A 70,334-nucleotide genomic window follows, 5' to 3' on the forward strand; every position below is an offset into this window, starting at 1 on the left:
GGAAACAATCCCTGTTGAGTTGGGCGCTTCTGTAGTTGTTGAATAATTCAATCGCCCTTAACGCTACGGGCACAGACCTGATGGAAGACGACATCGAAGTATTCGGTAAGAAATGCCGATACGATCCTCCGAGAATGCTGCAAGCAGGTCTGGAAGAGAAAGAGAACGACGGCTCGGACGAGCGACCGACTTTGAGCAAGAAGAAGCGAGGCGCTGAGAGCGCGAGGAAGAACACGACATTGGACGGGGAGCAGATTGGATCCAGAGCATCTGGGCCACAGATCCGGCTACGAGCCACCACCGTTCACCGACAACAACGACAGAGAATAGACGGACAAATTACCTGAGCAGTCAGACCACCAGAAAGCTCAGGAATGTTCACAAACACTCAAACTAGTAAGTCCTTTTTAATACTGCTCCTTTGGGTACTGGGTCTTGAGTCAATTCCCTTGGGCACTTGCTCATTGTATTCCTGTTGTATGTATTTGCTTGTTTTCGGTTTCCGCCGTGGGTCAGGACTTGCTCTTCGGGGATGGTACATCACAGCCGGGAGATCCATAGCCTGGCTACTCGTCTCGATGGTCAATACAGTTCTACGTACTAACCGGTTTTATTGGTCTTCCCGCAGATACTGAACGAGTTTCAGTTTGCATTGACACATCATCACATCATCGCCGCAATAATCTTCCAAGAAGTAAGTGATAGAACTAGAAAGTCCCGTCCAACGGCTCATCCATTCTCATCCAAGATGCTTCCAGTCGTCGTAGTATCTCTACCGTCATGAGCAAATTAACACTTTCATCCACACGATGATCTGTTATTGTTAAAACATCGAATGGAAGATAATCAGCGGATTTCAATAGGACAGTCAATATTTGATGTCTTAAATGAATCCAATTTTTTTTTGTCCTGAGGACTGTTATCTCAAAAGAGGTTTGTAGGATGTAATAGTTTAAATAAATATATTTATTCATTAACTATTTTCTTCTTGCCTATCTTTAATACTAAAGCTTTGGTGGAAGTGTTACGTAGTCGAGTCGAGACTATGTTCCACTGATCCACTTCATACGTGAATGATGTTCATATGAAATGTAATAGTGGGGTAGTGCACTGCGCTGTTTCATGAAACTATCTGTCAAAAAATAAACAATGCAGCGTTTAACGATTCTCTGAAATGGGCCTAAAAATGGGAAAAAGGGGGTGTAATAGAGCAGTTGGACATCCTGCGTTGCCAGGTCTGGAAATCAATTTTGTCTCCAATAGGGCCAATCAGCGTACAGCGTTTTAATGAGGAAGTACGCTTGATGAAATAAGGTGTAGGGGAGACTGGAGTATGCCGGGAAACCCTGGTTCAAGGGGGACAGTAGGGGAAAAAAGATTTTAACGAAATGAAAAATTTTTTGAGTATGTTATTTAGATACATACAATCTATTTTAGCATGAAATTCGGTTGAGTTTTGTCAATAACTGTATTATTTATTGACAAAACTAAAAAAACCGTTTTTAGTTAATTTTGTCTCCGCCATTTTATGTTTCTATAAACAAATAATCGCAAATGGCATGTACATTTAATATGGAAATGAAGCTAAATCATTTCTTGATCGTTAGAAACAAAAATTATAAATTTCGATCAATTACTTTAGATAATATTAACGTTTTAAAAAAATGTTCTTTATCGGGAAATCGGGACAGCTGTTTTTGACTAAAATGGAACAGTTAGGGCCAATCAGCGTACAGCGTTTTGAAGAGGCTGTACACAAAATTGATTTCCAGACCTGGCAACGCAGGATATCCTACTGTTCCGTAAGGTTTTTTTATATATAAGAAAACATTTTCATTAACACAATAATCAATTGAAACCTTTATGAACTCAAAGAGTCTATGCAGTGGGACGCTATTTCAATTTTTACAAATTCTGTTAATGAATTTTAAGCAGAAAACGGAGGACGTCCCTCACCATCCACCCTAGTGTCCTAACTTACCCCTCAAAATAGGCTCCTCCCACAAATCTGAGAAACGTTTAAAGGTCTTTTATGGGGGTTTTAAATTATATAAAAAATATGGTGGGTACATTACAGTATGGAATACATAAAAACAAAATAATAAACAAATGTAATGATTAGTTTGGGAGATATATAGGGGGAAAAGGAAAACTGTCCCGGTTTACTCCAGTCTCCCCTACTTTTGATGAAATACATGTTCCTGTACATGTATACATACTTGTTTAAGTGACGTTTGTTTGAAGTCTCGTTTTTATCCTGAGATTTAAAAAAGAAGAATAATGATCTGATCCAAGACAGGTGTAGCCAATCTGGAAGTGGGACCAAAGAATAGATTGCGAGGTGATGCCCACTCGCCGACGGATAGCCTATCCGTAACCGACATATATGTACATACTATGTAGTATGTAGTTTGTTCAACAATACATCATGACAAATCGCTTAATAGGAATCCCTGTTGAAGATTGTGTTGTCAGATACTGTGCGTAGAAAAGCTGTTTCCAGTTGCATTGCAAGGTCATAGAGTTTCTTCGAACAAACTGAGGCCCTCTCAGTTCCTTCGATTTTGCGCTCTTGTAGGTACCGAACACTCATTTCGGGAGGTGGCGTTGAGGAACCATTTAATATAGCACAACAGTCTTGGCAACCCCTTCTTTTTCTATTTCCCAATGTTCCACAAACGTAGAAAACGATGTTGTCGTTTATAGTGTTCCCGTTTTCGTGATTGGCACCATTTTCTCTGTGTTTTTCACAGTTGTTCATCTCTAAAAAAATTCCGTCCAACAGGATAACCCGCATGTGCTTCTTTTCCGCCTTGTTAGCTTTCTTGTTTAATTTTTATACATTTTCTTAAAGCTTGAGAGAAGTTCGATATCTTCGGCACAATCTACATTTCCCTGTAAAGCAATTTTAGTCATGTAGTAGCACGAAAGCAAGCGGTACAAATGTAAAAAAGATTAGCTGCGTGGCTTTTCACATCCGCCATCAGCAGCGCGGATGAAACCGAAAAATCTCTTCACAATAGAAAACAAAATTAGAAAAGAACAATTGCTTCTTGACTTTATTCATTACCTCTATTAAATCTTAGTTTAATTTGCCCGTCAGGACGTATTTGTATGGGTCATCTTTCCTTAAAAAGAATTCGGTAGTATCGATAATGCTAGCGATCGTAACTCTCAGCCCATTCATCTTCACTGTGGAGGTAAACATTGGTAGAGTTTGGTCATCACCAGTGCTGTCGTCCTGCTCATCCTAGTAACCTTGGGTGTCGATACCGTCGGGGTGGGCATCTTCAAACTGAGCGGCGACATTCACGTCGAAGCATTCGTCATGTTCATCATCTGAGTTGTAATCAGAATAGTCATTGTCGTCATGTAATAAAGGATTTTGCGCTCCGTCGTCCTCCCCTTCTTCGTAACCCTCTTCCTCGAAAGGCATCGAATATCGAGGAGCTTGAGCAATATTAATGATACGTGTTTTTCGCCCGCAATTTTGGTAAGCTTCTGTAGCTTCGCAAAGGTCATAAAAATTTGCCAATGCCTAAATCGCGAAATGTTAAAATGAGGGCTGTATTCAATTAAATATTTGTGACTACTTTCTTATTTGTCTCCCATTTTTTTAGCATTACTTGTATCAAACCAGCTGTTCGCAAATAAAACATAGTCTGAGTAACTGGACTGGCATTAAATTGCATTTCATATTTTTCTCCCGCGTCGTAGTGGAAATATCCAATAGCGTCCTTGGGCAGCGTAAAAAACTCGCATTTTATGGAAGCTGTTGGGGTATATATGGGCATGAGTCCATTTACGGGTCAATCGCAAGCCTCTCCGACTAACGGCGTCATACTTATCATTTTGTATTTTGAACAGCTTTTCGAGATATTTTAAAGAAACTCTTTTACCACGAACCTGTAAACCAATAATATAAACGTTTTTACATAACATCGCATGAGTTATGTGTGTCGATAATACCTGGACATTTTGGGGGTTGAACAAATGATTGATCAAACTCTTTAGCAAATGAGGGACGTCTCTCAAAGAGTAAACTGGTGTTTCGTCTTGGGTAGGATGCGCAAACTTGTTGACAACTTCTTCAGTCTTTCCCGTTACTTTGAACTGATTCCAAACAGTGACGTTTGTCTGTGCGCCATCACATTAGTGATAAAACACGTGCCCCGACTTCTTCCAGGAGAGTCAATGCCTTCATAACGATTTTAAAGAGATATTTTCCTTTAACTGCTCCCTTTGCTGGGAAAACTCCAATCGTTTGGATTTTTGTATGGTTGTATGGTCATGTATGGTTGAACTATGAGCATCAAAGCGTTGTCTGCCAATCTTTCATCCTGAGGCTCAGCCCTGTTATCTTCCGGATGAAACTCAGTTTTCCCCCGATTGTGACCAACGAAACCCTCGAATTTAAAGGTGTTCTTATTGAATTTGAGCTCCGCCGATATCGTTTTTTTATCCCACATTCGACTGCAGTAGCGGTCATTCATAGGCTTATTCCGCATGTAATCTTCGAATTCTTTAATTGCGAAATAGTTTAACCCAAAATTACCCTCCACTGCGCTAATCATGTTGCGGAGTACGGACAGAAATGGAAGTGGCAGAATATTTTCTTTTCTGAAGTTGCATAAGCTTTGGGGCTTTTAATGCTCAATAACTAGGATTCTAACAGCTAATCGACGTCATATCGCATTTCTTTCCCATGTTTGTTATTACAGGCTGCTCGTCTAAGTATAGTCCTAACCGTCCGTTTAGCCTAGATAACAATATATAACAATTAAGATGTGCATTTTGATTTAGTTAAGACGTCGTAATTGTGATAAATAATAACAGAAGTTTCTTGTACATGTACGGAAATGTAGTAACAAGTGGGAAAGTGTGAGCAGAGCGCAATACAATTGTTGTGAGGTTAATACGGATTGCTAAAGTGACGGAAAATGAAGTACTATAAAACAGATGCTCAAAATTAAGTGTTTTTCCTCCTGTGAATTCGAAGAGGCGGTTCAAAATATTTCATTGGCTTTATCCATATCTTTAAATTAAAATCGGGAAACTGGAGAATTAAAAAATATCATTTTCCGAAATGTTTTGAAACGCCCATGGGAAAGTGGAGGCGTGAGAGCACTTCAATTTGAGAAATTAATTGGGAGCACTTCATTTTGCGTCACTTTACGATCACCTAGGTGCAATTAAGGTAACATTTTGTGACCGCAAGAGGGGCAAATAAGTGCAGCTCGATAAATCAATTGGTCTCATGGTGTTTCAAAATAAATAACGGAGGTTTGACTATTCCAGGTTTGTTGAATTACAAGTGTTCCGTTTCCAGAGTCTTAAATGTCCGCGACGGATCTTCTTTGAAGACTTGGAATTCTTACCTCAATGCAGTTAAATGAGCAGCGGCATCCTAATGAAAAAATTGATGGGTTATTTAAGCACACATAAGCACACTGGAGCTCTTGATTTATGTAACTTGTTTCTCTTGTTTGCTCAAAGAAAGTTCTGAACGACATTTCTTTTCTCTTTCTTGTATTCTTTTAACTTTATTTTCAATTCTTGGGCAGTAAGATGCCTGTTATTGGTATGCAGGCTGAATTGGTCACCTTGTTAATTAAAACGTATTAATCTATGTTTCAACACGTTAGTTTTGAATGCATGGCAGCTACCACAAATGAGGCGTTTCGTTGTTTTCCCCTTCAACAGTTTTGAGCACCTAACAAATACAATTACTGTTAGACGACCACCATAAAACCAATTCAAGGGATTATCATACTTAGAAGAACGCCAAAAACCAGTGTCAAACGATCCAGTACCAATTTCAGTGTATCAAGTGGTGTGATTTTTCTCATCAACAATACCAGGACACAAAGCTGCCTTATCAAATTTGTTGATTGCAGCTTGCAAGCCGGCGATTTCTGAGATACTTCAGGGTTTTCAGTGGATGTGTAAGGCGAATTCAGAATGTGGAATTCAATTTTCTTCGTGTTAAAGTTGATATTCATGGATTTTCTAACATGTAATAGGCTAGGCTACCGTGGACCACAGCTGTCACTTCGTGAAGTAAATACGAATCAAGGTCGGTTGGCGAGTAATGTAGATTCTAAGGGGGGGGGGGGGGCGAAACGTGATTACATACCGGGATTTTGGGTCGGTAAAGTAAAGTAGAGAATGGTTGATATTTATTATGCTATATTTTATGGTAATTTACTTTACCAACAAAATCCCCTGTTTTTCCTCGTTGCACTCGGGCTCATTCCCGTTAAGTTACTTAACTATATGGTATTGATTAAGTAAAGTAAAAGTAAAGTAAAAAGTGGATTGTTAAAATAGGCTTTTACCGGCCAGTGTGATACTTGGCTCCCGGCTTTTTTTTTTTTGGGGGGGGGGGGGGGGAAGCACATGTACTTGCGTGCTTGGTCTCAGCAGTCCCGCGGTTAGGGTATAGGGGGGCAACACTTCTTACCAGGACTCAGCCAAGCAGATGAATCTTACTTCGTGGTTTGACTATGGCAATTCGTTTTCCCACGATTAAATACAACCAAATTGTGTGAATCCTTGCACTCAAGCGCTCGATCTGCACTGCAAGTTCAGAAAAAAACATAACAGTCTGCAGAGAATGGAGCAGTTCATTTTCTTTCCCAAGAAGACGTAATCTCTATGGTAAAATTCTTTGTTATTGTTATTTTAGATCATTGAAACTTGATTTTTTTTATCATATTAATGTCATTTCCGTCTTAAAGTTGAATGGAGTCGGTTCAGGACATGACTCAAAACTACACATTCCTCAGTCTGATTAAATATGAAAAACTGGTTGTGATTTCTTCGGGAATATCGTGGGAGAAGGCAACTGCTCAAAGTCCTAACAAAGAGTATTTCCTGCAAAGACAGCAGCACCAGGCGGCATTTTTTACCTCACCGTCAAGTTCTCATGGACAAAAGTATTTTGGCAAACCAATTAAAATTCTTTCTGGGATGTAAAAGTACTTTGTCAAGCAGAGTTGAGAGATCACAGAGTGATGCTTTCATTCGTGTGAGCTGACGCACAGAGGAAATTCCACAGTAAATACATATGTAATTTCTTAACTAAATATAGATAACTCAAAACTAAACTCCAAATTTGGTTCGGTTCCCCGAGGACAAGACAGTTCCTAGTTTCACTTTTCCCCAAAAAATCCTTTACCGTTAAGCTACCACCATGATAGTTAAATAAACAAAAGCAGTCTCTTACTATGTAAAAAAATAAACATATTTACGAATTCAACTCCATACAGACATCAACTGCATGATCCACGACGCATCTTTCTTACAAAAACATTTGACACACATAAAAAAAAAGAAATTTTAATCTATGGCGATCAATTATCCAGAAAAAGAGTAAAGATAATCATTGATAAAAGAAAAACATGAAAAGTTATTGCAAATCTGTTGCAATAGGAATTTATTGATGAATGGAATGAAGACAGCCAGCATTTCGAGAAACTCCTGCCCAACACAGCATACAACTTGGTAGTGCAGAATACATTAAAAAATTCAAATACAATACATCATCACTAACAGTGGTCAAAAAAGGAAATATATAAGTAATAATAAGAAGAAAAACATTAACTAAACAGGGAAACGAAATAAATAATTGTCTAACAGATTAAAATTATCGACGAAAAATAAAACCTGGAAACAATATATAAATGGAAAAAAAACTGAAAACAACACCAACAGAAATTAAAAATTATAACGTTTACGTAGAAACTAAATATTTTAATTCAATCAATTTCAACATACTAAATACCATAAAATTTTTCAAAATGATTTGAAATAAATTGCAATATATTGTCACAATAACACAATTTTTTCGAAATAAAAAATAAAAAATCCCATCCATCACAATTGCTACGAGAACGATATTACTGTAAATAAATTCTTCGCCTCAATTACCACAACTAAGACTAAATATAATAAAAGTAAATACCACCATTAAACGAATATTTTAAAAACTTCATTCTCTAAAAAGATTATACATTCATTACTATGCATAATAACTACAACAAAATATTCACTATTCCACATCACGTAGAAGTCTACAACGTTAGAAGAACAATGAAACATGTTTCTAGACCAATTACTTAACACACACGTAATCATTAACACATCAAAGAACTTCAAAAACCAAGCCAAGAAACCAGACTCGCATTACTCATATTACACAGAAACACGTAACACTTCATTCACATATGCAACTAAGTAAAATAGCACCATTAATAAATAAACAAAAGATCTGTGTTCACATTTTAGAACACAAATTCTAATCCCAGCCAATATGACGTAGCACATATGATTACAAACCACTTCAGTTCGAACATCCCAACCTTGTCCAATTAAAACCGATTACACCAATTAATAGAATTTTAAAGAAAGACATACAGTGGCGTTAATCACAAAATGAATCCAAACAGCTTTCGTTGTTTTATTTTCGGATATAAAACTGTTGTTTACAAAAAGAGTCAGATTGCAATTTTTGTAGTTACTGAATCTAGAACGCCAGTAAGGGAAAAGGTTCTTACCCGAAAAGTGTTGAAAGTGGAAGGTATAGTGTAACTGTGTAGTGACATTTCGATAATGCTGTCATTCTTTAAAAAAAAATGTGCCAGGAAAATTTTTTGCCTACAGAAGGCACAACAGCTGGTGCTTTGCAAAACATTGTATAGGTAAATTTCGTTGAGTTTCATACTTCATGTATTTGACTACAGTCATTTTCTTTTGGTCTCGTGGGTTCAGATTAATCTAGAGGTCAACAGGTGCTATAAATAAGTTCTTTTCAGATTTAGGGCACGCTGTTTATTTGTGTTTTGTCCAATCGAGTATTTGTGTTGTGATCCATTTACGAGTAAAGAGACTAAAGTCATATGAAATGGTGACCAACGGAGAGTATTTTTGTAATCACATAGTGGGAAAGGTGTGTCAGTTGTTTTATGATAACATACATTGTATTAATAAACCACATTATTTGTGTTATGTTGTTTTTGTCGGCACGAAACAGTGAAGACAAATAAAGCCATATCCAATGGTAACAGAAAAAGAGGGATTTTTCAGTCAATAGTGGTAAAGTTGTGTAATTTTTTATCATAATTAGAGTTGAAGTGAGCTATTTGTTTTCGTTTGTATGTAGTTTGTTGTTCTTCACATTTTATTAAGTTAACTGTTAATCATGTGTATTTTTAGATATCGAATTCGATTTCGATAGTGCGATGGTGAAAAGACTGAAACTGAATCACAATGACTCTCAGCAGAGATATCCTCTCGGGCAATTTAAAAATCTAGGAATGTCGAAACTGTCCAAAATCATTATGGCAATCGTTGGAAATAACTCATCATCCACCAACAGCCAAGCAGATACTTCATTTTGAATCGAAACCCATCGCTGCCCAGATGAATCTCATAACAATGTTTTGGGAATGGTTAACGCCTAACTTACTGCAGGTGGCATCCCTGCTCTGAAAAACTACATTGCTGAGGCAATCATCCGCATCGCGTCAGCAAAAATAGAGCTGATCAAAAGTGTCCTTCGATCAAGTGCTTCCTTCTATTTCTCCACCAGCAAAATCCGTCACATAAAGAAGGAATTTTTAACGGGTGCATGTTGCATTGTGAGATAGACAAATGATAATGTACTATAGAATTCGATCCACAATTCAACCACCACTGTCAAATTTCCGTTGAGGATCGCAAATTACCACCTATATTGATTGGGAAATTAGCTTTACCACCAGAATTGCACGAACAATTTTACCTCTTGGCGGAGAAAGAATAAGAAGAAAAAAGCAAAATCTCCCAAAAATTAAACGCAACTGTAATCGAATGAAATCCACTGGTTTTAGCCGTACTGGGGAGCAACACAAACGCGGCTATCCTTGGCAGTGATGCGCAAGGCAAGACTGGATTATGTTACTTGCTGAAGCATGTTAGCAAGCCCCTTATTGCTTTGGCCCATTTTCTACCACTCCTTTACCCTACAAGAAAAACACTCGACAATTCATCGAGCAGTCATTGATTCGAGAGAGAAGTAGTATCATTCGTACTGGCATATACTATCTTAACAGAATAGCTAATGATCTTAACGGCGCATCTGAAATATCTTGACCTGTGGCTGCAGCTGCTTACCTTTCGTTCGGAACTTTCTGAGTGACTTACATATATGCTGCCGTTTCTTATGTAACTCAACACCCCGAAACTACTTTTACATAAAAAATACCACAGACGAAGCAATTCCTGATATTTTACCAAAGGAACCGTTCAGAGAGTCACAAGACAACGAGATCAACGAAATTAACGTCACCAATTCGAATTAGATTCGATTCGTCTAAAATGAAGGCCTTCCAGGAAAAAGTGGCGGCCAGACAACAAATCGTGACAAGGATCTAGACATCTTCAAGCAACTGCCAATTGAAAAAGATCCTATCATTCTTGGATCGACGCAACAACAAAAAGACGACGATGTTAATTCAACAGCAATCATTTACGTCACACCGCGAAAAATTGTTGTCGTACCCTGAAAATCTTCATTTCGCTTATAGAACTCGCCTACGCAAACTAAGTCTTTACTAGTACACAGCTCTTATCGACATTTTATCTCGGCAGTCAAAGACAGGCACAAAGTTAGAAGCATTCAACGGAAAGAATAAACTAGGGATGCCAGCAAACGAAAATTTCTTTTTCACGACTGCTCATCCCTTACACAGTATACAAGAACAATAAGGTCTTACATAATGAACACATCAACATCAATTTATCCTCATTTTTTTACCATTGCGTCCAATAGGTACATATATTCAAAGATTATGATCAAAAACGAAGGTTCGGTATTATTAGGACCACCTCCAGCACCACCAGAACCCAAACCGTTGAAATTATCCGCCGCTTGGAAGACTCAAGCTTGGAAATCCGCAAATTAATTCCTTATACTTTATGGACCATGGCTGACTGACGATGGCATAACCCTTTCAGGAACAACTACCTGATCAGGTTTCTGTGCCTTCCATCATGTACGATCTAATAAAAGGCCAGATCAATGGAGTTAGTACGGGTTTGAATCCTGTCCGATCGAAATGGATTTCACCATGGAGTTTACGGCCTACGTATGGCAGTAAACGATCAAGCGGCGGTCTCGTTTTGGCGATATGAATGCGCCGACAATTGGAACCTCAATGACACCCACCTACTGGCTGGTGTGCAATCGCCAGATAAAGAAAATTTTATTCTTGCCTTGAAAAAGAATCTAAATAATGATGTTAATACGGAAGGTAATGCCAATGTTGGCAATTACTTCTACTTGTTTCAGATGGTCATTTGTTTTTTTACCTTATATAATGAATTGAGGAAAAGAGGAATATTTGAAGAAAAAATATAAAAAGATATGGTAATGTGAAGTTATCTAAAAAAATCACTGATATGTGGCCGTTGTGGCGCAAAGATCTCCAAGAATTTTTAGTGATGTTAAATAAGGATGATGTCGCTGAGCATAAAGCGTTTAAAGAAATTCTCGAGTAGAAGCTGAAATTCCAGATGCGGGTATTGCTGACGGACATTGTACGGTGAAAAGAATTCCATCGGTAATCCCGTTGATCCTTTACAAAATTCCCATCCAGGATTTTTTTGTGATTTTGAAGAAATCTGAACCCAATAAAAGGTGTCTTTGCATTAGTTGTGGGCCAAAAGATGTAGCGGGCTGATAGAATCTACATCAACTGCGTTGGTGTTGGCATTGTTCAACGCTCTTACTAGCGTGGGGAGGAGTTTAAAACGTCGTTACGCTTACACTAAATATTCTTGTGACACAAGGTAGCGCTACGCTGCGCTTTTCTCTGTAACGTTGCGTTCCTGGAAGTGTGAAAGCACCTTAAGTATGGCAGACGAACTCCAGACAGGAACATGCTCGACCCTGTGGCATATGATAGAGGAAGTGACTGACGCGTACTCCCCCCCCCCTTGTTTGCGAACGCACTCTTGCGGATTTCGCTATGTTTTCCCCGAGTCCGTTTTTCGCCCGTGCATTTCTTATGGGGAAAAATTGTTTCCCACGAAACTATTAATTGTAAATTAACAGTTTACACTAGGATATTAGGAATAATTTTAATAGAAAGGTAAGTGAAAAATAATGATCAGCAGTGAAAAATAAGCTTTATTCTAGTATAAATTGTATAGAATTAAATTTATTTCCTAATGTTTACGGTTATAGAGGCCGAATATTCAGAGAATCGGCCCGAGAGAAGAAAAGGGAGAAAAGGAATGTAGTATGAAAAGGGGGGGCATACTTTTCTTTTCTTCCTTGTCTTCCCACGAGAATTAAACCATGATTTTGTGCGTTCGATCGCCCAGCCACCAACAAGAGTGAAGGCGACGGTGGTGACATTTCCACGCTAGATACGGAAACTGCAGCACAGCAAGTCTGCCTCAACAACAACTGTCAGGCCTGAAAAGCAAGAAAACCTCAAAATTTTGTTGCAAACCATGTTTCTGGGAACACCAGAAAGCCACTCGCCAGTTGCCTCGCCAAAGGAGCCGGCTCAGCCATAATTGTTAATAAGGATATCTTCCCTACCCCGAAAGCAAATCAAAGCGCCCGTTGTCTGCGGACAATAGCATGGACGAAACTCTCTCCGAACCAAAGAAATTCAGATATGAATACCTAAACAGTATCACGGAAGACAAAAAACTGTCTCGACTAGACTCACTCAGCAAAGAGGTTATCACCACGAAACTGGGGGCAGTGCTCGAGTTTGTGAAATTAAAACACACGAACTAATTTCCAACATATAATCGGAGCTGCTTAATGCCAAATTGGCCTTCGCCAATACTAGCATCAACCAGTTTAACACCAAGCAGCTCTCTTTGGCCAGCCAGCTCCCTCCAACATCGGGCTTTCCTATGAGGCCATCATACGCCCAGGCCACCTGAGTAGAGCCGGCATCAGTCCTGGTTGCCAATTTTACCAAAGGTTTCTCTCCCTGGAGAAGAGTGAAACAACTCCTAAATTCAAACGCCGGTGGTCCGGTGCCGTCCTCCATGTGAACGAAAGATGGAACCGTATTCGTCCGGCTGAACAACCCCGCCGACTTCGATCGAGCCAAAAGCATATTGGAGTCTAAACAAAATTGGTAGTAACAATCTGTTTTCATTTATTTCTCGTTCATCTAAACTATACCCCGCTGTTCCTTTGTTTGTAGATCTAAGCCTTCTTCTGGATGAAAAAAAATGAGCTGATGCTAAAAAATGGAGCTTTTAAAGGAAAAACCAACTCCGTCACCCAAATATTCAAAAAACCAGGTACGAAACCAGGTACGAAAAAGGCCATGTAAAGATATTTTTCAATTGTCTGGATACGAGAGACTATGCCCTGATGGGAGACGAGGTTGACTTTTTCAACACAACCGCCTAGTCGAAGTGCTACTGGACAGAGAGGTTCGGCGATGCTTAATTGTCAAGGCTACAGCCACTCTCGGGCGTCTTGTCGCTCCACCTCCCCACTCTGCGGAAAATGTGCCGGTGTGAGACGCACGAGAGATTGTACAATTAATGTCAAAACATGCGCAACCGTCTCCGGACCTCACGAAGCCGACGACAGATTTTGCAATGTCCAAGTGAAGGCTGTCGCTAGGTACCGAATCAGAATGGAGCGCAACTAGATAATGGTGGAAAGCTTTCGTTACAAAATAGTGAGAGGCTACTACCAGGATATGAGCTCAGAAGAGCACTGAGTGGATTTAAACACGAGAGCTGAATTTTAAGAAAGGCTACCCCACTTTAATGTGAGTGTATTTCAAAAATTATGCAATCAAAATATAAAATGATGGTAAAACATATATTTGTAATATTTCTTATAGGAATTAACATGGATTTGGATTCTCAAGCCGAAAAAAGTTTTGAAACCAGAAGATTGAAATCACTACTTCTCAAGAAGAAAACAAGACCTTTACTGGAGATTATTCGTGCCAAGAAAATCAAATAATGCTGAAGCTTTCAACTGATGCATAGACTATTCTGTCAGAAGATCAAATAATTTACCATATCATTGGCAAGTTTTTACTGATTGTTGTCAATAAACAATACCCCAATTATCTGGTTATTCAAATTGAAATTAGTATTGGAAAAATCATTGATATTATGGAAATTGGAGGATCATAAGGCTTCTTTCATGGTATCATCACACGAGAAGATGGGATCATATTATGGAAAGTGGCCATGATTTTGAGAGAAAAGCATCTAATTTCAAAAAAATTCGCCAATCTCATCTCGAAGTACTTGCTTTTGGAGACGGTAATGAAGTCACAAGTCTTGAAGATCTGGATAAATTGTCACTCAAACCCGGAAAATTTGTAAAGTTTTCTTTTTCGTTTCGTCGTTTTTCTTTTCCTTTTTCGTCATTAAACACCATTTGAATAAACTGTTTCCCAACAGCTAAGCCTTGGAGGCCTTATACAAATTTACTCTTGGTCGCGGAAAGCATTCATTTCCATCTTCTCACGTCACCGTGCCAGACCGGACCATGGACTACTTAGGCTAGAGGACGGGTCACTTCGACGATTCCTATTTCGGCTACCATTTTTTTTCTTTCGTTTACAGTACTTTAAAACTAAACTACTGCCTTATCAATTATTCCTATATGGGAAATATTTAATTTCAGATAATTGCGTCCGAAACTGGAGGGGTCGGGAAAGATGTTCGTTGGTTGTCTCCACCTAGCGCGAGGCATATAGAATATTCTAACACCTGAAGTTGCCAGTTCGCTGAAATTGTGAAAAATCGATTGGCCACGAACCAGTAACAGTTCTTGCATGGCGGCTTATGGAGTTTCGCCCGTTTTAGTTTTAGTTTTTAATTTTCCCATTGCAATAATCTCAGTTCCATTCATAATTTGATTACGAAATTACTTCGTTATCAGGTAATCTTGTAAATTTTATTTTACCTCGATATTGACTGTAGTTTATTTATTATTATTTTTTTTGTAAACGTCCCTACCGTGTTTACAAAAAGATATCGTCATTTCCTGTCCCAAGGGAAGAATGGGAAGAAGAGACGAAGGAAGAAACTAAGAGGGGTGGCGCGGGGGTCTCTTTCCTCGGGGCAGGATATAGTCTTTGAAAATAAAAGGCCTTTTACTTAAAAATTAATAATAAATAAACTACAATGACTATCGAGGTGAAATAAAAATTGAAATATTACCTGATAACGAAGGAATTTCGAAATCAATACGCCCAGATCGGATGGGATGCATCGGATGGGTCAGACAAAGCGGCAAGCGGGGCACAAAGCCTGAGGCTCTCTAGCAGATAATAAATTCCAACAATGGCTCAGTTGCCAGATGGAAACAAATGTCAAAAAGATGACGAACAGCCCTATAGCTTTTCAATTTTATCTCAGACGACATCTTAAGTCCTTATAGTATAGTCATTTTAGCTGTTGTACCTCAAACAATTAGTAATTAGAAGTTTTATTAATGAGCACTATTTCTATCTACTTTCTAAGTAAGTGTGTAAAACAATTCAAAAATCGTACGTAGGGATCACATATAAATTTTCTATTAAAAATTAGAAAATAAGAAATGGGGGTCTAATTTTAAATATTTTTTGGTTTTTATTACATGTAATCAAACTGTATGTGTTAATAAACGTGTGTTTCTAATTTAAATGTTTTTAGTGTAGATTTACTTTTTTTTATTTTAAAGTTACTGAAATTGGTTTCCGCGTCGAAATTTTTTCGCCGTGTTTAACATAGCGCCTACGCGTCTTGTTAAAATTGATGCTACATAAAAACTAAATAACCTAAAAATCCCCAAATAGTCTAGTTTTGTAGCCAATATAACCTTTTACTCGACTACAACTCTACAATTGATTGTTATTGTTATTGATATCAAAATGTGTCTGCTAGCTTTTTGAATTTTTGTATAACAATAACAATAGGTTTCAATTGTAGAGTTGTAGTCGAGTAAACGTTGCAGCGCCCCCCCCCCCCGAAAATGTCACCTGGCGGGTGTGTTGTAAAAGCAACTTGAATTTTGCTGAATTTGGAAAAACCTAAAAAAGGGTAGTTTTTTTTGTAATGTGAATAACTTTTCTACTGTGCTATATTCATAAGATATAATTAATACAAAGTAAACTAGGTTATATTGGCTACAAAACTAGACTATTTGGGGATTTTTAAGTTATTTAGTTTTTATGTAGCATCAATTTTAACAAGACGCGTAGCGCCATAAGCGCCGTGTTAAAACACGGCGAAAAAATTTCGACGCGGAAACCAATTTCAGTAACTTTAAAATAAAAAAAAAGTAAATCTACACAAAAAACATTCAAATTAGAAACACACGTTTATTAACACATAAAGTTTGATTACCTGTAATAAAAACAAAAAAATATTTAAAATTAGACCCCCATTTCTTATTTTCTAATTTTTAATTGAAAATTTATATGTGATCCCTACGTACGATTTTTTAATTTTTTCACACACTTACTTAAAAGGTATGTAGAAATAGTGCTCATTAAAAAAAGTTCTAATTATTAATTGTTTGCGGTACACCCCCCTTTTTCGGCTAAAATGACTATACTATTACTCCTTACCTCTGAAAGAGTTACCGAGTAATATTTCTCACTGACTTACGAAATCAAACGTAAATTTGATGATAAATTGATGATCACGAAAAGCGAAAAAGCTATCAATCATTAAAAGTATCTTTAACTTTGGCGATAAAAAAAAACGACCAAGAAAAAAAAAATTTCCAGGGCATGTCATAGTCACAGACTCTGGAGACCGAGTGCGATAGCGTCTTTGGACACTAGAGCGCACTGCATATTTGAAGAAAAGTGGAGTTCTACTGTCGGGCATGCGAATAATTTTTCGTTGGAGTTCTAACGAACATTTAAGATATTTAAAATTCAATGGAGTTATATTGTCGAGCATGAAAATAATTATAGAATTAATGGAGTTCTATTGTCGCGCACTGGTCTATTGTCGGGTATTTTAATTAATATTTTAAAAAGGAGTTCGTATTTCTTTGGAATTCTACTGTCGCATACAAAGAAATTTTGGAAAATATTAAAAATATTGGGGTTCTTTTGTCGGTGGAGTTCTACGGTCGCCATACCGGTACATCAAACATTCATGTGTTCATTCACTCATATTTTTTTTTACTGGCCTGAAAGTCCCCAGACACTGGCCTGAACGTCACACATCCCAAACAAAATAGTTCCATATTCCTCCATCTCGCCCAAAAAAATTAACACATTTAATACGAGAACGTCAACGCCTTTCCATTTTGGTAAAGGCAAGAAGTAAAAATAGAAAACAAATATTTTGTGTATACATATACCTCTAACCTCTTTCAAACAGGCGCCATCTGCATGGTGTATTAGTATGGTGGGGGGAACTTATGGTAGGAATCGGCTATCTCGGCTGAAGCCAGTGGTCACCTATGATCAGCGCTGCCTGGTGGACAATTGGGTGAACTATGAGCTATAAACGGTTTGAAAATTTTCCAAGTCCCATTGCACTTTGCTTATGTACTTATAAAGCTATAAAATCGTAAAAAATGAGTCAATAACAGTAATTAAGTATTATTTTTCCAGCTTAAATTATTTCAAAATTAATAGGCAACAAAAATGAAAAAAAAACAAATGATGTAATTGGTATTCGAATTTTTCTATCTTGGTATCGTAGCTCGTTTCGATAACCACTACGACAACCGATTGATGTCTGCTATCGAAAATGTTAAATATATATACTATTTTACAGACGAATATTTTACAAAAGATTATTATTTTGTTTCATAGAGGGCACCGACAATAGGTGACCAGCCCTCCAATTGGCTGTTAAGAATTTTTACTTTTCACTAAGCTCCGCCTCTTGTCCGGAAACTGGCTTCATTCGAGATAGCCGATTCCAACCAAAGTTCCCCCACCATACTAATACACCATGCCATCTGTTTGCGTGAAAGTACGCTCACGGACGGGAAGACAAGCTAACCATATGGCACTGCCGCACCTCTGGGTTTCACAATCACAACTTCAGTCAATTATTCATATTGCCAATTCCTGTCAGCAGAGTCTTGAAAACCTCAGTGTCCCATTTTTCAATTTTCTTTTGAACGCTGCACGGTCTGTCCTTGCATTTGCAGTTTCTCTACTTCAACTTCGTCCAGCTTAATCCATAATCAAGCAATGGCTTCATCGAACAGTAATTGTTCAATCGAATAACCTCGTCTGCAAACTACATTGGTCATTATTTGGAATTAGGTGAGTGTTGCGCTGCCCGGTCAGTTCATCTCAGATTCCAACCAGACGACGAGTGCGTCGACTTGTTCTACAACGAAGTCACGGTAGAAAGAACAACATCCGGGTCTTACTTCATGGTGTGCGGTTGGAGCTGTGGCTACTTTGGGATTCAGCAGCTGACCGACGATATGAAACATAACAATAAGGTCATTTGTTTCCTCCAATTGTTCTAAGTTTCAATTGAACACTTTCTATGTTTTGCGAGACTAGATTGCGCTATTTTCTGTCTGGGATCCGATAACTGGCGACGATCCCCATCGAGTAAACCCGAGTGACAGAGTTGTGGTGGAAAACGTCGGATGTGGCGTCCAGGTAGACCGTTTTGGTGGTGAAGGAACCGGAGCCAAATTGATGGCTCCTTTGCCGTGGAAATTGGACGAAACTGTGGCCTGTTTCGTCCAAGCACATCGAGAAGGACATCTTTCCTGCTATACCGGCTGGATTAAACGTCCAGGAACGGACGACTGGTGGCGTTTGGGTACGTTGAAAACGCGAGCTGGAGGTATTCTCCTGAAACATTTGTACTCGTTCATCGAAGACTTTCGCCGAGATGTTTGCAGCGCCCATCAGAATCGACAAGCCTTATTCGGCAATGGATGGGTATCAAATCGTCCATTGCACTAGAGATCGTAATATTTTCATTTCATTCTTTCTAACTGCAGGTGAGGGTCGGGGAAAAACATCCAACGCGATGGCGACCTCTTTCCACGGCTCACTTCACGGCATCGGACGCTGAATGGGAGGCGAAAGAGACCATCGACGCCGGCACTTGCACCAAGGGCTTCTATCTAAGTACGGGTGGGGATGTTTGTTCTTCCATCGACATTGGTTGTCGGATCGACTGCAGCCACATCCACTGCACGCCACCGACACTACCGATACCTTAACTCACCTATCGTATGTACCAACGCAACAAAATAAGCATAACATTTCTTTTCTGCTTCTTCAATTCAACCAATGAAAAAATGTGAGAAAAATACAAGTCGATGAGTGACTGAATTAACGAACTTCGCTGCGCCATGACGACAAGCGGAAATTCGCAACTTGTATTACATTGCACGGCTAGCATGTGATCGAACAAACAGATTCCGGTATGGTGGGGAGTAAAGAGTCGAGCGTTTTGCATCATTGTTTTGCTTATTAGATTGGAGCGTTCCCTCGCGCAGCTTCTGTCCGGATTGCATTAATCAACTCTTGATTAATGAGAAACACAAACTTCAATCCGGCAATCTAAATCAAACAGAAAAGCATGAGTGAATAAAAAATAGCTAAATAAAATTTCTAAGTATTTGTTTACCTCTAAGACACAATTATTGGACAGTTTACTTCGGCTTCCAGATAAGACTGGTTTACCGTCAACAAAAAATGGTCTGCGACCTTCGTTACTGATAAGGAATTCACCGGACGCTCTAAGTTTAAGGACCCCCTGGCGTCTTGAGATCTTCCAGGCGGGTCCTTCCAGAGACAAATCAATGTCAACTGTGCCACCAGCAGTTGTTCGACCAAATGTAACCTATTAAATAAATGTGTCAGCAAATGCAATTGAAAAAAAAAATTTTTTTTTTTTACCTCTCTGGAACGCATAAGATATCGAACAAGCCTTCCACGGAGTACGGCAAGAGTCTGCGCGTCGAAATCTGGAGGACTGATGCCCGTTACAGCCTCGACGAGGACTTGCCAGCGTCCGACTTCATTCTCCAACTGTTTTATCTCCGTTTTGGCCAACCTATGAGTAAGAAAACAAACGTTTGAAGATTGAACGAGTGGAAGCAAGACAGCTGTTATATATTACCGATCATTTTGTGCTAATTCGGCTTCGAGAACTTCGTCACGTTCCGTGCTCACCAGTTCAGAATCGCGTAATAATTCGTCGGCGTCAGTGAACGAGACGACGTGATCACTTTTAGGGAGTGGTTGAACTAAGGAACCCAACATATTCCCCATTATTAATCTTTCCTTGTTAATTAAAACAGAGAAACTTACCAGACTGATCAGGTAGCAAGTGATACTGTTTCATAAGTTGCCAATGGGCTTGAAGTGCTTGAGCTGTACGGGCCGCGTGGAAAACTGTTGCATTATCCTGAAGCAGTTTTTCAAAGGTTTCCAATGTTGGCTGGCTGGTCTATAAAAAGATTTGAATGAAAAGATGTTTTCTTAGAAATATATGAAAAATTAAAATAAGCGTCGTACTGAAGATGTGGTGGCAAGTAATTGTTCCTCGGCTTTGGTGTACAGTGCTTTAGCTTGAACGGAAGCCACGGTTTGTGGATGTAGGTTTCTCAATGCGGCTAGTGCCAATCGTGAAACCGACTTGTCGTAAAGCAGAGCATACCAGCGTTCAGTGATTTCAGTTAGAGTGAAGTGACAAGAGAATTTTACACCTCTGTGAACTGCAAGTAAGTCACCAGTCTGCAAAATCATACATATTAATAACTTTTAGAATGAGAATCAACCAACAAAGTCCATCTTGGGGTACCTGCTGAACAGCTGTAATAAGGGAGAGATCATCGGTGGGTTTCCAGCGACCAAGATCTTTGGTTGCTGTTGGCTGAGAAGCTCTTGGTCTCCTAGGTCTTCGAAAAGCCTAATGCAAAATTGTGATTGAAGATGCATGTCACTGTTAAACTGTAATAAACTATTTGTTGACTCACTTGTTTAACTTTACTGGCCTTTCTTCTTGTCTCTTGTAAAATGGAAGGCAAATTGACCATACTGTTGGAGGGAATGACTGTTGAACTTGAAGTAATCCCTTCATCAACTGTGATATCATATTAGACTGTGACATCATTTGCTCATCACAAATGAAAGATCTGAAAGGAAAAAAACCCACCACTGATAGAAAATCTGCTCCTGGTACCACGTACAGGGATTGGAGTCAAATTTGAACCTCCCATATTGAGACTTGATTCGACGAGCTCATCGTCAAACTTTCTTCGTTTGATAGAGCGAGTAGAACTGGTAAAAAAAAATGAAAGCATTAGCAACGTGGCTTCATGATAATGTTGGTGTTGATTCGGCTAATGCAAACCTTCGTCGTTGATGCTGGGCATTCAGACTCGAAGGGCCAGCCATTCCTCCTTGGATCTCCTCCTCTAACTCGGTATCAATTTCTGAACCGGCTTTTGGAGTGAGCGTTTGTAATGAATCCATAATGATTCTTTCTCAAAAACGCGCCAAACAATACGACACAGAAACGTACACACAAGTTTTACAATGTAACAGACGACAAACAATCGTGAAAATATCACAAAATGCTGTCGTCGATTTTACAGCCCCTTGCGGCTTCGTCTGAAATGTAATCAATTCTGAGCGTGTACGCCATCTAGCGGTATAAATTGAATACACAAAGTTTAAATTTAAAATCTAGATACCGCACGTATTTAAAAACTAGGGTAACGCCTTCTTGGCTTCTCCTTTCATCAATAATGAATAAATTACAGCCTGTTTTGAGGCTGTATGCACAAGGTATCAAAAGACCTTTACAATCCCGCATCTACCTAACCTGCATCGCCTGCATCCTGCAGACAGACGTTGAGAAGTAATCTTTAGATAATCCATGTTCTTGTGATGGTTAGTTCTTGTAATAATAAGGTGCATAGTCTACTATACGAATATGATTTTGACAGTTTTTCACGTTTTGAATTTACTAATGGGTTCTCAGAAATTTCATGTTCATTACTTAAAATTCATCATGAATTTCTAACGATGATGAGGCAACAGGTTACATAAAATCCATAATCTGGCGCGTTTACTTTTCGGTTGTTTTTAGATTTTTGTTGTGTCCACACACCGTCCAGGATTTGGTTAATCAGTAAGCAAAGACAGTCGATAAGATCCCATAAAACTTCAGGCCATCTGATTAGCAGATTATCACACCTGAAGTGACGCAAATGCATTAAATTTTGTGTTTTCAGCATCGATATGATATCTGGTTTGACTTTCTACGACGCAGCAAATATCTCTTAAAAATTGGCGCTATCTGAAGAGAAGTTTCCTTCTCTCAAGTTGTTTATTATAAGTCTAGCTAGCATCCATTTTACATAGACGTTTGAGAGAAGTCTTGGGAGCAAGTATAGTCTATAGTCACAGACAACATGCATCATAGCGTTTCATACCCCACATCCCTCTCAGATCAAAGCTCAGCCTAGATAAAGACAAGCATGGCTGACGAAAGATGTAGGGAAAGATAGGGCAAGATAAGTCGTAGCTATAATGCCCACGCACTGTATACGACGAGTGTCGCTCACGTTTTGTCGTTCTCTCGCTTACATAATCGTGAGCTCACCGGGTAGGCCTATATCCGCCCAACATTTGAAAAGTTACCGGTGATGAATGAAAAATAGATAAAATCTGTCGCCTCGAAAGATTTCCTAAATGTTACACTCCGGGCTATTAAAACTTACCGTGTCTATTTCATTTTCTTTCTCCTTATCTTTCATCTCGAAATTGTGAAAGCGCCTATACAGTCTTACAGGTTCTTGAGCTGGAAAAACGCTGAGAGAGAAAAAACATGAAACCAGTATAACGTAATTAACGGTGAACGGCTACCGGAAAACGATCTGCACCATACCAGGTAAGAGCTTGCCAAGAAATTTTCGTAAAAAAATAAATGTAAGAACTTTTCTTGTTTTGGTTCAAGAAGGGAAAATCAAGTCAGTTGCAAAAATCTCTCTAGCACGTTCTCTATACGCACGTATTTATGATGACTGAAATATTCTTATCCCAATGCTGTCTGGTCAAAATATCAAAGTCCAGGCTGTACTCGCTGTACCGTTTGACACCGAAACTGAGAGCCATGGGCTAAAATGTCGGATAGGTGCAGCGTGCAGGCATGTTTTGCCGTCGTCACAGACTTACTATGTCAACTTTCGAGTGTACAGCGTGTTCTTTTGGTTTGGCTTTCTGCCTGGAAAAGGGTACAGAAAAGGGTAACGTGCCTACCATATATTACTTATTTCAGCGCTGAACCATGTTTAGATATTGACAACTATCTTGTCGAGTTAAAAAACGACTTTCTCCTCGAAATTCAAAAATTCTGTCCAACACGTCAGAAGTCAAAGAAAAAATTGTGACACGCAACAAAATGCCTTCTCGATGTTTTTTGTAGTTTTACACGGCGTACGTCTTGTTACCAACTAGATGCTGCTGTTCTGTCCCAGCCGTTCTTGGAATGTTTTTGTTTACCGTAGCTACTTCCTGCATATGCTTGTCAAATCGAATCACGCATTATCTTTCCTGTCTATCTTTCTATTCGGCGAAATGTGTTGTCCCTTTAACGAGCGGAAACTCTGTTGATTGACTTTCTCTTTGGAAAGGCAATTTTTTAAAAACAACGATTGCTACCTTAAATAGGTGATTAGTAGGGACCAAACGTCATGGTCAGTTAGCATAATTCTGGCCCACGTCATTTATTATGTCCAGTCCGAGATTAGCCAACAAAAAAATGGATATATACAAAAAAATCTTCCATAAAATTAAAAAAGCACATCGCGTGTTTGCGTCTGAACACTGGCCACTTAATTATTTCACGCTTTAGTTTTTTTTCTTTTTCGGATCACTTCATTTGAAAGTCTCTTGTTTTGTTTTCCCCGTGTGCTTCCATATAGGGGCTACTGGGGCCACTAGCACAGCAGCTTCTTATAGCGATGGCATACTTTCGACGTCAAAATCTTCAAAAGAAAAGTGGAAGATTGCTAGAGTCAGATCAGATTCGTATATTAATAACAGGTTTGCAGTCTCACAGGGATCTCCGAAACGGAAAGCCATGTTGATTAATAACTCTGTTTTGGCCGCGGCCACAGGGGGGAATCTTTCGGACAAAAACAAGACCCCACCCGTGTTATTAGGACGGTTAGCTGATTTTGGATGATGGGCTACGCTCGCGTATTCAATCTCTCGCGGATCCTTGTGCTTCATCGGTTATAACTATTGGGCTACTTTGAAAGTGTGCTGGCATTCACATCGCGGCGGCACGTAGTCATTCTTCCTGTCGGGGGGTTCGAGGTCGCCCTGAATTTTGAATAGATTTTCAGACTATTGTTTATAAGAAGAGAAATATTAGACCTTATTCACAATGCCATGAGTTTCCATCCTTCTGGGCTCGTGGCCCAACTGGCGTACGTGATGTGTAGCACGCTCCCTCATCCAGTTGTTCGTCGTTGTTCGTCATCCAAGTCAAAGATTGCTATCGAGTGAGCGGTAGGTGGAATCCACTGGTTACCTCATGCAGATTCCGACGGGTTTATTAACAACATATAGGCGCTACGGTTGGGTGCGTGTCGTTCGACACGGACACATCCAACCAACCGTCCAGCGGACGTGTTCGGTACTTTGCTCTGTCCTGCCTTATACAAATCTTCGTCTCATTTGGTCACTTGATCGTTCCTGCTGGTTCGATGGGTTCGCTTCTTCATAAACCTAAACCAGCCAAACTATTGGGAAGTGTCCAACAAGTTTTCTTTTTTCTTCAAGCCTTATATACGGCGTATATGTTTAAGGCTTTCGTTTTTTGTTGTTATTATAATCAAACTGGATACACTTGACAAGATGGGTGTTGTTACGCCAGATCCTCGATTGGCCCAGCACAGCAGCAGGAGGGCCTTTCGCTTTCATCTTTGTCCATCTTTCATCGCCTTGATCTGAGCTGGTATTCAGATCGCGAAAGAAAAAAATTTATAAATGAAATTAAATCAAGAAAATTAGGGAGACATGTCAATGCTGATGGCGTTACAAGGACAAGTTTGTACGTAGTTCCTCTGCTGGTTCCACGAAGGATATATAGCTATAACAAAAGACCACGCAACCGCAACCAATAACAGTCATGTCCAAAATATCAAATCAACAAACAACTAGGTTACTTTTGAGATTAAGTTTCCTTTTTGAAAGTGGTTCAAAATTATACTGATGTAGTTAAGCTTAATATATATAGACTGCAAGACTATTTGGGAGGGTTTGATTAACCTCCATTTTTGCCATAAATTTTTGCAGACAAAGTGATCGGACAGCTTGTAGCTTACCTCAAATTCTAGTTAAGGAGGTTGGTAACAAGTACCAGCAACAAAAAGCACACGGAAAACTTACATGTGCATGAAGAAAACCAAATTAGAAAAACGAGTTTTTTTTTTATTTAAAAAGAAAATAATATGGTGTCATTCTCGATCGAAAGAATACGATAAATGAAGGAGTTGTTGCATGAACACGAAACCTTGCATAACGCCATGCAAATGACCACACTGTAATCGCAGATGACTAACCTAATATATGATCGTGTCTGTTGAAAATTCTACTAAATTGGCCGACTGGTTGGTTTTCAAAGATTCACTTTGGTAGGAAATCTTTAAGACGGAGCAATATTCATTCCATATTCGTAGATAGTCCTATTTGCAATGGCCTATAATCTTATGCGTGAATTTTTCCCAAACGGCTGATGAATTATATGAGCCAAGATGAAGAGCAATTATAAATTCAAGATAATGTCGGGCAGCAACTTTTTGAAACTTGCTTGACAGCTGATTCTTTTAAATAGGGTCTTTTACGTGGAACGGGTCAGCAGTTGCGCGACAAAAACTCGGGGAAAAACCGCTACTTAAACTCGTACTACTATCGTACTGAGCACACCTGCAATTTTCTCACAATAACCATTAAACCTGCTGCATTTATCAAGATATATATGGCAATAATATAAAGGTGGTCATTACCATTTTAAAAGTTTAGGAGCAATTGAAACTCATTCGGGGGTACGCATAATTTATTGTACACCCTTTGCATAAAGCCTTGACAAGACTCGATCCTATAGACGAGAAGTGAAAGATATTCGCTGATTGATCATTGTCATAGCAATTTGAATAACTCCATCAGTTGGCAACCCGCCGATGTAAACCGGGCTCGGGAGCAGATTCTGACACTTTTCCCATTATTGGTGGACTATTTTACATACATTTATTGGGCATTCCAATCAGAGCAACCCGTTTTTGTTTTGTTTGTTTTTCTTTCTTCTTTTCGGGAACTCACCAACTTTCCTCAACTTGGAATGAAAACAAATTCGGCCACAAATTCAAATGAAAAATTGTGTCTTGGACTTTGAAACATTGAATCGTGTGTCATAGTCCTTCAACTTCACTCAATGTGCCAGAAGATGGATGCTATCTTATTGACAATCTTTTCAGGTCATCAGTATCTGTCTTTCTGAAACTTCGTATTTGATTACATCTGTAAATAATAAGTTTATCACGAAAGAAGAGCGAAAGGGACAACAAGTGGCTAGAACAATAAAAATGGAGACTTTGCCCAGCGCTAATACATAACGCTATAAACCGTTTTCTGTCATTAGTATAAGCTGCCAAATTATTCAAATGTTGTCCGTCCGTCGCTTCTCGTTCGGGATACGGAATCAGACAGCCGCGAGATGAAAGTGAGTTGGCCACGTCTGGCCGCTATTGCGCGCGATCTTTTCGCTCTTGTCCGTTCTTTTTCCGAGGAAAACCTAATTGCCGTCTATTTCGATCATTCCAGCCGCAATAACACAAGAACTCTTCTGCGAAAGAAGGAGCTTTCGATGCCGGTGGCGCATTATATGGCCACCATCATGAATTCATGACGCTATTTTGGAGGGGAAATTACATATGCATTTGGCTATGGCGCGCTATATCTCTGTCTGAAATCAGCACGAAGCTCAAGTCTCCGCCTAGCTGCTACAATCAATATTTTCGTCGGCACGACAACACGGCATGAATCTCGTTATCGCCCAGATATATATTTATTTGACTGCTGCCGAGAATGCCCGGTTATCGAAGTTGATTTGCATCTCTAATGCATGTGATTTGTCTCGCCAAAGTGCCAGGACGGGGGAAAAAAATCAAAATTCTATAGAAAAAAAAAGAACATTTTATTACCTAATATACATTGTGGAAAGATTCAAGAAAACGTTTCTCAAAAGTTCAAAGTGTTTCTAGGAAACGGTTAGTAATTTATTGGCTGTCAAGATTCCGACCGAAGCGCAGGACTGGTCTTTCAGGAGAAAATCATAATTCCAAAAGGGATAGAATGATGAAAAATATTTGCCCAACCAGTTCACAGTGCTATGCTCTTTTTTTTAGTTCTAATAGGTGACGCGTGCCAATAGTGCCATAATTCAGCTCTAATAAGCCGAAAGCAAACCCCAAAACGGCTCCATGCCATTCACTTTGGTATAAAATAATCCTGTAATTTCCAGCACCGCGCGCAACAAAAAACTTGCCACTGACAAATTCAAGGGTACATACAAAAAAACAGGTGCCAGTAATTTGTCTCGTCATAGGCAAAAAAGAGAAAATCATTTGATCTAAGCGAAAAAAAACAACAAACAATTAACTAAAGGTAAACACGTAAAGGTTGGGCACTGAATGAGTAACATTTCAAATAAAAAAAAAAAAAAAAAGGGCCGAAGCGAGGAATAAACCGGTCCTGGACGGGCTCTCCTTATGACCGCCATATATACAACATCCACGTTGAGAAGTGAAAGAAATGTTTCAAGTGCTATCCAGGCGCGCACGGGAGTCCGTGTCTGTGCAATAATCAGGTTTCTAGGGAAAAAAAAACCAGAACCCCCCCAAAACAAACGAACGGACGACTATCTAGCAGTAGTAGAGTATAAGACGTACGAGCGTTTTTTTCTTTCGTGCAGAACATGTTTGATATCTCTTGCGAGTTAATCCCACCGCCAGTAACTCTGTCTGGATTTCCGACCATCAGCAATTAAGGTAGGCGTTATATTGATTGATTGTATTACACACCATTCATCATAGCAGAGCCTAGCGCGCACACAAAAAAAGTGACAGATTCGTGCCTTTCGTGTTGTTAGAGCAGTTCCGCAGATGGGCTGATGTTATTTCGAATATGGGAGTTTTGTTCTACGAAAAGCTTACCCAACTTTGAATGATTGGATGTGTTACTATTTCCCTGTGGTCCGGAATATTAAAGGTGGATATTATTTTGACAACGGCGCTGCATTTTCTTGTAGAAAATGAAAACATGTTGAGAAGACATTTGAATGTCAATCCCGAACCCTGGACAACAAAGAAATCCGAAATTCGACCTGTTTTCTAGGAACTTGATGGTCAACAACTGCCAATGGCAACGGCGCTCTAACGGGGCAGGCGATGTTAGTTGCACTCCTCAATCTGTGAACTTGTCAATCTTTTGAGAAGAAGAGCTGTGATCACGCAGACTCAATCTTTTCGTCGTTTCTAATTGGAGGGAAGGAATAGGTACTACACTCAAATGGGGGGAGAGCCGAGCGTGATGGTTTGGGTCCCGTAGGAGATGCACTGTTACTGTTGCCCACAGGGCTACAGCCGCATCTAAATGGTACAGAAAAGTATAACAGGTATTCAACGGCATATAAGGGAAGCCCAAAAAATAAAATAGCCAGAAAAACAGGTGGACACTACCCCACATTACACTGCTCGAACGGGATGGATCCCTTTATAATATATTACATTTTATATCAACTGGAATGGCTGGTATGGAATTTGTTTTTATAAATTCTCTTTGTCCAAAAAGTCGAACCAACATCATTCAACTGTCGGGTAGATTTAGTAATCTGTCGGAATGAAATGGCAAGATCCCAAATTCTATTATTTAAGAATGCGAAATAATGTATATTCGGCGCATCTCAAGTATTTGGGAAATTCGGTACGCCCAAATAGTTTGTCGTCAAGTGCACAACGTTTAGCCTTGGGAGATGTTACAACCGTCGGTTGGCCAACAACAGCAGCATTTTGATTTTGAAATGAAACGTTCAAAAAGAACTGGATTCTCGCACGGAACCCACTCGGCGAGCTGCAGCGTATCGCAGGTGGTCACCATGGTGAACCATTCAGAGAAAACCCCTTCGACTGATGGTACTAACCAGAGGTATACACAGCGTGCAACGGCATTCACGATGACCCAGATCGTATATATAAGAGAAAATACAACGGAGACAAGGCGAGCAGGTTGCTCACTACTAACCCTTCCCATTTTTAAGGAGAAGAAGAAATGTTTTATTCTAAAATGAAAATCAAAAGTTTGTCTTTGGTTTCTTTCTCCCGGGGTTGGATTTCCCATATCGACTGCTGTATCAGCTAACAAACGTACGACGCAGGCTGTCATTGGGTCGACCAGCCAAGATAACAAAACGATAAGAGCTAATGCAGAGACAGTGAAATTCAGGTGTTATTATCTTGTTTCTCCAGAAGCCAACGAGAAGTCGAGCTCATTCCACGTAGACACACTCTCTTCATGCCTCATCACCAGCCACTGCAGTCCAACACATAAAACAGGTACGATATTTCTTGGCTTCATTTTCCTACTACCGTTTCCCTTCGTCGCACGCCCATCTCAAATTCAATTCACCCAAAAATTTGGTGTGAATACTCGATGTTTAACAATTAATTGATGCATTACAGCATCCAAAATATCCATAGCCGTCAAATAAGTTGTGTGACTTTTGTTATCTATTACATAGTCGAGAGATAAGAAACGATCGAGGCAGTTGAGATAAGAAATCAAAAGAGATGGATGACAGTTGACTGATTCGTTTTGTGTTTGCGCTTTTCCTCTCTCTCTATCTCTTTCTACACTTCAGACATGGAACAGCGCACCGTAACGGCCGTTACGGCCAAAATGACGACGGCCCAGTCGCGGATCCGCAGCGAACTTGGCAATTTCCCATCGGGCCCTACCAAATTCACTGTGGTGCACAGGCGGCCAGTCTTCTTCGTCCCTCCCCAGCAGCAGCAATCGCCGCAGCCCACTTCTGGCGCGTCAGTCTTGCTGGCCAACGCCATGTGTCGCTTCACTCATCACCCCGTGGCCGGCACTGCTCAAAAGTCGACCGCGCCCGAATGCAGCCGGATGAGTTCGGCAGCCATCGCGACGACAACAACAACATCTTCCTCGGGCTCCGTTCTAGTCAGCAGCCAGCAACAAACAAATGGAATTGGCAAACGGGCGGCGGCCGACGCTGTGGCCCGTCAAAATAGCGGCAGTGACATCGTCAAACCAGCAGCAGCCCGCATCAAGCCCATCTTGAAGCGTTCGCTCTCGGCCGACCACTTGGACAGTTTCCAACCTGTGCCGGCCAAGCGTCCGTTCCCCGTTCAGATTTGGTTCAACAATCCACCGCGAGGTCCGCGTCCGCTGGTTGCCACGGCTTTCTGGCTCGACAGTCCGCTGCACGACAGCCAGGCCTTCGTCTACATCAAACTGTTGGAAGCGTCCCAGGCGCGTCACTATCTCCAGCTGCAGAGCAAACCGCGCAAGTACCTTCACTTGACCAGCGGATGGATCGTGGTGATCAACAATCCACCGGCGGCATCTCGCAAGCCCGAACTCATGTTGCCACCCATGACGGTCAAACTGATGCCAGCACAAGTCAAACCGGTTATTTCCACCGCAGCGGCACAACGTCCATTACCGCAACAAATAACAGCAAAAACTGCGCAGCAACCGGTGTTGGTGGGGAAATCTGTCCAGCTGGTCGCAAATCAACCAACGTCACAGAACCAGCCATTCAAAAAGTCATCGACGAGTCAATTGCCACCTCCGCCGCCGCTCATCAGCCTGCGACCTCAGAGCCAAACGGCCCAGCCACAGCAGCCGACCATCCCGAAAAGAGAAATTGAATCGCCGCCTCCCCTTCAAGAGCATCCGCTGGAATTATGCAACAACAAGCGAAGCCGAAAACAGTCGACCGACGACTGCGATTCGCCACCGGATAGTCCTCGGTTAGTGATCAATCACTCGGCTCCCTCGTCTCCGCTCAATCTCGCCATGAACGGATTGAACTCGTCGATCCCTGCCACCTCCAATAACAACAACAACTCGCCAGCCATTGCGGCGGCGGCGGCGGCGACAACCAAGCGGAAGATTTCTCTTCCAACGCCTTTCACCCTGACCGAGAACAATAGAAGTCAGAATGAACCGCTGGATTTGGCTTCGCCAAGCCCTACGGCCGTTTTCAACCGAATGACTCTGACTGATATTCTGTCGCCCGCATCTCCTGCCACCGAGAATTTCCGACGTCGATTGATTCTCGTCCTACAGGTCCTCCTCGGGAAAAGGCGATTGCTCAATTTGGGCCACCCGGAAGCCTCTGTCGAGGAAATCCTAGCCAGAATACTGAAAAAGGCCGACGTCGTTCCAGCCAAGAGCTCCGACGTCCGTCTCAATTGGCTCAAGTTCCTGCGGCTCTGCGTCAAGAACGAGGACGCCTGGAAACGCGAAGGTTGGGACCGAAAATCGCCCGATGCCATCCTAGACGAAATCTACCTACAAGGTGAAACATACGCTAATACTACTACTACTCATTGGCCTATTTTTAATGACTGTGTACACTCTGCAATGATTTATACAACAAAAGAGACTTCAATGACTAACAAGATACACTGTGGATTTCATGCAGATGTTATCCCAATCCTTCGAAAGTCGGAGCCTTCCAGGCGAATCAACGAATACCTACAACAGGTTGATGACGAGAAAAACGTTACCTGATCAGCACAATTGTCTCATCGATCCAACAACGAGACAGAAACGATGACACGTACACTAACTCCCTGACGTATATGGCTTTGTTTTTGTCCACTTGTTTTTTCGTCCCCTTCTCGTTCAGGTTTCCGTGTTTCGAAAGTCAACAGATTTTGATTGCGCAAAAAAAAGATCAAATGAAAAAACAGCAACAACACGCAGAACTGCTCTCCTATATTTGAAACGAGCTAAATTTAAATGACAGTAGATTCGTTAGTTTTCCCAGTCTGCTGGGGATTCAGAAATCAGAAAATAACGAGTTGTACACTGATTGCCAAAACGAGCTCAACCAAAGATTTCCACTTAACTAATATATTGTGTCGCTGGTCCCTTTTAAAGTGTGTTTTTAATAGAATTGAAAGTTGCACGAAAAAAAAAAGCAACTATTATTTCTTGATTTATCAGTGAATGTTTCTCCCATTTCGCTTCGATGGTGGTAAAAATCGCCATCGTGGCCAGATTTCATCCTTGCAAACTTGTTGTGTAGCATACCTATCCTACACAGCGATTCAACCTTCTAGCAAAATTAAATTTGTGGGCTCTCCCCGCCGATGTATGTCTCTCTACTTGTAATAAATGAGATGAAAGAAATATGACGCTCGATCTCCACAATTTTCAATGCTTGAGAGCAACAATAATGGCATCTTCTGCCGGTTGAAGTGAACCCAAGTGCCATGTCCAAAACGACTGAGTCGATCGCAAGACCTACTTTTCCAAGTCGTCGGAGAGAGGGAGAGAGAGAGAGAGAGAGGTAGCACGAGCCAATAACGAGCCTGACGATTATGTCCTTGCTGTCGTTGTGAATAACAATCAATCAAATGAAATGTTGTCATTCTTTTCTCCAGCCCCTTGACTGGCTGATTGTGTAGCTTGATAGCTAAGAATGATACGAAAATGAGGAATGAAGGCTGCTCCGTCAAACCGTTCATCATCCAATTTTGAAACAGCGAGTCTGGTTGAGAATTTTCTTGAGGAGTTCACAATAAGATCAAAGCCGAAGAATTGACTGAGTGGTAGTTCAGCAGGTTCTGCCTTCGTTTCATATATGAGACAATCAAAACAAGTTTAAGAAGCTAGTTGTGAACTGGTATAGGAGTGAAGTCATAAGGGAACTTATTAAGTCAAAGATTGCTACATATTCCCATCCATAAAAGTGAATACTTCTTCAAAAACTGTGTACTGCCTTTATAAGTCGAAGGAAAATAGATGCTCTTATCTCAAATTTTACCCTATAAGTAAGAGGAATAAAACAAAAATCAGGTTGCTGGGTTCACAGGGAATTGATGGAGAGCGCGCGCGTGTGGGACTTGATCGGCAACTACAAATTAATTTATGGAAATGTTTCCTTGAAATAATTTGTTGAAGTCACGTAGGCCACATGTGGTCTACGTGACGTTTCTTCTCCAGGTAAAACATGCCAAAAATAAGAGTAAACAATTTTGCATCAACGAGAAAGGATTGAAAACTTGTTACTGTGGTAGGAGGGAACTTCAATCGACCAGTCGGTAGAAGTGATGGGACGGGATCAGGGACTAAAGAGATTTTGACAGCAGTCGACGCAGGTTCTATTTTGCTCCGAATCCTTCAAAAAGACTTGCTTATTGCTACTGCACAGAATAGGGCAGGAAAAGTAGAGAAATGTTTTTAAATTTTGTGGCCAGTTAAACCGTTTACTTTCACGATTTCGAAACTCTCACACCTTTCGTTTTTTTTCTTGTTCCTTCATTCACGGACCCGCATAGGAAAACACTAGCTAGCTGCCAAGAGATACCACGAAATAACCGTTAATGGAATTGAATCTTTTCCTAATGAGTGAGGAGACGAGAACACGCGATCTCCAGGCCTTTTGCGCAAGAGAGTATTAATTGAATTGAATCTCGATTTTTAGAAAAAGAAAAAAGGAAACGGAAAAATTATAATTTCCTAGATGCACCGTGCAATGAGGTTCAATTGAAATTTGGGGGTGTTAACATGCAGATCTCAAAGTATAAAAGGACCGAAGGACTTGTAAGTTAACTAAACTTTGTGACTTGACTGTCCGAATAGTAAACCAACCAGCACCCTTTAGGGGTAATTTACCTTTTTCGGACGGTAGCAACACAAAGTTAAAAAGTGGAACACATTTGCATTTGCTATCCTCATTATAACCTGGTCATGTTGTAATAACATCACCACAACAACAAGAAACATCTATTATTCACTAGTACAAGGTTATCTCCATAGCCAAAAAAATGAAATAACTAAATTTCTACGATAGGTGCTGATGAAGACTAGAAATTTTACAAAAGATTCCCGCTCTTCGATTAACTAAACCTTGGCCATGTGCATGGTTGGCCATGTGTCTCAATCGTGATATCGTTCTGATTTTCGAAACATCAGGATTTGATTTCTAACTAGGGCTTTCAAGTTTCAACAAGTTCTTTTCTTGGTGCTTTTAAATGGCTTAAAAAAGTTGCGATGCTCACATATACGAAAGAATACATTAGAATAGAAACCCATATCGCGATTGGGCCATTGAAAACCTGTCCCTGCAGAAGGTATTTCCTAATCGATATAACGCTCGCACCAGAAAAAATAATAACAAATCCTATCAAATTCGGCGGCGGACGGTTGAACGAGTCAGCGACCAAATAAATAAAAAAAAGGCTAGCCCTTCACTTAATTAAAGGAATTTCTCAAATCCGCAATTCACATGTAGAATCCTTACAAATCGTCATGTAAATTTTATAATAATAAATGAATAGGCCTATCTCATCTCTCCATACCCCATGGCCTACCCTGGCCTACCTTTTGGCTTTTCATTACGTTGGTTTACGTCTCATCAGTGCAGACTGCAGAAGAAACCAGAAGAGGCTTCTCTTCCTTCTTTTCTCTTCAACCGGCGAGTCAGCACATAACAGATACACACTCGATTGAAAAAAGAGACGTCGTAGTTTTTTTTTGCCTCTAACAATTCTGAATTCAAGGCTAAAGAATGTCGAACGTCTCGTACCATATCGCCAATCTTTTAGAAAAGGTCCCAATCTTAATGTCAATTATAACAAATCACTTGAAATGCTTGTTCTTCAATGAGCACAATGCATGCTCACTACTGTATCCAAACAGTCAATGTAATGCAAAAAAATTCACTTACAGATGGCTTCCAGCGATAAGGATTTCCGATTCATGGCAACCAATGATTTGATGGGAGAGTTACAGAAAGATTCCATCAAGTTGGATGATGACTCAGAGCGAAAGGTTGTTAAGATGCTTCTTCGCTTGTTGGAGGACAAGAATGGCGAAGTTCAGAACCTGGCTGTCAGATGGTATGTATAGTTAAACCAGAAATGTACAGAAATTCACTCAGCACTTATAATTTTTATTGAATTCACAGTCTTGGACCTTTAGTCACAAAAGTGAAGGATGTTCAAGTGGAAACGATTGTTGAACATCTTTGCACAAATATGTCATCAGACAAGGAACAATTAAGAGATATCTCTTCAATTGGTTTAAAAACTGTTATTAGTGAACTCCCTTTGACTGCATCTGGAATGGCAGCATCTGTAAGTTCTACAGAATGGCATATTTACTTTATTTTCTATTGATGTTTATAATGCTTTGGTTTGCTACCCAACCAGGTTTGTAAAAGAATAACAGGTCGCTTGAACACGGCAATTGCCAAGCAAGAAGATGTGTCAGTACAACTAGAGGCCCTTGATATCTTGGCTGATTTGCTTACCAGATTTGGTAGTCTCCTGGTCTCCTTTCACGAAGCTATCCGCGAAGCATTATTACCCCAGCTAGCTTCGCCGCGTCTTGCAGTACGCAAACGTACAATCCAGGCTTTAGGCCACTTGGTTATGTCGTGCCATCATACTCTATACGTGAAGATTATGGAACACCTTCTTGATGGTCTGGCCAAGAACTCTACCACTTCAACAACCAGAACTTACATTCAAGCAGTTGGTGCTATATGGTATCCAAACACTTGATCAGTTGACAACTTAATTGTTGCATCATAAATGCTAAATGTTTTCCTCTAATAAAAACTAGTCGACAAGCCGGTCATCGCTTTGGTGAGAACGTGGAGAGAGTGGTGCCGTCTCTCATTCAGTTCATTAACGTAGATGATGATGAACTCCGAGAGTTCTGTCTTCAGGCTTTTGAGGCACTCGTTCACAAATGCTCCAAAGAGATGACACCTCACATTGGTACTCTCACTGGTATCTGCCTGGAATTATTAGCCTATGATCCAAACTACAATTACGAAGTACGAAACATCAGTTAACATTTATTTGAATTATCGAACTTGTAGAGTAATAATTTTTGTTGTAGGAAGAAAACGGCGAAGATGACGAAGGAGATATGGAAACTGAAGAAGAAGATGAAGAAAATGAGGAGGAGTATTCGGATGATGACGACATGTCCTGGAAAGTGAGTAAACGATTTCATCATCGGAAGAGAGAAAAAAGAAAAAAAATGTATTTTATTTTTTCCCCTCAGGTACGACGATGTGCTGCAAAATGCTTAGAGGCGATTATCAGCACCCGCCCAGATTTGCTAATAGATTTTTACCGTACCATTTCTCCTGTGTTGATCGGTAGATTTAAAGGTTCGTAAAATTCAGTAGTTCTGATCAAAATTGGAACAATTAATCAAAATATTTCTGGCATTTTCAGAGCGTGAAGAAAACGTAAAAGCTGATATCTTCCATGCATTCATTGCTCTTTTGAAACAAACCAAGCCATCTGGATCTGTTCGCGACGATGGTACTGGCTTCGGCGCTAATCAAGAGATTTACAGCGTGTTGATGCAACAAGTCCCTCTCATTATTAAAGCCACCAGTAAACAAATGAAGGTAACGAAAGGTTCCCTTTAGTTCTTGGAATGGTAAATACTTACACTTTTAATCCAGGACAAAAGCCTAAAAACTCGACAAGGTGTGCTTGCCCTTTTGACCGAGCTAGTTTTGGTTATTCCTGGGTGCTTGAGCCCTCATTTCAGTCAGTTGGTCCCAGGAATCCTCTTCTGTCTCAAGTATTTTTTTTTTCCCGCCGGCATCGTCGTTACACACCGACCAACTAACTCTTTGATATATTACAGTGAAAGGAATGCGAGCTCTCCGATGAAAATAGATACTTTGCAATTTGTACACACGGTACTAATTCACCATCCGCCCGAAGTGGCTCACGAGCATATTGCAGCATTGTTGCCTTCTTTGTTGAGTGCTGTATCCGATCCGTTTTACAAGATCACATCCGAAGCTCTTTTGGTTCTCCAGCAATTGGTAAATGTTTTTGACTGAAATATTTATTTGCAATTCACTTTAAATGCTTCTATTTTTATAAAGGTGCGAGTGATGCGTCCATTGGATTCAGCCACCACATTTGACTTTACACCATACACAGTCTCCATTTATGATAGCGTACTAGTCCGGCTTAAAGCTGCTGATTTGGACCAGGAAGTCAAAGAGCGCGCCATTTCATGCATGGGTTTCATAGTTTCTCATCTGGGAGATCACCTTGCTGGTAAGAAATTAAAAATGATAAATTCTGCATACTTTTGAATTCACAACTTATTTGCTCAGATCAACTAATGGTATGCCTCCCCATCTTTTTGGATCGTCTTCGAAACGAGATTACCCGGTTAACGACAGTCAAAGCTTTAACAAAAATTGCTTCGTCTCCGTTACACATCAATATAAGCCCATTGTTGCCCGAAGCACTTCCAATTCTTGCGGGATTTTTGCGTAAGAACCAGCGGGCACTTAAACTAACTACCCTTGCTTTGCTCGATCGTATCGTCAACAACTACAGGTAATAACTTACTTAAAAGTTTTATGTTTTTCCTCTTGGTTCCCTTTAAGACTTATCTTTCTTTGTTTCTTTTTTTTTTTTTAGCGCTGCGCTAACACCGGAACTACTGCATGCGGTTTTGACCGAAATACCGCCTCTGCTGTCGGAATCTGATTTGCACATCGCGCAGCTAACCCTTCATTTGCTCACTTCTGTTGCGCGGAATCAGCGTTCGGCGTTTCAAACCGGTGGAGTTAATGGAGGCATTTTGTCCGAAGTCTTCAATCTTTTGCGCTCACCTTTGCTTCAAGGTGTGGCTCTGGGATCCCTTCTAGATTTCCTACAGGCTTTGGTCGAGTTTAATGCTCCGGGTTAGTGATTGTTTTTCTCTTAATTTCAACTGTATTACTTAGAAGACAACTTATTAACAATATTAACTGTTCACAACTTATTTCCATCAGGATCTGGTCTTGGCTACCGCGATTTGTTGATGTGTCTGATGAATTTGGCGTCAAAACCTGGTCTCCACAAGACTGCCCATCATTCTGTCGCCCAGGCTGTTGCTTCACTGGTTGTGACGCAACCTGTTTCTGAAGCTTTTACTTTGGTACAGAATTTTCTTCAGGAAGCTCAGAGACCTCATTCTGATTGGCAACACATCTTTGCCCTGCTCTGCATGGGAGAAATTGGCAAAAGAATGGATCTTCACCAAGTCCCAGGGTTGGGACAAGCAATCATCGATTCCTTTGGCCCACCAAATGAAGAAGTATTTCTAATCTTTTCTAACGTCAACATCAATCTATATCCGTTTTCTTTAGGTAAAATCTGCAGCTTCGCACGCCCTCGGTTCAGTAGCAGTGGGAAATCTTCCAGCTTTCTTGCCCTTCATTCTTACTCAGATTGAAACTCAATCACGGCGTCAGTATTTGTTGCTCCACTCGTTAAAGGAAGTGATTACTTCGCTGTCACTTGGAACCGAGGCCATTGCACAACTGCGCCCTTTCGTACCCCAAATTTGGGATCTTCTCTTCCGTCACTGCGAGTGTAACGAAGAAGGAACACGCAATGTTGTGGCGGAGTGTTTGGGAAAGCTTACTCTCACAGACCCAGAGGGATTGCTTCCACGACTTCGAGCAGCTCTGAACAGCCCTAGTGCGTTGATGAGAACCACGATCGTCACAGCAGCCAAATTCACAATTTCTGATCAAGTCCAGTCCATTGATCCTCTGCTGAAGCAATGTATGGGCGATTTCCTTCAAACCTTACAGGTAATGATCAATTTCATTGGGGTTGATTAGAACGGATCAGTATTTAATTGATTCTGTAATAGGATGATGACTTGAATGTGCGACGAGTGGCATTAATTGCCTTTAATTCGGCAGCACACAACAAGCCTTCCTTGGTCCGAGACTTACTCGATTCCGTTTTGCCTCAGCTCTATAACGAAACCAAAGTCAGAGTAAGTATTCTAGTGATGGAATCAATTTCTTAAAACTAAAATATGCTAAATTAAAAAAAAAAATTTATAACTAATTATAATTTTTAGAAAGAGTTGGTCCGCGAAGTGGAAATGGGTCCCTTTAAGCACACCGTTGACGATGGTCTTGACCTTCGTAAAGCCGCTTTCGAATGCATGTATACCCTTCTGGATTCATGTCTTGATCGATTGGATGTTTTCGAATTTTTGAATCACGTTGAACTGGGACTGAAAGGTTGGTGTTTTGTTTCTTGGAAAAAAAAAACGATGTTACTTACAGCTCGCGTTCATTTACAACTTCTTACAGATCACAACGACATCAAAATGCTGACTTATTTAATGGTTGCCCGTCTGGCCACGTTGTGTCCTACTGCCGTTCTTCAACGCCTCGATCGATTAGTCGAACCCCTACGAACTACTTGCACGGCTAGAGTTAAGGCGAATGCAGTCAAACAAGAATATGAAATGCAGAATGAACTTAAGGTGATTGATTTATTACTTTATAGAATCGAATCAAATGAATTGGTTATCAAACGAAATATTTAAAATAGCGATCTGCCATGCGAGCCGTGACTGCATTGCTGATCATTCCTGATTCGGATAAAAATCCACAACTTAACGAGTTCGTTCTGCATATTCGTTCATCACCCGATCTTCAGGTAACTAAATAACAACTGCCAAAAACCAGCACGTACTATTCGCCTAAACTTAAAATTTTTACACTTACCATTTTCAGACTCTTTTCGACTCGATCCAGAAAGATGGCTCCGGACATCATGGAAATGCTGCAGGTGGATCCAGTGATTCGAACATGGATTTAAGTTAAAGTGGTGTATAATTATGTATCTATTATCGAGAAAATCGGATCGGGGAATTGTCACGAATGAAACATTGTTTCGTTCTTTTCTTTGAAATGTCTATGGTGGATGAAAGGGAAGTAGGGGTACATGTATTAACCATTCTTCTTGAACGGATGCGTTGAACATTGTTTAAGTTCAGTTCCACTACGATGCACTTTTCAGCACGGTGTGTATCTTTTTCTGAGAAAAAAAGATCTGTTGCGTTATTTCATCTTTTCCCCCATGTCATTTTAGATATTCAAAATCGAGAAATACAACTTTCCTGCAAAATGTTAATCGTATTTAATGTTCAAAACCTAAATTTGGTGAACATCGTTTATACAAGATAAGAACCACTTACATAGACATAGTACAAATGATAAATGTATTTCGCTCACCATGAAAGCTTTTCAACGTTGCTTCACAAATCCAAGAAACCGAGAAAACGGTCGTTATGAAAAACTGCGTAATATTAGAAGGGAAAAAAATTGGCGCTGGTAGATTTGTCTACATTTCATACCCGTTCAGGACAGAACACAACTGCTCTTTTCGTTTCCATTACTGCTATCTGCTTTCTCCATTTCCGTTATCAGTCGGTTAAAAATTTCGCAGACAGACTAGAGATGAAAGGAAAAAAAAAAAATTCTTAATAGAAAGTACAATTTCAAATCTCCAAATGAATATTAATCAGCATACCTCGTGTGACCTAGCAGAAACTTCATAAAATGAGGCTTTCCAAGTGTCGGCAAGCCTTTTGCCCTCTTCTGTGCTGACTACTCTTTCACGGTGAAGGTCTGTTTTATTACCAACAATAACAAGAGGTATTCTATAATGATGAAAAGAAACTGGTTGTCAGACATAAAATTATTGAGTGATGAAATGCTACCTTAGAGAAACTTACGTGATTTTACCAGTCATATCCATAATCTTTTCTAGCAAAACTTGTAACAGCTCAAAGCTTTGAACTGAAGTAATGGAATATACAAGTACATAACCATGCATGTCCATTGAATGTTGAGCTGGGAAAATAGCATATTCATCTTGACCAGCAGTATCCACCAACTTTAGCTCAAAATCTTGCCCTCTTACTTTCCATGGTTTGGTGAAGGCTGGATTTCAGTCAAGACAAAAAAAAAATTAAACAGTGTTCCTTTACAACACAAACAAGGAGCATACTGTTTTCAATTGTAGGGTCATAAGAATCAACAAATTGATTTTCAACAAATTGGATGGTCAGTGAAGATTTTCCTAGGTAAATGAAAATTATAAAAAATAATCTAACATGATCTTTCAACTGCAACAACTTACCAACTGAGCGGTAGCCCATAATTGCAATCTTCCTCTGTTTTCTTTGAGGTGGCATGTTGGACTAGTATTTCCCAAGTTATGCAAGTATGAAAGTATGGCGAGTGCTTCTTACGTCATGCACTTCAAAATACAAACAACACTTATATTTCAAAGCTTATACTTTCAATAAGGAATGGTGAAAGAAATCAATGGCCACCACTTGCAACAGCATTTAAAAAATATTTTCATAAGGTACTTCATTAAGTTCATTATAAATACCAAGTAAGTTTAATACCTTCTTGTTCTGTGCTGCAAACGTTTCCTTTTAGATTTTTCTTTTGCAATACAAGAAAAGATTTTTACGGATCAAAATAACGTGTTTTCTGTTTAGTTAGTTGGACAGCTTCTTTACTGATTACAGCGTTGCAACAAGTACTGTTGTGGAGATAACAAATATGCGTATAAAATTTAAATAAAATATAAATAAATTAGAGTTTAAATTACAAATTTATAATACGTATTTTACATCTTAAATGAACTTTACGCTCAAATCTTAATAATATTACATGAAGAACCAAGAACGAGCAATAAAAAAATTTCAAAAAATACCAAACAGAGACTAGGACTGTGGCCCGGAGCTTACTGGGCGGGGTTTTTTTTTAATGGGTTGCGGTTGCCTAGAATCCTAGGTGGGTTTTTCTTCAAACACGGGTTGGAGCGGGTTGGGCCAACAGAGTAAATGGGTTCGGCCCGGGCCAATCCATGGGTCAAAAAATATTAACAGGATGGGTCACGGCCCGGGTTTTTAACGGGTCAATCATACTTTTTCATAATCTTTTCAGTCTGTTTATCAATAAATGGCAAAATTTCCTAACGTATAAAAATTGAATTTTTATTCTGTTTTAAATGAACCCCAAAAAAAAATTAATACATGAGAATTGATGTAAACAAACATACATCAATGAAACGAAAAGAAACTTGGAAGTAAGTGTTGGAAGTAAAAATCCGAATTAACTGTAGTTATCGAACAAATACAAAAAATTGTTTTTAAAAATCTTCTTCTTCTTCGTTTTCCAAAAGTTGAAAAGTAAGGTATCAAAGTTTTCTTCCAAGAAATCGTAGACTTCTTTTACCCCCACTAATCCTGCTTTGTACCATGAACGTAGACAGATTAGGGCTTCAACGGTCTCAGGCTTCAAGCTCATTCTCGAAATGCCAAAAATATCCTTGCCAACAGTAAAGGCCCTCTCGCTAGCTGCGCTTGTCGCTGGAATGGTGAGGAGATCTCTAGCCATTAAACAGCAAATTAAAAGATAGACTAATTGATACCTTTCAATGGATCTGAACTTGACTGATTGGTTATTTCTGTGCTTGTTGCAGGAAGTGCATCTGCATCATCCATCTCATTCTCATCATCACTTTCAATGCTAATGTTAATTGGTAAACTTCTCTTTTCCCCAGCAGAATTGCTCGATTTAGACAAACTTTGAGGTTTACGCGATAACTGCTCGCCATTATTAGAAGTAGATTTACGTTTAGACATACTGTCTTCACCACTTCATGTGTTCTGCCTTTTGAAGCTCTAGCGCGTGTCAGCGTCTACTTAAAACGTGATGACTGAACATCGAATGTCTGCAACTCTGCATCTGCAATGCATGGATTTAAGCTATCCTATCCCTCCAGATCTTTCTGGCACTTTCTAGCTGTGAGATTCTTTATTTGACCAATAGATGGCGCCACATCTCGGGTTGACCCGCGGACACGGCGGTTCGACCCATCACCCGCCCCGTTAAAAAAATGCCTCGATGGGTTGAGTCGGGTTGGGTTTTTTTGCCTTTAGCCCGAACTTTGGCCCGGGCTTTCATGGCCCGGGCCACAGCCCTACTCTATAGGGCTCTTTCGGATCTGTTTTATTTAGCCGATTGATCTGGCAACGCAGCATGGTGCCGTCTCTTGGTAGGGCGAGAACGGGGAGAAGAGGGAGAATGAGAGGACGCCCTCCTCCAGTCCTCCCTCCCATTCCTCCCATTCTCCCTACCAAAATATAAATACATACCGTATCAAAATACCATGTGTTGTGTACTACAGCATTATTAAACTGGTACTCAATGCCAGAGCGATATGTTGGTTCCAATTGGTTCAAACTAAAAAAAAAAAAAAACTGCTGAAATTTTATTTATTTTAAATACAAAGGATATTCTCTCATCTGTCATGGTGGATCCAGCAATTAATAAAACCCTTCTGTTACGAGTTTGATAGGCACACCCATGAGTAAGGTCGGTATAACGATATTTAATTTTAAAATTTATTCAAGAAGAAAAATGCGATTTAACGAAAAAGTAATTGTTATTGTCCGAAAATGTTGGTTTGAATTTTTAACTGCATGCTACGACTTGTGTTTCCTTCTTTTTTCCGTCTCCCCATGTGTCTCCGAAAATGTGGGTTTAAATCTTCAACGGCATGCTACGACTTGTGGATTTCACTTCCTTTTCTGTTTTTAAATACGTCTTCGGATAGTGTTATGTAGTCTTTGCTGGACTTGTCTTTTTTTGAATTTTTTGTCGTTTGAAAAAAAGCTTAGCTAAAATCGTGCACGGCGACCAGCCGACTATCCCATTCGGGAACAAGCAATGGTGCTTCCTAATTAGGTAGGTAAGTGGAAAATTATAAAGGTAAGGTAAATGATTAAGCTCGTTCTCATTGAAAAATACTATTAGAAAGTAAATGAAGTTGTGCGAAACCTCTTTATTCATGCACTACTCAACTCTATAGTACGTAACGTGGGATTAATGTTCTTCAGCGATCGTTGAATTTTTCTGTATACTAGATTTTCCGTTTAATTTCCACATTTTTGCTAAATTACCGGTTTTTTATAATTGTTTGCAATTTTTTTACATTTTATTTCAGCAATTGTTATTTAGTATAACTTTACCTTTCACGTCATCACTTTTTCATTAATTTTCAATCGTTTTATTGTGTTTGATCTCTGTTAGATGTGGTTTGATTTTTAATCGCTGTGAAAAACATTGTTTTTTAAAATCAGTGTATGATTTGGTTTGATTTATGTTTGATACATTTGATCCATGTTTGATTTATGTTTAAATATTTTTCTATTCCTTTGTTTGCTTATAGAAAGCAAAAACCGCACCTCATAAGAACGATTGATTTTTTTGACATGTTTATTAGTCTTTCAAGTTCCAAGTCAGACTAAGCACCTTTTAATGATAAAACGCTTCGCATGTAAGGTGTAAAAAAACGAAGGAAATTTAATTGCACTTTTAATTGTAAGTTGTAAGTAATTAAGTAAAGCTGTAAAGTGGTAAAAAATGCATCGTTCTTGGCGTCGCTTGTACTACTGTTTAGTACACTTATTTTTACTCTGAAATTTCAGTAGCTTCTGCTCGAAATTTAAATTGTGTGCTCGAAATTTGTCCGCATCAGCAAAAACATTGATTTGTCGTTCGCAACGACTGCAAATTGGCCCACTCATTATCGGCAACGGCTTCTTTGATATCACGATTGTGGATTGCAGAATAATAAGTAAACCGACTGATAGAGTTACTTGCCTAAAAAAAGAGGAATTATGCGAGGGGTCGCCGACTCATTTACTAAGTGAACCAAGGGGAAAATTGGCAAAAATGTTTCCCCTCCTTTTTCCATTTTCCCTTTTTTCCCCTTTTTTCAAATTGTTTCAAATTTTTTCGAATTTTACGAATTTTTTCCAATTTTTTTCCAGTTGCTACTTTAACCATTTCCCCCTATTTTTCCCAGGTTTTCCCTTGTTTCCATTTAATTTCACAAATTTTCTCAGAATTTCCCCATTTTCGTATTTACCGATTTAATGTACAAAAATATTTTTTATTCGTAGATATTTAGCAGTTGCAGGGTATTTACTTTAAATTTTATAAGAAAGGTGTATTAGCATGTACAATATCTTCTCGATACACGATGTTATTACATGACGGGATTGATGGTGGAGGGAGACTGCAGATGTAGCTAGAAAACGGGTGAAAGGCATGGGCAATAACGGCTAATTTACTTCCCGTTGAAGATATTGTTTTTCTAATTCTGGTTTGGCCATCAAATTTATACCATGTACAATTCACACAAATGTATTCATCGGCTTTCTTGTCTTTACCCATTTGCCATTCGTAAATCAGCTTCTGTTTATTTCCTGAACAAAATTGGAATTGTACGTCCTAGTAAAAACAAATAATTCCTATTTTTTTCTGAGAGGAGTTTCAAATAAACACCAGTCTCCGATTCTTACGATCATTTTTCGAGAGTCAGGAAATGAAGCTGCATAATGGCATGAAATGGCGACACGTAAAGTACAGTTATTGCTAAATTTCTTAGTTTGTTGTTCTAAAAACCAAAAAGATCATTGTCTTTTGAACGAAGCGTTGGTTACCTTCTGCATAGCTATTTTAACAAACGCAAAAAGGTGAGCACCGCCTTAACCAGAAAAATGTTCACTAAAATCTCTGAAATCTCCTTGTTCAATCGAGTGAAGGACCTCAAGATCATACGGATCTTGTTCAGCTACACTTTTGGCGCATTCGTCGTCTTTTTGACAGTACTCAGGAACTTCCTCTTGGTCTTGCTCTTGCAATTCTTTTGTCTGATATCGTTCTGTTGCTTATGTTTTTCCCGTACGACGAATCAAACTGAAAATTTGCTGTGTCGCTACCATCTAATTCAATTCCTATATCTTTCATCTTGATCTTTGTCTTGAATTCAATTTCTAGATCTTTCATCTTTTTCTTTGCAATTCGCATGCATATTTTCAGTCCCTTCGATCTCAACTGAGAAATCGAACTCATCTGAGGGTAGAATGATTTTTTTCAGAGCGTCATATGAGCCACCACTTCGGTTTCTTTTTTTTGACATCACGACGATAAATAACACAATCTTGGGCACCCTGCTGCTGGAGAACAAGATTTCGCATCTATTTTCCTGAAGCGATCTAAAAATTCCGATTCCGTGATACTTGGTTGGTTCAGGCCGACTGGACACAATGAACGCAATTTACGAAAAAAAAACTCTCGCACTGTTGACTGCTCAGTAGCCATGGAAGCAGTAGGGCTGGATTGTTTTCAGTTCGGCACTTCCGTATGAGAAGAATAAGAGAATGGATATTAATCTCGATCGACAGATACGCATTTGAAGAAATCAAATTTTTTGCTAGGGTATACATTTTGTCGCTTGTTACTCACAAACGCCAGTACTCCAAGCAAAACAATACTGTCCAAATCTGGTTGATGCGCTGCAGAGGCAAAACATTCTTTTCAAGGAAAGCAGTCCTTACCAGGTACATCATCTCTAGATAAAACGATGTACCAGCAGCATCCCCCTATTTTTTCAAAAATTTGGATCATTACATGATGTTTAATTTGAAATTTTATATTCTCGGCTATGGTTGACCTTCCAAAATTTGGCCAACATCTCACGAACTATGGGATTCGAAATTCGCTCAGCGGCGCCAAAGTTCATCTTATCCACAAAAGATAGATCGACAGCAAATAAAAGAATAAAATAAGAGTCTATATTAGGATTATAACATTGATCAAGCTAAATGAAACGTATCTTTTCGAATTAACACCTTTTCTTTAGACTTATTTTCCATTAGGCAGTGGATGTCGTTTGAGGTGGCGAAATTGTTCCCAAGAGCAATGAAGTCTGGATTCAGCAACTTTGTTTGAAGTTTTGTTAGGATATGGGGAACATCTTGTATAAAATTACAAGTCCGGATGTTACACGACAGCCCCGGACATAATCCCAAAAAACTATGTTCTTCTGAGTTTATTAAGGAAGCTAGAAATTGGCCTTTCAAGACCTGTGTGCTCGAGCATGAACTTCATTTTTCTGCTATCACCATCGGATCCATTTGCTATTACTTCAATTCCCATCTTCTTTAGGCATTGTGTAATAAAAGTATGCCTACTTTTTACGTCAAGTGATTTCATCTTGTTGTCACTGGCAAAAGACCCGATTCGAATAGCAGGAGAGAAATCTGCCAGACGAACATAACTTTGGCCGCCTTGTAGATCTTGAAGTCGAGTTCAGTTTGAGTTATTTGCCTAATAAGAGAGAAATTATGGTAGTGGTTATTTAAAACCAACGGAAAGAAGTAGAAAAAAAACAAGAAAAAAGCAATATTCTACGCAGTTAGGTGCCTGGAGGTCCTGGAGCTACAGAGGCGAGCAATACACAAAAATATTGATGACATGGACCAATGGCCAGCACATACAGTGCCAAAATACTAGCCACACAAGATTTTTCACCAATTGATGTAGATTTTTTTTTCTCTGATTGTTTTGGAAGAAGTACCCCGTCAACGAACTATATTCTCTCTTCCATGTGTAGTCGCAGAATTAGCATTTTTTCCATGTTCGTTTTTAGATGACACTTGAATGCCATATTTCGCGAACAGGGAAGTTTTTCCTGCTCCACCCTTGCAACTAGCTGGTCACCACCTGGTAGTCTCAATCTGGGGTGGCATGTCTTCTCTCGAGCGTAGGTGACCTTATGTCAAAGAAAAAACAAAAATTTGTAAAATTCTTGGATAAGGGGGGAGTGTACAATAAAATATGTTCTGTGACTTACGAAGGCAGCGCACTTTCAGCGATTCATTATCTTCGCTCTTTGGATATTGGAGGGAGCTATGCATTCCTCATCCGTGTACTCGTTTTCATTTAAGTCGCTGCAAATATCCCTGAAGAGAGTTTGATTTGCTGGAGCGGTTGCGTTTAATACATGTTAGGTTTGTATCCTTTATTTGGTTCGAAATTAATTCCAAAATAATGCAACGAAGAATCAATTAATGCCGGATTCACTTTACATATGGTACTCTGTACTCTGTAGCATCCTCATATTGAAACACACTGAAGGATAACATAACCAAGTACTGCATATCTGAGTGATCTTGTACGTATTTCAACAAATTTGCCTTTCATGCGATAGAGCGTCCATTTCTATACTGGAATAGTATGAAACATATCATTTGCTCAAAGTTCACTCCATATATAAGTATTAAATAATTAAACTTATATTTGATAGACTGCCCGTCTATCTGCATTTTTTGTCAAATTACTAACAAAACAATTCGGTGTCCCAGCTATTTGCCGCCATTGTTGTCATCTTTCTTCAAAAATTCAGGCATTTCCTATTACATAATGGGAGAAAGTTATGGGTTTTTGCTATTATAAATGCTATGACAACAATCAAGCTTTGAGCTATAGCCTCGATGACATACACACGAGATAGAGAGGTAATCCAACCCCGGAGAAACGGATCTTTCATCTCATTCCTTGTCATATTTCCTAACATAAATTGGGTGGCCAAAACGCTTAAACGGCTGAAACGCCCCTCAACCATTGAACGTTGGCGTTGATGTGATTGCGTATGCATTTCACGCCATAACCGAGTCATAGAGGGGTTGACCTTGGACTAATGGCGTTGTGTTCATCTGATGCTGCAATTTTTTTTCTGTGTGACTCTTTCAGAAAAAAAAACTTGTTTTGTTTAACGTTCGTCAAATATTGATCAGTCTAAGAAAGATGATACACTTCTTTTGTCAGGGCCTGTTTCACACCTACAGTATATTCAACTAAGATAAAAAGTTAACGATACCAATATTTTTATCTATCAATCACTTTATTTTAAGGATAAATTATGAAGCACTGTTTTCAACGGTTGGCTCTTTATCAGTAAAATTAATGAAATTGGATAGATATAGCTTTGTTTCAAGTAAAATTTTCTCCTGCGTCGTCAGTTGTAATTTTACCGACATTCTGTTTACATTGGATGTAAAGTTCGTATTTTTGCAACGTTTATTACGCTATCTGTAGCTATTGCAGCTAAAATTGATTTTCTTTGAAGGAACTTGCCACTGGCCACAGCAATGAACCATGTCATCTGATTCCAATTTGAATGTGTTTTGTAGAGAAGATATAAATGTTTTGTTACTTTTAAAGCCATATACAAGTATTATTATCATGTTAATTTTGGTCGTAACTGCATGGGTTGCAGTTAGTATTTGGTTGTTGCCACAAGACCTTTCCCATTATAGTATTTGATAGTTAGAAATTTTTATATATTGCCTTTTGTTTGGGCAGCGTTTTATTTACAACACATCGAATCCTATCAAAATACACTGTATACCTTTCAATGGTTTTCCTGTCAGTTTGATAATGTTTGCCATTTTTTGAGGAATTGAGTTTAAAATTTCTTTAATGAGGTATAACTGTACCAATCAAATCCGGTTTGCTTTTTGTGGTCTACATCTCTAGCTATTGAAAATTGTTGTTACTCTATAGTTTTAATTTGTTCTTATTGTTTGTAAAACAGTCATTACAAATTGTTGTTGGGGTTTCAAGTTGGTTGTGTTTTATCACCAAGAGTTCTGGTTGCAGGTGATAAAACAAAAGGAGTGCATGTGCATCTCTTTCTCAGTTCTTTTTTGTTGTTTTACCTGATCATAACCAAATAAGCCTTAGACACCTAAAAAGGATGTGACAATATCCACTTGAGAATGTAATTGTTTAAGTTTGAATACTTGAACTGGGCCGAACAACATTTTTTCATGAAATCTTGAAATGATTTAAATAATACGGACCTTAATACGTCAAATTTTTGGTTAAATTAATTTTCATCTGATCTTTCAATTATCAACCCAAACTGCTGTCAAAGAGATACAAACAACGAGATTAAAAAAAAGAAGACGCAAAGCACCACAAGAAAAAAACAGCTCTACTGTCCGCCGTCTCCGTAACACTGTAGAAAATCAGCACGTTTTGCAACACACATTCTTCTTCTTCGTGGTGCACATTACAGAAGTTAAAACCATGGCATCAATGTAGAGTGACGTCGAGGCCTCTGTCATCGATATTCAAATTATGACAAAGATCCTATGCTACCACCAAACGACCGTAGTTTTACCACCAGCATTGGGCAGCTTGCCAGCTGCTGAGAAAACCACGCCCCACCCATTTACTTTCCGACTTTTAAAGGAAGAAACCATGGTAAAAAGGTGGTCAAGGGGGCTGCAAATGCCGTGTGATTTGTTAAAAATCTCCCTGAAACCACTACTACTTGGTGGAAGATATGTTAGACAACCCAAACTTCAGGATTCTCAAAGCTCTTGCTGTAAAGGACCACACAAAGCCATCCATTGAAGCAAAAGAATAAAAGATGATATGAGGCCAAAGAAAAATAAAATTGTGATCCGAAATTGGCACAAAGGATAAGATACCCACCCTACGACAACATCGAGTTCAGTTTCCTTTCTGACTTCACTTATTTTGTCGTTAACTCTGTTTAAGACTGCTGGTATTCTAATTCGGGAGCCACGCAACAAATGACCGGTAAACGCTTTTTCTTTAGAAACTTTGCCGGAACGAGAAGCCGGGGAATTTGGAACGGAATTTGAAACAAACGAAAGGAATATATGATGCTGCTCATATTGATGCAGATCGTCGTGATGACGACGACTGATGCAGCAAGCAGCATTTAAAGGTAGAATGGGACTCTCTGGTGAGAACGTCGTAATGCAGTCCAAAGTAATGAAAAAGGGGGCTCACAGTAAATCAGGAACTATGAAGGGTGCTCAGTTGAATGCGTTTTTAAAGCCACAACAGTTCCTTAAGTTTGCATAACCCTTTTCCTTCTCTTTTTTTTTCTTTTCCGATTTTCTTTGGGCAATTGGATGTAAATGTTTTTGGGATGCGATTGTTACCCTTTGTCAGAGTTTCCTATAGTGGTTGTGGATGTACCGTGTGTGGTGCTGAGTGGCAGGTTATCAGCAGTCAGTATCCAAAAAGATCATTGAGTTTGGTCTCAACATTTTTTTTCAAAATATTTCATTGATATATACTAATTTTTTTAAAGGGTTGTATTGATAGAAGTTCTCAAAGAAGTCACAATCAAAGATTTGGTCGATCAATTCCCCGACGTAATTACATTTTTGCTTTATGACAATACGTTCCCTGCCACCAAGTTCTGGTATTACATAAAATATTTATAAAGAAACCTTAAAATAATGACATTATTTTTACAGCCTTGCTTCTCTCCGTTTTAAAAATGACGAAACGTAACGTAACGAAAATGACAGATTCAAAAATTTCCGGGAAAAAAGTCTATCCTTTCCCTGTCTACACTGAATTCCTCCGTGACTTCCCCATGATGGGGGAACCTACAAATAACATTATTTGAAGAAACAAGAAGAAGTGACAAAGTCGAAGAAGAATGACTGTTTAAAACATTTTTGCTTTTAAAAATTTTCCTGAGCAGATTTTTATGGATTGACTCGCAACAAGAACCTCCGAGAAAAAAGAGGAAAGTCACACAAGAAAATGATTAGAATGACAATGGAGAAGATGAGAGTGGAGACGTTGAAGATGAAGAAGAGGATAAGGATGGAGAATAGGATGAAGAAGAAGAGGATGAAGAAGAAGAGGACGAAGAAGAAGAGGATGAAGAAGAAGAGGACGAAGAAGAAATGCTGGACCATCTTTCATTGGGGATGCTGTACTGGAACGAGGAGAAAGAAAGCAAGATGATTCCGGCGTTATGCAAGAGATTATTAAATGCCCGAAAAACAGCCCCAGAATCAGACGAGAAACTGAAATTGCTTCTACGAGAAAGAAATTCGGGAATTGAGGATATTCCCAAAATTGCATGTATTAACTGTTAAACTGGCATTGTGTCAAAACGAGGCTCTCTAGACGGATAAAGAGAAATAAAAAAAAAATTGTCTACCATAACAATTAAAAAATTATTGGGAGGTATGCAATAAAGAGACGCCATTTTTAACCAGTCTTCTTCTTTCCCACGCTCATTTGCCACGAGCCAATGAACGCTCCAATTACTTTTAGTTAAAAATGGTTATTCGTGAGATTTAATCAGAGCTAATTATGTTACTGGGAATGGATACCATCAAGGGAGAATTAATCAATCCATGAGGTTTTTGAATACAAATCATTCCTTCTTGAATCACTGCAACGCCCATCGTGAACGAGATCCAGAAGAGTCTTAAAAAAATTGATCACACCTTCACAAATGGAATCGAGTTCCAATTCAAAAATTGCGTTACACACAACACCTGGCTTTTTATCATGGTAGGTTTCTTCTTATTCTTCAACTATCTCCCCTCTTACTCTTGGACTTAACCGTGTTGGTATTTTTCCTATCACACTCACTTACCTCTTTGCAGGAACTTCCGATGATTGGTCTTGGCTGGGGAGGAAGGAGAGTCCAGCTAATGATGATGTTCACTTCTGTACAAAGAGAACCAAAGGTTCGTCGACAAAATCAACAAAGTGGAAGACGACGTGGTCAACAAGCTGACCCTAAACGCCAACAACTTCGACAACGTCAACAGCAACAAACAGCATCATCAACGAGTTGGCCAACAACGAGGTCAAAGAGGAGGTCAAAGAGATGTCCAACGAGGTCTTCAAAGAGGTGGTCAAAGAGGTGGTCAAAGAGGTGGTCAATAACATCACTATTGTCCAACACAAAATTTGGAAAGCTATGAAGTGCGTTGGTTGAATGACACTAACTACAGCTCTTTTTTTGCCCCAATTCATGTTCTCGTGCAACTGTTGTAACCTAGAAACTAATACAATGTCTGCTGTCGTGTTCAGAGAATGAATTAACCTTTGCTTTCTGTAATTCAAATAATCAATACAGTGTACAATAATTACACTTCGAGAATTTCATTGTTGAGAAATTGATTTTATTGCTTGATATCAATTTATACCAACTGATTAGTGATTGTAAGGCCAAGGATTGTACTTTAATAACATTATGTCCCTGTAAAAAGAAACAACATTTTTTAAAAAGTAGCCTGAATTGAAGTACATTTTTAGTTTGAAATTGGGATCCACGGTTACTGTAACTGCATCAGCAAGAACATCTACTACCTGCAACATTCAGGCTCGTACATCAGCTGCAAATGGAACATCTTTAGACAAATAACTGTATGCTTGAGCGATCTGGCGAAGAGCTGCTGTTCTCAGAAGACTTGGTAGACGATACATCTATCAAGTATCAAAAGAAGTTACAGATCTGTTCATAACATCAGGGATAACACTATGCTATCGCTGGGTACTGGTAACTTTTAACAGAAAAAAAACTAAAATTACTTATTTTAAGCCGGTAACACTGAAAATCTTATTATTGACATCCATATCAAATGATTATTCCATTACAATCAAATTATATTAACGAAAACATCAAAAGATTGCCTGGACTTCTTCATCCCATAACTCATCAATCTGTAGGATACAACGAATCATCGGTTGTTGCATCGGCGGCCACCATCGTGATAAAGAAAAACCTAAAGTGCAAGTGCATGACGCGTACCCAACCCGGTTTGCGAACGCACTTGCACTTTAGGTTTTTTTACGCTGCCCTCTGGTGGCATGCTTTCTAGGTAGCTTTCTCATTGTCTAACCGGAGTTATAGATGATGCTAAAACCACTGTCTGTTTAATTCTCCTCTCGGAAATTTTTATAAAGTTGTAGCCAATATCGCGAATCAAAAGTAGGAAAATGTGCTTAAAAATCGATATATTGGACCTAATTTTCAGCGCCAACATCTACTGAAATTGTGTTAATTAAATTTTTTCGTTTTCCGGACGCCATTTTTTTCATCCACACGTTATAGTGATCCCGATTCATGATTTCGCTCATGTTTTCAAACTTTTGAAAAATGCTCAATTATTTAAATGTCCAGAAATAAGTGATAAAGAAAATGGAATTACATTGTTTTGTGTGCCCACAAATTTTGTAGAGAAATGGAAAGATGCAATCCCCTTTTTTAACAAATCGTCTCATGTTTGCTCACATCCTTTTGATGAGTCAGATATTGAAAAGGGAAAGGAGATTTTAAATGTTTTTTACCCATTTTCAAGATGGCAACTAAAGCCTGGTTCATATCCCAAACGAATGATACTTGACAGTGTTTATCCCCAAGAACTAATAAGGAAACGGGCAGGAGGAAATGATCAACTTGCAAAAAAGTTAGTGTCAAAATAAGGAAAGTGTTGACAGACTTAGTAATTACTTAATGTATTAAAATAAAATACAAATAAACAGAAATAAAAAAAATTTCAATTGCATTACAGTTATTTTGCAATATTTTGATGTTGTCTGGCTTACAAAATTGAATTTTTTACTTTGTATTCATTCTAACTTTTCCTAGCGCAAACGAATAAGCAGGATTTTTCTGAAAGCTTTGGCATGAACTACTTAAGCTATAGGACGGGACTCTCGTCCTATCCCGTCGTGTTATAGCTTGTCGGGTGGATTTTTCATAACAATTTTGAAATGGGGATCAATCCATAGAGTTTAAAATGCTAAGTCTCCAGAGCACCTTTTTGATAAAGTTAAGAGCTTAAAAGATGTTTGCGTTTTAATTTAGAAGGGAAGGGAGAGTTGTGCGTTAGTTGTCTCCACCTAGCGCTAAGAATTCTAAACTCTTCTATGGTTTTGGAGAGAAAACAAGCAGAATACGGATCACAAACACAAGATTCCAGAGAATCAGCAGAGAATTACAGGGTGGTCAACCAACAATCACCGCTAGGCGGGGACAACTAACGAACACCTAGCCCTTACCCCACCATCTTAAAATGAAAATATCACCGAAATTAAATATTTCCCGCATAGGGACAATTTATTAGACTTTAGCTAATTTTTTAAACTCAACTTTTTAAAGAAATAAAAAAAAGGGTAGCCGACATAGGAATTGTCGAAGTGTCCCGTACTCTAGCTTAAGTAGTCCATGGCTTCGGGACTTGGGGAAAAAAAACAGCGTTTCCCAACACGCCCGCTGTGGCTCTGTCAACTAAGTGCCAGCCAGAACACTTCCAGGCGGAAAATGCAATGGAAGGCCTTTCAATATAAATGGCTTTACCATAATCTATATTTTTGGTTCTAGTATAGTGGTTCTTCGACATCTTTTTTCGCATTTGATTTCATCGCGCAACGCAGCATTTGAGTAAAGATGATGTCTGCTACAATAGCCTGCTCCGCCTGTCTGACGTTTGTCTGACCAATTGACGAAGGTCACACAAACTTTATCTGACTTATACTTTGTCAGACTTTATCATCTGACCTTCGTCGATTTTGACTATCTCGTGAACGAAAAGAGATAAAAATGTGGACTTTGTCCCGTAGAATCGCCTAACAATTCTAAACAGTATAGACTTATTCCGGAATTTTAAAGTCTCTTTCCGGATTCCTTTCCAAAAACTAACTCCGGAAAAAGAGGGTTTTTCGGACGGTTTGATTCGGAGATCGCTTGTAATAATGATATTTGATGGTATTCAATATACTATAGCGACCTTTCGTATTCAAAATGGACGATATACACCCATTCTTTTTAGGGATTACACAACTGCTAAAAAACCTACTAACAGAACAAGTCAGGCTGAGAAAATGCGAACCTCTTCTGATACCGAACGGATGATCCACTGATCATTCGTGAGCTTGAACCCTCTTCCGCTGGAATTCTACGAGAAATTGGAGCCCGTTGACTCTGAGAAAAATGGGGTTTTCTTAGTTGAAAACACTTTATGATTTGCATATTTTTCCAAACACGTATTTGCTAATAACAAATCGTGGTGTTTGCTATTGGCAAGCAAAAAGGTTTGATATTTGAAGGTATGTTATGGGACGGGAAATATTCCCGGAGCTATCAATTCAGCAACAAAAACTTATAGTTTGGGAAGCGCGCCTTCGTTGTGATTGGACAACAAAATTCAAAAATGGCATCCGCAATAAAGGACTGTATTTTAAAAACTAATTGTCCGAAATGGGCGAAATTTGGAAAATAAGTTTTTTAGGGTAGTATAAACCTACTGTCCAAATTTCGCTCAATTCTAAAATATGAGTGCGCCAACGATTCGTTGACTTCGGCTGGATTGACACCACAAAATTTTCATTCGGTATCAGTTTTAAAAATATCAAGATGTACTGCTGTTCAGCTTGTAAAAAAGATATCCCCCTTAAATCGATTGAAGAGCTTAGAGCCGATTTGAATAGTCGCAAACTTTTCCTTCGGTTACGTTTCCCCATTCAATGTCATCAAAAACCTTGTCGGGCCTCTACTGGTGGCATTAAAGAATATGTTAATAAATTAATGAATACTAGTTGGACAGTTTCTTTACTGATTACAGCGTTGCAACAAGTAGTGTTGTGGAGATAACAAATATTTGTATAAAATTTAAATAAAATATAAATAAATTAGAGTTTAAATTACAAATTTATAATAAGTATTTTACATCTTAAATGAACTTTACGCTCAAATCTTAATAATATTACATGAAGAACCAAGAACGTGCAATAAAAAAATTTCAAAAAATACCAAACAGAGACTCCGTCTATAGATGTTATACCAATGAAAAAGTAGTAGACATGCAAAAAAGTCGTGCGCAGTTTACGCCGATGCGCACCACAGAGGCCGATAGCAGAACTAAGATTGTTATTACGCTTGACCACCTATGTACCACAAGAAACGAGACGAGAACCGACTGCTTGTCGAACAAAAGACTTGAAGTAGATAGGGAGTCAAGCGTAATAACAATCTTAGTTCTGCTATCGGCCGCTGTGGTGCGCATCGGCGTAAACTGCGCACGATTTTTTGCTCGACTACTACTTTTTCATTGGTATAACATCTATAGCGACTGTCCCAAACAAGTTTTTTACTATGCTCTGCAAACTGTTTCGTTTTTCTGAACTTACAGATCGAGCGCTAGATGGCGAGCAAACTTCTACACATGAATCAGCACACACTGAAACAGTTTGCCGAAGGTTTGCACGTGATCAGCACACGCCGAATCGTGGCAAGTCGAAGATAGTAATTTAAATGCCAGATATTACCAAAGCCGAAACTGTAAATGGAAAAACTTACCATGAGAATTTCGTCAAACTAATTCGATTTCGTTAATCCTTCTTATTGCACAACTGAATGAGCCCTAGACATTATGAACTTTCATGTCCTTCGGGGACGGACTAAAATTAGGCTCCTGAGGTAATGAATGGTATTGCCACATCAAAGTTGTTTTCCTGGGTCCCCATCCAAACCCTTCAATTGGTGGATACTATTGAAGGATGAAAACATAAGATAAGAAAGTGAAATTGTTGTTAACAAGGTGAAAATATAATATACCAGGTGGTGAGGGAAAGCCCACGAATTGTGAACAACAGAGTTGTTAAAAAGATAATAAAATCCAGGACGATACAGGGGATCCAGAACTTTCAAACTGCATTGAATCTCTCTGTGTGCATTGCATTGTTCTACAAAACTTAGGGGCTGTGTAACAATTCGCCCAAAACGCACGCTGCCATAACAATGTGATTGAACTCAGCAGATCGATCTGCATACACATGGTGACCAGCGCCATGAAGAACATTGAGCTTGACAGTAGGTCCATTCCAGCGCTCTTTGATACTCCGGCCCGGCTGCCTATCAATCCAAGAGTTCACTCCGTATATAAAGGTAATGGGAACGAGTGGTGGAAGTTTCATGATACGGTCGACCATGGGAAATCGTGCGTAGTTCGAATTGACCATCATAGAATGGAAGGCCGATTATCCAGTTGGGGTACGTGCATTGCACTGGAAAAGATATTGGGATAGTGTTTCAACGGCGTTTTCCACCGCTCCCTCAAACTTTCGATATAGGTAGCTTCCACATCTTCTCGTCATTGTGAAGGGTCCGACCGCTCGGAGAAGAAACAGTGGATTAGCCAAGCGGTGGAGTAAATCGAGAAGTTTCCACCAGAGAGGTGTGTGGAGTTGGGCTGCATCGTTCCCAGGTGGTTCACCAGGATCCGGAAACCCCCAGGGATCTGCCAAAACCAGGTGGACAACGCGATCGGGATGTTTTAGAGCAAAGGCAGACGAAAGAAATCCTCCCATGCTGTGCCCGATGAGAATAAATTTCTCATATCCAATAGTCGTCATCAACAACGCGATCGATTTGACAATTTGATCCTCGGCTTCACGAGCATCACTGCTGAACTTGGGTCGGCTGCTGCCGCCAAAGCTTAAAACATCAATAACGATCACTGGCCTATCTCTTGCAAGTGCGTCAATGTTGAGTAGCCAAGTTGTCAAGGCAGCGGCGAACCCGTGTATGAATAGCGCTGGCGTCCCGGTTCCATCTTTGTTGAGAATAAGTGTCCGGATTAGATTGTCCGTTTCTCCAACACATCTCCCGATGTTGACTAAGCGGACTTCTTTTGGAGCAGTGAGGCCTTCCAGAAGTTTTTCTTCTGAAGATATGCGCAGTTTCATTGATGTTGGACACCACTGAAACGCCATCATTGAACGTATCCAAATATGACTCGCAGTCACTTCCCAATAAAATGGGCATTGGCTTTCAGGTCTTAAGTAGGAAGTGGAACGTAACCAGTTAAAGCTCGCTCTCACTTCCCAATGAAAATGGACCTTGGCTTTCAGAATATGGAACGTAGCAATGTAAGCCTTGCTCGCAGTGACTTCTCAATGAAAATATGACTTCTAATTCTTACTCGCTCTCACTTCCCAATGAAAATGGGCCTTGGATTTCAGGTCTTGAACTCTTACTAGTGGGCTTACAAGTTACAATTTACAAGTCGGAAGTCTCTAGAGAAATACAAAGAAAGGAAAGTAGGAGACTTGGTCCAGTGATCAGTCACGGCAAATGAAGAGAAAAGCTGAGGCAGAATGTCTAGTAGAGCGTCAAGCAGGTGCAAGTTGCTTGGCCTCTTACTAGAAGTGTGAAGTGGGTGGGGCGAATTGTTACAGGCTGTAACAATAAGGCTTTGAAATGTTGAATCTTTCTTTGATGATAACTACTTCCATTCACAACTCCCGCTTTTGCAATATCTTGCATGGAAATCACCATTTTTGACTTAGCACGACTCGGCGTGTGCTGCTTACGTGATGCAGTCACAAACGGTTGGCAAACTGTTTCAGCGCGTGCTGACCTTGCCACCTTCAAGAAGTTTGCACCTTTTGATGAAGATTGGTTCCTCATCCGCATGGTATCTCTGGTCAGGCATATTTACATCAGGTCTCCCATTGGAGTCAAGAACGTTAAGAGAATCTATTGAGATTGAGATTGAGCGCACCTGATGTTGTCGTTGACGAAGATGGTTCCGGTTAAAAAGTTGCTGTTGTTGCTGAGAGCGTTGGCGTTGTCGCACCTGATGTTGTTGTTGAGGACGTTGGTTTTGGTTCATATGTTGCTGTTGTTGCTAAGAGCGTTGGCGTTGTCGCAGCTTTTGGCGTTCACGATTGCGTTTCCTTTTTTCTCTTGGGAGAGAGTGGTAGAGCAACATCAACTCCACTCTTCTTCCACCCCAGCCAGGACCAACAATCGGGGTTTGATGTAAAGGTTAGTAAGATGAAGTGAAGGCAAGATATGATGAATACATAACCAAAATATAAATACATACCGTATCAAAATACCATGTGTTGTGTACTACAGCATTATTAAACTGGTACTCAATGCCAGAGCGATATGTTGGTTCCAATTGGTTCCAACTTAAAAAAAAACTGCTGAAATTTAATTTATTTTAAATACAAAGGATATTCTCTCATCTGTCATGGTGGATCCAGCAATTAATAAAACCCTTCTGTTACGAGTTTGATAGGCACACCCATGAGTAAGGTCGGTATAACGATATTTAATTTTAAAATTTATTCAAGAAGAAAAATGCGATTTAACGAAAAAGTAATTGTTATTGTCCGAAAATGTTGGTTTGAATTTTTAACTGCATGCTACGACTTGTGTTTCCTTCTTTTTTCCGTCTCCCCGTGTGTCTCCGAAAATGTGGGTTTAAATCTTCAACGGCATGCTACGACTTGTGGATTTCACTTCCTTTTCTGTTTTTAAATACGTCTTCGGATAGCGTTATGTAGTCTTTGCTGGACTTGTCTTTTTTTGAATTTTTTGTCGTTTGAAAAAAAGCTTAGCTAAAATCGTGCACGGCGACCAGCCGACTATCCCATTCGGGAACAAGCAATGGTGCTTCCTAATTAGGTAGGTAAGTGGAAAATTATAAAGGTAAGGTAAGTGATTAAGCTCGTTCTCATTGAAAAATACTATTAGAAAGTAAATGAAGTTGTGCGAAACCTCTTTATTCATGCACTACTCAACTCTATAGTACGTAACGTGGGATTAATGTTCTTCAGCGATCGTTGAATTTTTCTGTATACTAGATTTTCCGTTTAATTTCCACATTTTTGCTAAATTACCGGTTTTTTATAATTGTTTGCAATTTTTTTACATTTTATTTCAGCAATTGTTATTTAGTATAACTTTACCTTTCACGTCATCACTTTTTCATTAATTTTCAATCGTTTTATTGTGTTTGATCTCTGTTAGATGTGGTTTGATTTTTAATCGCTGTGAAAAACATTATTTTTTAAAATCAGTGTATGATTTGGTTTGATTTATGTTTGATACATTTGATCCATGTTTGATTTATGTTTAAATATTTTTCTATTCCTTTGTTTGCTTATAGAAAGCAAAAACCGCACCTCATAAGAACGATTGATTTTTTTGACATGTTTATTAGTCTTTCAAGTTCCAAGTCAGACTAAGCACCTTTTAATGATAAAACGCTTCGCATGTAAGGTGTAAAAAAACGAAGGAAATTTAATTGCACTTTTAATTGTAAGTTGTAAGTAATTAAGTAAAGCTGTAAAGTGGTAAAAAATGCATCGTTCTTGGCGTCGCTTGTACTACTGTTTAGTACACTTATTTTTACTCTGAAATTTCAGTAGCTTCTGCTCGAAATTTAAATTGTGTGCTCGAAATTTGTCCGCATCAGCAAAAACATTGATTTGTCGTTCGCAACGACTGCAAATTGGCCCACTCATTATCGGCAACGGCTTCTTTGATATCACGATTGTGGATTGCAGAATAATAAGTAAACCGACTGATAGAGTTACTTGCCTAAAAAAAGAGGAATTATGCGAGGGGTCGCCGACTCATTTACTAAGTGAACCAAGGGGAAAATTGGCAAAAATGTTTCCCCTCCTTTTTCCATTTTCCCTTTTTTCCCCTTTTTTCAAATTGTTTCAAATTTTTTCGAATTTTACGAATTTTTTCCAATTTTTTTCCAGTTGCTACTTTAACCATTTCCCCCCTATTTTTCCCAGGTTTTCCCTTGTTTCCATTTAATTTCACAAATTTTCTCAGAATTTCCCCATTTTCGTATTTACCGATTTAATGTACAAAAATATTTTTTATTCGTAGATATTTAGCAGTTGCAGGGTATTTACTTTAAATTTTATAAGAAAGGTGTATTAGCATGTACAATATCTTCTCGATACACGATGTTATTACATGACGGGATTGATGGTGGAGGGAGACTGCAGATGTAGCTATAAAACGGGTGAAAGGCATGGGCAATAACGGCTAATTTACTTCCCGTTGAAGATATTGTTTTTCTAATTCTGGTTTGGCCATCAAATTTATACCATGTACAATTCACACAAATGTATTCATCGGCTTTCTTGTCTTTACCCATTTGCCATTCGTAAATCAGCTTCTGTTTATTTCCTGAACAAAATTGGAATTGTACGTCCTAGTAAAAACAAATAATTCCTATTTTTTTCTGAGAGGAGTTTCAAATAAACACCAGTCTCCGATTCTTACGATCATTTTTCGAGAGTCAGGAAATGAAGCTGCATAATGGCATGAAATGGCGACACGTAAAGTACAGTTATTGCTAAATTTCTTAGTTTGTTGTTCTAAAAACCAAAAAGATCATTGTCTTTTGAACGAAGCGTTGGTTACCTTCTGCATAGCTATTTTAACAAACGCAAAAAGGTGAGCACCGCCTTCACCAGAAAAATGTTCACTAAAATCTCTGAAATCTCCTTGTTCAATCGAGCGAAGGACCTCAAGATCATACGGATCTTGTTCAGCTACACTTTTGGCGCATTCGTCGTCTTTTTGACAGTACTCAGGAACTTCCTCTTGGTCTTGCTCTTGCAATTCTTTTGTCTGATATCGTTCTGTTGCTTATGTTTTTCCCGTACGACGAATCAAACTGAAAATTTGCTGTGTCGCTACCATCTAATTCAATTCCTATATCTTTCATCTTTATCTTTGTCTTGAATTCAATTTCTAGATCTTTCATCTTTTTCTTTGCAATTTGCATGCATATTTTCAGTCCCTTCGATCTCAACTGAGAAATCGAACTCATCTGAGGGTAGAATGATTTTTTTCAGAGCGTCATATGAGCCACCACTTCGGTTTCTTTTTTTTGACATCACGACGATAAATAACACAATCTTGGGCACCCTGCTGCTGGAGAACAAGATTTCGCATCTATTTTCCTGAAGCGATCTAAAAATTCCGATTCCGTGATACTTGGTTGGTTCAGGCCGACTGGACACAATGAACGCAATTTACGAAAAAAAAACTCTCGCACTGTTGACTGCTCAGTAGCCATGGAAGCAGTAGGGCTGGATTGTTTTCAGTTCGGCACTTCCGTATGAGAAGAATAAGAGAATGGATATTAATCTCGATCGACAGATACGCATTTGAAGAAATCAAATTTTTTGCTAGGGTATACATTTTGTCGCTTGTTACTCACAAACGACAGTACTCCAAGCAAAACAATACTGTCCAAATCTGGTTGATGCGCTGCAGAGGCAAAAAATTCTTTTCAAGGAAAGCAGTCCTTACCAGGTACATCATCTCTAGATAAAACGATGTACCAGCAGCATCCCCCTATTTTTTCAAAAATTTGGATCATTACATGATGTTTAATTTGAAATTTTATATTCTCGGCTATGGTTGACCTTCCAAAATTTGGCCAACATCTCACGAACTATGGGATTCGAAATTCGCTCAGCGGCGCCAAAGTTCATCTTATCCACTAAAGATAGATCGACAGCAAATAAAAGAATAAAATAAGAGTCTATATTAGGATTATAAAATTGATCAAGCTAAATGAAACGTATCTTTTCGAATTAACACCTTTTCTTTAGACTTATTTTCCATTAGGCAGTGGATGTCGTTTGAGGTGGCGAAATTGTTCCCAAGAGCAATGAAGTCTGGATTCAGCAACTTTGTTTGAAGTTTTGTTAGGATATGGGGAACATCTTGTATAAAATTACAAGTCCGGATGTTACACGACAGCCCCGGACATAATCCCAAAAAACTATGTTCTTCTGAGTTTATTAAGGAAGCTAGAAATTGGCCTTTCAAGACCTGTGTGCTCGAGCATGAACTTCATTTTTCTGCTATCACCATTGGATCCATTTGCTATTACTTCAATTCCCATCTTCTTTAGGCATTGTGTAATAAAAGTATGCCTACTTTTTACGTCAAGTGATTTCATCTTGTTGTCACTGGCAAAAGACCCGATTCGAATAGCAGGAGAGAAATCTGCCAGACGAACATAACTTTGGCCGCCTTGTAGATCTTGAAGTCGAGTTCAGTTTGAGTTATTTGCCTAATAAGAGAGAAATTATGGTAGTGGTTATTTAAAACCAACGGAAAGAAGTAGAAAAAAAACAAGAAAAAAGCAATATTCTACGCAGTTAGGTGCCTGGAGGTCCTGGAGCTACAGAGGCGAGCAATACACAAAAATATTGATGACATGGACCAATGGCCAGCACATACAGTGCCAAAATACTAGCCACACAAGATTTTTCACCAATTGATGTAGATTTTTTTTTCTCTGATTGTTTTGGAAGAAGTACCCCGTCAACGAACTATATTCTCTCTTCCATGTGTAGTCGCAGAATTAGCATTTTTTTCCATGTTCGTTTTTAGATGACACTTGAATGCCATATTTCGCGAACAGGGAAGTTTTTCCTGCTCCACCCTTGCAACTAGCTGGTCACCACCTGGTAGTCTCAATCTGGAGTGGCATGTCTTCTCTCGAGCGTAGGTGACCTTATGTCAAAGAAAAAACAAAAATTTGTAAAATTCTTGGATAAGGGGGGAGTGTACAATAAAATATGTTCTATGACTTACGAAGGCAGCGCACTTTCAGCGATTCATTATCTTCGCTCTTTGGATATTGGAGGGAGCTATGCATTCCTCATCCGTGTACTCGTTTTCATTTAAGTCGCTGCAAATATCCCTGAAGAGAGTTTGATTTGCTGGAGCGGTTGCGTTTAATACATGTTAGGTTTGTATCCTTTATTTGGTTCGAAATTAATTCCAAAATAATGCAACGAAGAATCAATTAATGCCGGATTCACTTTACATATGGTACTCTGTACTCTGTAGCATCCTCATATTGAAACACACTGAAGGATAACATAACCAAGTACTGCATATCTGAGTGATCTTGTACGTATTTCAACAAATTTGCCTTTCATGCGATAGAGCGTCCATTTCTATACTGGAATAGTATGAAACATATCATTTGCTCAAAGTTCACTCCATATATAAGTATTAAATAATTAAACTTATATTTGATAGACTGCCCGTCTATCTGCATTTTTTGTCAAATTACTAACAAAACAATTCGGTGTCCCAGCTATTTGCCGCCATTGTTGTCATCTTTCTTCAAAAATTCAGGCATTTCCTATTACATAATGGGAGAAAGTTATGGGTTTTTGCTATTATAAATGCTATGACAACAATCAAGCTTTGAGCTATAGCCTCGATGACATACACACGAGATAGAGAGGTAATCCAACCCCGGAGAAACGGATCTTTCATCTCATTCCTTGTCATATTTCCTAACATAAATTGGGTGGCCAAAACGCTTAAACGGCTGAAACGCCCCTCAACCATTGAACGTTGGCGTTGATGTGATTGCGTATGCATTTCACGCCATAACCGAGTCATAGAGGGGTTGACCTTGGACTAATGGCGTTGTGTTCATCTGATGCTGCAATTTTTTTTCTGTGTGACTCTTTCAGAAAAAAAAACTTGTTTTGTTTAACGTTCGTCAAATATTGATCAGTCTAAGAAAGATGATACACTTCTTTTGTCAGGGCCTGTTTCACACCTACAGTATATTCAACTAAGATAAAAAGTTAACGATACCAATATTTTTATCTATCAATCACTTTATTTTAAGGATAAATTATGAAGCACTGTTTTCAACGGTTGGCTCTTTATCAGTAAAATTAATGAAATTGGATAGATATAGCTTTGTTTCAAGTAAAATTTTCTCCTGCGTCGTCAGTTGTAATTTTACCGACATTCTGTTTACATTGGATGTAAAGTTCGTATTTTTGCAACGTTTATTACGCTATCTGTAGCTATTGCAGCTAAAATTGATTTTCTTTGAAGGAACTTGCCACTGGCCACAGCAATGAACCATGTCATCTGATTCCAATTTGAATGTGTTTTGTAGAGAAGATATAAATGTTTTGTTACTTTTAAAGCCATATACAAGTATTATTATCATGTTAATTTTGGTCGTAACTGCATGGGTTGCAGTTAGTATTTGGTTGTTGCCACAAGACCTTTCCCATTATAGTATTTGATAGTTAGAAATTTTTGTGTATTGCCTTTTGTTTGGGCAGCGTTTTATTTACAACACATCGAATCCTATCAAAATACACTGTATACCTTTCAATGGTTTTCCTGTCAGTTTGATAATGTTTGCCATTTTTTGAGGAATTGAGTTTAAAATTTCTTTAATGAGGTATAACTGTACCAATCAAATCCGGTTTGCTTTTTGTGGTCTACATCTCTAGCTATTGAAAATTGTTGTTACTCTATAGTTTTAATTTGTTCTTATTGTTTGTAAAACAGTCATTACAAATTGTTGTTGGGGTTTCAAGTTGGTTGTGTTTTATCACCAAGAGTTCTGGTTGCAGGTGATAAAACAAAAGGAGTGCATGTGCATCTCTTTCTCAGTTCTTTTTTGTTGTTTTACCTGATCATAACCAAATAAGCCTTAGACACCTAAAAAGGATGTGACAATATCCACTTGAGAATGTAATTGTTTAAGTTTGAATACTTGAACTGGGCCGAACAACATTTTTTCATGAAATCTTGAAATGATTTAAATAATACGGACCTTAATACGTCAAATTTTTGGTTAAATTAATTTTCATCTGATCTTTCAATTATCAACCCAAACTGCTGTCAAAGAGATACAAACAACGAGATTAAAAAAAAGAAGACGCAAAGCACCACAAGAAAAAAACAGCTCTACTGTCCGCCGTCTCCGTAACACTGTAGAAAATCAGCACGTTTTGCAACACACATTCTTCTTCTTCGTGGTGCACATTACAGAAGTTAAAACCATGGCATCAATGTAGAGTGACGTCGAGGCCTCTGTCATCGATATTCAAATTATGACAAAGATCCTATGCTACCACCAAACGACCGTAGTTTTACCACCAGCATTGGGCAGCTTGCCAGCTGCTGAGAAAACCACGCCCCACCCATTTACTTTCCGACTTTTAAAGGAAGAAACCATGGTGAAAAGGTGGTCAAGGGGGCTGCAAATGCCGTGTGATTTGTTAAAAATCTCCCTGAAACCACTACTACTTGGTGGAAGATATGTTAGACAACCCAAACTTCAGGATTCTCAAAGCTCTTGCTGTAAAGGACCACACAAAGCCATCCATTGAAGCAAAAGAATAAAAGATGATATGAGGCCAAAGAAAAATAAAATTGTGATCCGAAATTGGCACAAAGGATAAGATACCCACCCTACGACAACATCGAGTTCAGTTTCCTTTCTGACTTCACTTATTTTGTCGTTAACTCTGTTTAAGACTGCTGGTATTCTAATTCGGGAGCCACGCAACAAATGACCGGTAAACGCTTTTTCTTTAGAAACTTTGTTACGGTAAAGCACAATTTGGTTCGTGAATGATATAGGAGACACACGTCTCCAGGTCCACTCTGATAGCAACATTGTTTTAACATTAACAGTGGATGAATCAACACTCACTCAGTATCCGTCTCAATGGTGCTTTATATTCCCCTGTGGATCGAGATTATATGGGCCTGTAGTTCCTAAGAGGAAGTGCAAGCAGGACGGAACGACAAGCCGGGGAATTCGGAACGGAATTTGAAACAAACGAAAGGAATATATGACGCTGCTCATATTGATGCAGATCGTCGTGATGACGACGACTGATGCAGCAAGCAGCATTTAAAGGTAGAATGGGACTCTCTGGTGAGAACGTCGTAATGCAGTCCAAAGTAATGAAAAAGGGGGCTCACAGTAAATCAGGAACTATGAAGGGTGCTCAGTTGAATGCGTTTTTAAAGCCACAACAGTTCCTTAAGTTTGCATAACCCTTTTCCTTCTCTTTTTTTTCTTTTCTGATTTTCTTTGGGCAATTGGATGTAAATGTTTTTGGGATGCGATTGTTACCCTTTGTCGGAGTTTCCTATAGTGCATGTGGATGTACCGTGTGTGGTGCTGAGTGGCAGGTTATCAGCAGCCAGTATCCGAAAAGATCATTGAGTTTGGTCTCAACATTTTTTTTCAAAATATTTCATTGATATATACTAATTTTTTTAAAGGGTTGTATTGATAGAAGTTCTCAAAGAAGTCACAATCAAAGATTTGGTCGATCAATTCCCCGACGTAATTACATTTTTGCTTTATGACAATACGTTCCCTGCCACCAAGTTCTGGTATTACATAAAATATTTATAAAGAAACCTTAAAATAATGACATTATTTTTACAGCCTTGCTTCTCTCCGTTTTAAAAATGACGAAACGTAACGCAACGAAAATGATTACCGGACGTTTCGGCACCGACTAGTAGGTTAGTCACATTCGGCACTACCTACTATCATTTCGGCACTGTATTATTACAAATTCGGCACTATGGAAAATGGTTTAATTTTAAGAAAATAAAATAAAAATTATACCAGGGGTACGCAATTACGCCTGGGGGAATTTGCAGCGGCAAAAAAAATATCCCACTTGCGGGTGTGTTGTAAATTATTTAGGAAGATTGAAAAAGGGTAGCTTTTTATAATTAGAATTACTTTTTTGCTTAATTACTAAACTTACTGCTTCTACTGCTTAATTCATAAAAAAATAGTGATTCTTTATTTAGCCATTCAAATTTGAAACACATATTTACTGATACATTAACCCCCATTTCTCATTTACAAATTTTCAATTACAAATTTCTATACGATCCCACAAACCAATTTTGTCTGTTTTTTATTACTTACTTAAAAAGTAAATAGAAATAGTGCTCATTTTAAAAATTTAGAATTAAAATTTTTTCTAGGCATAAATGATAAAATGACTTTAATTCATTAGAACAGTCAAAAATTGGCACCTGGTTGATTGGTGCCGAATCGGTAAAAAGACGGTGCCGAATCGTCACTACAAAGTGCCGAAAGTTTTTTTTTACAATTCAGTGCCGAATCCTCCGGACACCACGAAAATGACAGATTCAAAAATTTCCGGGAAAAAAGTCTATCCTTTCCCTGTCTACACCGAATTCCTCCGTGACTTCCCCATGATGGGGGAACCTACAAATAACATTATTTGAAGAAACAAGAAGAAGTGACAAAGTCGAAGAAGAATGATTGTTTAAAACATTTTTGCTTTTAAAAATTTTCCTGAGCAGATTTTAATGGATTGACTCGCAAAGAACCTCCGAGAAAAAAGAGGAAAGTCACACAAGAAAATGATTAGAATGACAATGGAGAAGATGAGAGTGGAGACGTTGAAGATGAAGAAGAGGATAAGGATGGAGAATAGGATGAAGAAGAAGAGGATGAAGAAGAAGAGGACGAAGAAGAAGAGGATGAAGAAGAAGAGGACGAAGAAGAAATGCTGGACCATCTTTCATTGGGGATGCTGTACTGGAACGAGGAGAAAGAAAGCAAGATGATTCCGGCGTTATGCAAGAGATTATTAAATGCCCGAAAAACAGCCCCAGAATCAGACGAGAAACTGAAATTGCTTCTACGAGAAAGAAATTCGGGAATTGAGGATATTCCCAAAATTGCATGTATTAACTGTTAAACTGGCATTGTGTCAAAACGAGGCTCTCTAGACGGATAAAGAGAAATAAAAAAAAAATTGTCTACTATAACAATTAAAAAAGTATTGGGAGGTATGCAATAAAAAGACGCCATTTTTAACCAGTCTTCTTCTTTCCCACGCTCATTTGCCACGAGCCAATGAACGCTCCAATTACTTTTAGTTAAAAATGGTTATTCGTGAGATTTAATCAGAGCTAATTCTGTTACTGGATACCATCAACGGAGAATTAATCAATCCATGAGGTTTTTGAATACAAATCATTCCTTCTTGAATCACTGCAACGCCCATCGTGAACGAGATCCAGAAGAGTCTTAAAAAAATTGATTACACCTTCACAAATGGAATCGAGTTCCAATTCAAAAATTGCGTTACACACAACACCTGGCTTTTTATCATGGTAGGTTTCTTCTTATTCTTCAACTATCTCCCCTCTTACTCTTGGACTTAACCGTGTTGGTATTTTTCCTATCACACTCACTTACCTCTTTGCAGGAACTTCCGATAATTGGTCCTGGCTGGGGAGGAAGGAGAGTCCAGCTAATGATGATGTTCACTTCTGTACAAAGAGAACCAAAGGTTCGTCGACAAAATCAACAAAGTGGAAGACGACGTGGTCAACAAGCTGACCCTAAACGCCAACAACTTCGACAACGTCAACAGCAACAAACAGCATCATCAACGAGTTGGCCAACAACGAGTTCAAAGAGGAGGTCAAAGAGATGTCCAACGAGGTCTTCAAAGAGGTGGTCAAAGAGGTGGTCAATAAAATCACTATTGTCCAACACAAAATTTGGAAAGCTATGTAGTGCGTTGGTTGAATGACACTAACTACAGCTCTTTTTTTGCCCCAATTCATGTTCTCGTGCAACTGTTGTAACCTAGAAACTAATACAATGTCTGCTGTCGTGTTCAGAGAATGAATTAACCTTTGCTTTCTGTAATTCAAATAATCAATACAGTGTACAATAATTACACTTCGAGAATTTCATTGTTGAGAAATTGATTTTATTGCTTGATATGGCCGCACTCTAGGAACGGCCGCACTCTAGGAACTGCCAAGAGGGCTCCTGTGTATGTCAGTGGCTACACCGGCGGTCGCCGGCTGGCGGCCAGCATGTTCAACCAAGCCGGGC

The 70,334-nt window shown here is 39.1% G+C and overlaps 6 protein-coding genes and 1 long non-coding RNA gene across 19 annotated transcripts; 4 read left to right on the top strand and 3 right to left on the bottom strand.

The window, feature by feature from the left end:
* The first annotated feature begins 18,013 nt into the window (after positions 1–18,013).
* On the top strand, positions 18,014–19,313 carry LOC124352504. The gene is made up of 4 exons (XM_046802032.1): positions 18,014–18,216; positions 18,276–18,460; positions 18,525–18,914; positions 18,977–19,313. Exons 1-4 carry the CDS (start codon positions 18,201–18,203, stop codon positions 19,199–19,201), a joined length of 816 nt encoding a protein of 271 aa, XP_046657988.1. The 5' UTR covers positions 18,014–18,200; the 3' UTR covers positions 19,202–19,313.
* LOC124352503 (microspherule protein 1-like) lies at positions 19,302–21,587 on the bottom strand. Its single transcript, XM_046802031.1, has 10 exons — positions 21,343–21,587; positions 21,145–21,269; positions 20,966–21,072; positions 20,791–20,898; positions 20,505–20,723; positions 20,298–20,436; positions 20,107–20,233; positions 19,884–20,040; positions 19,612–19,827; positions 19,302–19,544 (listed from the first exon to the last, which is right to left on the bottom strand). The coding sequence occupies exons 1-10, from the start codon at positions 21,462–21,464 to the stop codon at positions 19,455–19,457; spliced, it is 1,410 nt and encodes a 469-aa protein (XP_046657987.1). The 5' UTR covers positions 21,465–21,587; the 3' UTR covers positions 19,302–19,454.
* LOC124352505 lies at positions 19,731–20,376 on the top strand. Its single transcript, XR_006921463.1, has 2 exons — positions 19,731–19,822; positions 19,902–20,376. It is a non-coding gene; the product is annotated as an uncharacterized LOC124352505 (long non-coding RNA).
* Positions 21,588–22,582: 995 nt separating the features above from the next.
* Positions 22,583–32,760, top strand: LOC124352546 (formin-like protein 20). 6 transcript variants are annotated; one of them, XM_046802078.1, is made up of 4 exons: positions 27,365–28,051; positions 29,528–29,614; positions 29,920–31,611; positions 31,696–32,759. In XM_046802078.1, the coding sequence occupies exons 3-4, from the start codon at positions 29,922–29,924 to the stop codon at positions 31,824–31,826; spliced, it is 1,821 nt and encodes a 606-aa protein (XP_046658034.1). In that variant the 5' UTR covers positions 27,365–28,051; positions 29,528–29,614; positions 29,920–29,921; the 3' UTR covers positions 31,827–32,759. The 6 variants fall into 6 exon arrangements, with proteins under 6 accessions (XP_046658031.1, XP_046658033.1, XP_046658030.1 ...); XM_046802080.1 differs by having other exon boundaries at positions 27,420–28,051; positions 31,738–32,748; XM_046802075.1 differs by lacking the exon at positions 27,365–28,051 and adding an exon at positions 22,583–22,887 and having other exon boundaries at positions 29,920–32,760.
* A 1,938-nt stretch (positions 32,761–34,698) lies between these two features.
* Positions 34,699–40,240, top strand: LOC124311820 (cullin-associated NEDD8-dissociated protein 1-like). The gene is made up of 20 exons (XM_046776179.1): positions 34,699–34,875; positions 34,995–35,164; positions 35,233–35,401; positions 35,477–35,814; positions 35,892–36,108; positions 36,174–36,272; positions 36,342–36,450; positions 36,518–36,696; positions 36,754–36,875; positions 36,942–37,125; positions 37,189–37,366; positions 37,426–37,654; positions 37,739–38,004; positions 38,095–38,399; positions 38,452–38,901; positions 38,964–39,092; positions 39,180–39,345; positions 39,418–39,593; positions 39,662–39,769; positions 39,847–40,240. The coding sequence occupies exons 1-20, from the start codon at positions 34,834–34,836 to the stop codon at positions 39,934–39,936; spliced, it is 3,726 nt and encodes a 1,241-aa protein (XP_046632135.1). The 5' UTR covers positions 34,699–34,833; the 3' UTR covers positions 39,937–40,240.
* On the bottom strand, positions 39,851–41,673 carry LOC124311840 (GTP-binding protein Rheb-like). Of its 8 annotated transcripts, none has more exons than XR_006910244.1 (8): positions 41,516–41,673; positions 41,258–41,377; positions 41,126–41,197; positions 40,851–41,058; positions 40,646–40,775; positions 40,470–40,566; positions 40,348–40,411; positions 39,851–40,232 (listed from the first exon to the last, which is right to left on the bottom strand). XR_006910244.1 is itself a non-coding variant. In XM_046776218.1 (7 exons), the coding sequence occupies exons 2-6, from the start codon at positions 41,310–41,312 to the stop codon at positions 40,474–40,476; spliced, it is 558 nt and encodes a 185-aa protein (XP_046632174.1). In that variant the 5' UTR covers positions 41,313–41,377; positions 41,516–41,673; the 3' UTR covers positions 40,318–40,411; positions 40,470–40,473. The 8 variants fall into 8 exon arrangements, 4 of the variants coding, with proteins under 4 accessions (XP_046632174.1, XP_046632170.1, XP_046632172.1 ...); XR_006910245.1 differs by having other exon boundaries at positions 39,851–40,266; XR_006910242.1 differs by having other exon boundaries at positions 40,348–40,566.
* Positions 41,674–56,996: 15,323 nt separating this feature from the next.
* Positions 56,997–58,756, bottom strand: LOC124311905 (1-acylglycerol-3-phosphate O-acyltransferase ABHD5-like). Its single transcript, XM_046776273.1, has 2 exons — positions 57,914–58,756; positions 56,997–57,832 (listed from the first exon to the last, which is right to left on the bottom strand). The coding sequence occupies exons 1-2, from the start codon at positions 58,567–58,569 to the stop codon at positions 57,547–57,549; spliced, it is 942 nt and encodes a 313-aa protein (XP_046632229.1). The 5' UTR covers positions 58,570–58,756; the 3' UTR covers positions 56,997–57,546.
* Between the last annotated feature and the right edge of the window lie 11,578 nt (positions 58,757–70,334).

This window comes from Daphnia pulicaria, chromosome 8 (genome assembly GCF_021234035.1).
Source record: "Daphnia pulicaria isolate SC F1-1A chromosome 8, SC_F0-13Bv2, whole genome shotgun sequence".
Lineage (NCBI taxonomy): Eukaryota > Metazoa > Arthropoda > Branchiopoda > Diplostraca > Daphniidae > Daphnia > Daphnia pulicaria.

Bases quoted from the DNA above. Each gene is read 5' to 3' on its own strand.
- LOC124352546 (XM_046802075.1), top strand. From the start codon at position 29,922: ATGGAACAGCGCACCGTAACGGCCGTTACGGCCAAAATGACGACGGCC.
- LOC124311840 (XM_046776218.1), bottom strand. From the start codon at position 41,312: ATGCCACCTCAAAGAAAACAGAGGAAGATTGCAATTATGGGCTACCGC. The intron at 41,059-41,125 runs GTATGCTCCTTG...ACTGAAATCCAG, and splicing joins TGACCCTACAATTGAAAACA to CCTTCACCAAACCATGGAAA. The intron at 40,567-40,645 runs GTATGCTGATTA...TTTCATCTCTAG, and splicing joins TTTCTGCTAGGTCACACGAG to TCTGTCTGCGAAATTTTTAA.
- LOC124352504 (XM_046802032.1), top strand. The intron at 18,461-18,524 runs GTCATTTGTTTC...TTGCGAGACTAG, and splicing joins ATATGAAACATAACAATAAG to ATTGCGCTATTTTCTGTCTG. The intron at 18,915-18,976 runs GTATCAAATCGT...TTCTAACTGCAG, and splicing joins CCTTATTCGGCAATGGATGG to GTGAGGGTCGGGGAAAAACA.
- LOC124352503 (XM_046802031.1), bottom strand. From the start codon at position 21,464: ATGGATTCATTACAAACGCTCACTCCAAAAGCCGGTTCAGAAATTGAT. The intron at 20,437-20,504 runs GTACGACGCTTA...ATCTTTTTATAG, and splicing joins TACTTGCCACCACATCTTCA to ACCAGCCAGCCAACATTGGA. The intron at 19,828-19,883 runs GTAAAAAAAAAA...TTTATTTAATAG, and splicing joins ATCTTATGCGTTCCAGAGAG to GTTACATTTGGTCGAACAAC.
- LOC124311905 (XM_046776273.1), bottom strand. From the start codon at position 58,569: ATGATGGCGTTTCAGTGGTGTCCAACATCAATGAAACTGCGCATATCT. The intron at 57,833-57,913 runs GTTTGAGGGAGC...CCCAACTGGATA, and splicing joins GGAAGCTACCTATATCGAAA to ATCGGCCTTCCATTCTATGA.
- LOC124311820 (XM_046776179.1), top strand. From the start codon at position 34,834: ATGTCGAACGTCTCGTACCATATCGCCAATCTTTTAGAAAAG. The intron at 35,815-35,891 runs GTATCCAAACAC...AATAAAAACTAG, and splicing joins CAAGCAGTTGGTGCTATATG to TCGACAAGCCGGTCATCGCT. The intron at 36,109-36,173 runs GTACGAAACATC...TTTTTGTTGTAG, and splicing joins ATCCAAACTACAATTACGAA to GAAGAAAACGGCGAAGATGA.